This window comes from Cupressus sempervirens, chromosome 10 (assembly GCF_028749045.1).
Source record: "Cupressus sempervirens isolate cs-2001-9-10 chromosome 10, ASM2874904v1, whole genome shotgun sequence".
Classification (NCBI taxonomy): Eukaryota; Viridiplantae; Streptophyta; class Pinopsida; order Cupressales; family Cupressaceae; genus Cupressus; species Cupressus sempervirens.
In genome coordinates, this window is record NC_143127.1 from 148,488,891 (window position 1) to 148,560,979 (window position 72,089).

The 72,089-nt window shown below is 33.6% G+C and overlaps 1 protein-coding gene across 3 annotated transcripts; it reads left to right on the top strand.

The window, feature by feature from the left end:
* Positions 1-31,339: 31,339 nt before the first annotated feature.
* LOC149533010 (uncharacterized) lies at positions 31,340-50,909 on the top strand. 3 transcript variants are annotated; one of them, XM_089804373.1, is made up of 6 exons: positions 31,340-31,952; positions 32,507-32,666; positions 34,777-35,211; positions 40,786-40,866; positions 41,099-41,826; positions 50,328-50,909. In XM_089804373.1, exons 3-5 carry the CDS (start codon positions 34,917-34,919, stop codon positions 41,764-41,766), a joined length of 1,044 nt encoding a protein of 347 aa, XP_089660499.1. In that variant the 5' UTR covers positions 31,340-31,952; positions 32,507-32,666; positions 34,777-34,916; the 3' UTR covers positions 41,767-41,826; positions 50,328-50,909. The 3 variants fall into 3 exon arrangements, with proteins under 3 accessions (XP_089660499.1, XP_089660498.1, XP_089660497.1); XM_089804372.1 differs by lacking the exon at positions 32,507-32,666; XM_089804371.1 differs by lacking the exon at positions 32,507-32,666 and having other exon boundaries at positions 31,340-31,557.
* Positions 50,910-72,089: the final 21,180 nt, after the last annotated feature.

Consider the following 72,089-nt stretch of genomic DNA (forward strand, 5'->3'; position numbering starts at 1 on the left):
TAGGATCCTTTAAGAAGCTGCAAGAATGATAAGAGATGGCATAGAGGATGAAACTGTAAACATCTAAATCTGATTACACAATTAAGTAATCCTATTTAGTCATATTCTAAGGAATTGTTAATTAAGTATTTAATATTTAATTTATTTATGTCTTTGATAAGATAAACAAGTTTTATAGGGATCCTGAAACCCAAAAGTTAAAACAATTCAAAAGGTTGAAAATAAGCAATTAAAGCCTAGGCCAAAGTACAAAAGCCAACCAAAGGGCCAGTTCAATAGATAGACAAAAAGCCAACTAACCAAAAAAAAAAAAAAAACACTAGCAGACTAATATACCAAAAGACAGGAAAAGAAAAACCAAAGTTATTCCTCTATCTTTCTCTCGAGCTCCTACATCATTTTTGCCACTTCATAGGCTTTGTGAATCTCCTCAGCCATCTGCTCTTGCTTCTTCTGACTAGCCTGATCTAAGCTACTAAAATTAATGTCAATCATCACATCCTCTTCCATTTTGTCTCTATCTCTATACTTTTCTTCATTTTCATCTAGAAAACAATTGGCTTTTAGAATTCCAGTAAGGGATAGGATATTGTCATTAATAGAAGTCAAAATGGAAATCATTCAATTTGCTAGATTATGATTGTAATTTTCTAAATTATGGATTCTCTTCTCAACCAAACTGAGTCGATCCCCCTATTCATCAATTTATTAATGTTATCCCCTAGTTAATTAAATTAATTAATTAGTTGTAGTCCAATCAATAATCAAATGACAACCAATAGTCTAATTTATTAATTAAATCCCTATTCTTCTATTAAATTGAATAATTGCACAAACCTCTTAAATTTTATTCTCTTTTCTCCCTTTTGACTATAAGAACCAATTAATCAATCCTCAAACCTTATCAGAACCCTTCACCCAACCTTAACCCAATAGTTCAACTTAATCCAACACATTCACCCATACTAATCTATAATTAACTAATTAAACCTATTTACTTAATTCATCTACTTGCATTCTCCTAACAAGCCCACTTGCCATCCTAATCACTCCCTAATACTAATCTAACCTCCCCCTAATCATTTGTACAACTTTAAACATGGGGATTAAGAGCTCCTAACCCAAACCTAAGTCAACTCATGTCACATCTCTCACATCCCCACCTAAATGCATTAAAGTCCACCTTAAATACCTCTTACACATCTCTTACATGCTCATCCCCCTAGTTACTCTTGATTCCCCTCATATTCCCTAACCTAACACTAATCCTCTCACATCCATTCTCTTTGTGACACTTGTCACAAGGCTATAGATTTGAGAAAGCACAATCCATGTGCTTCCCTTTCCTTGAATCCTAGACACTCTTAACAATCCCTCCATCTTGCATCTTGTACATCGATTACCTCGCCCATTTTTCTATAAACTAAACCCTCTTCCCTCCACAAATCATTTAATTTTTATGCTATAGTTATCATGCCCATTTGAGAGCCAAATACTACTATCATACCCTTATTATGCTAAACTCCCTCCACAAATCCATCACTCATATCATTTGTTGAAATCATAATTTTCCATCTTTGAAGCTTGAAGCATATCATTTGAGCACACATCCATAATCTTGTACAAACCTAAAGAAAGGAAGGAGCTTCTTCATTTATCTTAGGGAGGTTTGCACTTCTTTTCCTTATTTTCTAATCATATATGTATCATTTTTTCTTGTGCTTTTGAGCTCTTTCATTGTTATTGTATTCCATTTAAAACACATTTTCATATCATACATGAACAAGATAGAGGGAATTACATTCTATAGAAGAGAATTATAAGGAACAACTCAACTAAATAGTGGAACCCCACATGGTAGAGCTCATTAGAGTGCTAGCTTTACAACTGACTAGGTCATCATCATGGGAGGAAGGATATTATGCTATGGATGGATAAATATTCATGACCCTATTGGTACACTCTAGCAATATAGCCACCGAATAGAGGAGATGGATTTCTTCATGGGATGAGTAGAGAAAGTCACTCAAGGTCTCAACATTGACAAAACCCTTTGGTGACACACACGACTAAGAGGCTTCTTACATTTATGTAGGTCGAGTCATGGGGAGCTTATCCAATGCTTCATAACAAAGGGGTGGCCACAAATAGAAACTAAGGAGATGAAGGCCACTTGGAAACCCCCATGACTATAGTCATTTTCTCCATACACTATATAGCATGGAGACATGCCTCAAATATTTTTTGATATGTCATAACCACTATACATCCATGCTAGAAGATTCAAGCATATTAAGAGACAATGTCACTCAATAGTTAGAGTAGGAATGGAAACCTGTTTTCAAGTTGGTTGAAAAATTTTGAACACAAGTGCCTTGGGAGCACTTTGAAGTCATGGATGTGGAGAGAAAAATGGGAGATATATACATGACTAGTTGGCCCAAAGGTACTTATATTTGAAAGAGAAGATTAATGAAATAGTGGTCATTTAAGAAGGGTTGAAAGCAAAAGGATGAAGAAATTTCAAAATCTAATAAAAAAGTGGAGGCAACATACATGGTGAAACTATCCAAACAACTAGAAATGAGTCTATTAAATGTCTCTAGTACTTAGAACAACAGTTAGTCACATCAACCTCTTCTTCTTCAAAGACATCCCATCAACCCTCTGCTTAGTTTTTCTTTTTTATATACTTCACCACCATTGTTTTTTATTGTAACCTAGAAGATGACACTATTTTAGGGCAAGAGCTAATGTAAATGGAAAATGTACTACTAATAAATATATAATACCTTATTAATTCTTGTTAGTAGTTTATAGTGTGATTAACTATTCTCAAAAGGTTATGTTGGTTACCAATGATTATCAATCTTACTCATTTTCCTAACATTACTTATGTTTAGTTCAAGAATTAATTATCATTCTTATTGTGCAAACATTACACTTAATGATAAAGCTCTATATTTCTACAATATTGGTGTGTTTATCTTTGAATTATTGCATTGAATATGTTCAATATCATATTCCATTTACTCTATAAATTAATGCAATCACTATAGGAAGTAAAAAAACCTTAAATATATTTATATAGGTATCATATGTGTGAAATAATTAGCAGATAGATGTCCTAACTTGAGCATGTTGTTGTTAGTAAATTTTATTTTATTTTTTATACACTTTATTTGATAACTTAGGAGTAGTGGGAAAGTTAGCAAAGATCTTAAGGAATTTGACTAAGTAGATGGATCTTTTTTCCTAGGGCCGATTTCTAATGAGTGTACCCAATGAAATATAATTCATGGTATTATTTACTATTTAGATCATAGGTTTATTTATTTTTAAAAGGAAAAATATATGGCATGGGGAAAATAATATTTGGAGGATTCAAGATGCAGAAGTAGAAAATATTTTATTATAACTTTCTTTGGAAATGAGTGTTTTAAACTAATTTGAAGTTAGGAACAATATGGCTTGGTTGTAACACAATATGGAGCCCTAGATTTTAATCAATTTAAAAATGAATTCCATTGTCTAATTTGGATCATGTTGTAAGAAGGATGATAATGTGGGATGGACATTTATGAAATAATTTTCTCAAACAAATATTGGATGAATCATTGTAGACTTCAATGCATGTCAAAATCACTCAAATATAGACATATTTACTTTAAGGAGTAATTTAGAAACATAATTTGTAACATTGTCTAACCCATTATAACATTGTAAAATTAAGTGGTGAATAAAATATGTGTACACCTTTAATAAAGCATTTATGTTAGAAAACATGTAGTATTTTAAAGAACGCATGCTTCACAAAGGTTGAAAAGAGTGATATGAACACAAGGAAAATCAAATTGTTATGGGGTATCTGTTAGAAATTTTTAGAATAACTTAGAGGGGGTAGTGGGGTGAATCAGTTACTTAAGGTCCATAGTACCATTTGAACAATTAAACATCAAAACATTCATTGTTCTACTTATCTTGATGTTGCTTGTTCTCTATTGTACCAATAAACAAAATTATTGTCCTAAACATAACATACTTTGTTGAATGTAAGCTTCATCAAATGTAAAACATATCAAACATTCAGCACAAGTTTGATACTGGGATTTTACGTGGAAACCCAATTTGGGAAAAACCAATAGCAACATGTCACCACTTTTTTACTCTTTCAAAGTGAGCTCTGTTAGGAGCCAACCCTATTAAAGGTTACAATACACACTGTTAAATGTGACCTGGTTAGAGGATTTAATCACCCTATTACGAGTAGCCTTGTAAGAGGAGTTTGATCATTTCATTTAGAATGTCACCTTGCTAAAGGATTTACATAGACTATTAAGTCCTTCAAATGACTATTAGGTAGACCTTTGATTTACATGGACTATTAAGGATTTACAATGATTAGAAAGAAAATAGTAGGGTTTTGATATGTATGATTACAACTCACTTTTGCAAGTTCAGATCACTATTCGGTTCATGTGTTCATTCACTGATAAGTTCCCTTGTCAAATCTATCTCTTAACTCACTCTGCAACTCTTCAAGCAATCATCTCTCTTCACATAAAAACTTAAGCCTTATGCTTAGATTCACTTATCAACATTAGTAGCATATGCGCAAGCAATTCATTTTGCTTCGTCCTCACACTCACACTTGTGTTCACCCTTGTGCGTCTCTGTTCCATATTTCTTTGTGCACATACTTACCTTAAAGTTCATCTTTATACCTCATTAAATAGGTAATTCTTTCTTTGTCATTTGTCATAATCACTATAGATCTTAGGGTTTATGATATGGTTTATCAGATTCATTATATCTATCCACCTTCTTGATTACCCTCTAGAAACTTCTCTAGAATCTATCTATTAGGTCTTTACCTAATCCTCTCCTTGAATATAATGATCTAACTCATCAATATTATCTTCAACATGGTTTACATATCTGAAGAAATCAACTAATTCAGATGGAAATCATGATTCCTCAAATATATTCAAAATACCGTCATACAGTAATCACTAAGTTCTAAAACTGAGTCATCACTAATCACTCGATCATCGTAGAACTTCTTGGCTTGACATCAACTGACTTTCTTAGTTGATATTGATGCTTGGTCAACTAGATTTTTGTGACACTTACTATGGCTTGGTTGGCACTAGTAGCACTTGACATTCCTTGATCTTTTACTCTATGGCTTGGCTTAGATTTACATTATTGATATAAACAATCATTTTGTCCTGTCAAAGTCTAACTAATCAAATGTCCATTGTAGCTTCCTTTTCGTAACTCAACCATTCCTCTAGCTGCTTTTTTTATGAGCAATCTCTCAAATCCTCTTCATCAATCAAATAGACAAAACAATTAAAAAATAACAATTGTTCCAATTATAAGTTTCCAATAGTATTAACATAGGAAGTATAATAAACATTATCGTAATAGGTAATACAAATGAAAAATATGATATATCGTTAAGAGTGGAAGATAAATTAGAATGAGAGACACCATATATACATGAATAAATTTCTACACTAATGTAAGTTATAAATTTAATTAGCAATAATTTAGCATAAAGGATTGGAAAAATGGAGGAACTAAAATGGACCAATGTGAAAGTAGTGGGTTCACCAAAATGTAATATGAAAATAGGACCATTCAATTCCAACTATATTATTTAATCTAGAACTTAAGAGCATAGTATAAATTTAAAGTAGTGTTCTATGAAAAAGGGGAAGAAGAGGTTATTCATATATATGTAAATGAGAAGATAGGATTTATAAATCTTATTCATTTGAGAAAGAATATACATGTCAAGTTGGTATAATTTATGCTTGATGTCAAACCATATATACTTTTTATTTTCTTTGACCGCTAAATGAAGTTAGATTTGATCACACATAGTTATGTCCTTTTAGAATGTTGGTGTCTATATGACCATGGCATTCTTTCACTATACTTTGTCTACTTTCTAGATCATTTTCTCAAACCTCTCTATGAAATTGGATGCAACCTCATGCTAAGTTCCTTGTCTTTGATAGAATTGTTAGAATATAAAGTCCACCAATATAATTGGGGGGCGAAGGGAGTGAATCAGTTATCCAACTATTTCACAATTATCAACATTATAAATCCTTAACCATATGACCAACATAATCAACAACCATAACAAGATACTCATGTACAATAACACTAGATATGTTAACTAGGGAAACCCTTGATTAGAGGGGAAACCCAGGTGGAGATGGTACCCCCAAAATGATGTACTAATATAAATATTCCTTGTTAGAGGATGGACCCTATCAGGAGTCAATAAAAATATTAAGTAAATATCAGTCCCTATTAAGAGACTTTGAATTCTTGTTAGGAGATTCCAACTCTATTAGGAGTTGTGCCAACCCTGTTAGGAGTTGTAGAAGGTAGATGGACCCACTGTCTGAATAGTTTTAGGGGTGAGACCAATGAACCTACTTTCCAAAAGATATCTTTATTATTCCTTGCAGAATAATAGAAATGAATTGTACTTTATTTCTCTTCGTACGTCCTGTCAACTAGACATCTGCTCCTTTTGATCTCAATACCAGATCACCAACTTCACATCCAATAATCCCTTATCGCTTACTCATATTTATCAAATACATTGCTCTTTTTCACACTTCTCCAATCACAATTCACACTTGCTACCTATATATCAAACAAGGAAAACATCTTTCCTTTATACCAGGTCCTCAAAACAATTCCTTGAGTCAATCGTGAGGCTTTCCCAATTAATTATAATAGGATTGTTGGTGTTTTAAAATGTTATAATTTTTAAATTACCACAATGAGAATATGGTACATCTAGGGGTAGCTAACTCCCATCTTCAACATACTATTTCAAACACCGGGCCAACTATAAGGCTAGACCCTTCTTCTACTTTAGGCTCTGCAAAACCTAGGTGGGTAGGCCTCAGATTCAATTCATACGGCACCAGTGCAAAACATATTCCTGAATCTCACAAAGTAGATAAAAACCCTGATATCTCCTAATGACCTATGTAGTAACAAAGAAGTGCAGTATAAAATTACAACTCTATGAAATGTACAAGTTGAGTGAGGGTTAGACTTTTCTAGCTCTTCAACATAAAATGTAAAGATGATTTAAATTTGATTTGATTTTATGTGAGTGGGGAAAATGGATAAAAACCAGGTATGAACAACAAAATTATGATCTTGTAACAGATCAGTGCCTCATCCATTGGTCAATTCACGAATCTCCCTCATGCATTTTGGATATTTAGAACACATATCTTATGCTAAGACTCCAGATCTATCCATTTACCTTATAAATTGGATATCAATGTTTGTTCTAAATCTCATTCTTACCTGATATCCTCCTCAATAAACGTGCAACCCTATTGATTTCCCTAAAGCATTTACATAATTCCTTGAATTACAAGCAACAATGAAGCAACATACAACCTTAAGCGACTACAATTATGATCTAGGCTCTTTGTTCAAAGATCATAAAACATCACAACCCACTGAGAAAGGATACAAGATTTAAACTGAAACTCAACATTTGGTGTTCCTTGTATTGATTTCCTTGAAATAATACATAAAAATGCATGAAATTAACTCATAAAGAACCTAATAAACTAGACTATACAATGAACAAATGCTGTCATACAAGAGAGAAAATGGCAGGAATGAGAAACTGATGGGATGGGAAGGGGGTGTTACAGCCAAAGAAAAAGTTTCATGGTCTAGAACCAACACATCCCAGATCTTCCATTTAGGCTTCATCAATTCTAGGGCCAATTCTACTAACTGTCTTCATTCTAGAGAAACTTTCCAATATTTTCCAACCCTTACAAAAGAGAAGAAGAAAGAATAAATAGAAAAAAGCAATCCTCGGATCGGTTATGCAACTGACATGTATCCCTTCAGAATTCTCCCTCAAGAAGTTGAAAAGAACCTCTCTACCTTCTCTCCTTGACTACTAATCATATTCCATTTTGTTTTACCTTTCTAGGAGAAAAAACCTCAGCAAAAGATAAAATTCTCATAACTGATTCTAGATATGTCAATTTTGATCAAAGTGAAGCCAAAACATCATAGAATCAAAACATACTACATATAAGACCCTCTAAACATTTTTAAAATGTTTCATCACTGAATTTTGCAACTGGATAATCAAAACACCCCTTAGAACACACAAATCACTCCTAAAGACAAAACCCCTTATAGCATGTACTAGAGAACACCTATACAAAAACTAACCACAAATTTGGAAAATTCAGATTGTTCCAGTTCCAATGGTATATTGGAGCACCTATTTTGGATAAAAATAGCTCCAGTTATGCCTCTTTGAAGTTCAAGCCTTTGTTCATGGATTTCAAAGCAATATTGCACAAATATTTGAATTCTTCAAAAGTTAAAACTATATAATAAATACACATTTGGATTTAAAACTTTTTGAGCTACACGTACTCTAGGAAATAAAAAATTAATTTTTTACTTTGCAAGTTCCTTCAATTTTCTATCTAGGTCAAAGCTAGTTTGACCATCCCTGTGACACGTGGCGAGATGCGATTGGCTCAGACCTACACAACTGGTGCCACATGGCATCACGTTATTCATCCTTGTCACTGCCACATCAACACACCACCTAGAGGCCACGTCATATTCGTTATGTCACTATGTTAACTAGTGTGCAACTTTGCCTTAGTGACATAGCGACATCCATTCGATCTGCCACGTGGCACAATCTAGTGCGTCTACTAGATCTGCTTGCCACGGTGCCACTTGTCCTTCTGTGATTCACCATCAAACTACCACATCACTATTGAGTCATCCTATACACACTACCAGCTACCACTTGTCAATTTTTGGTTCGTTGACTACATTGGAAGCGGGACCCACATCTTACTTCACCAAATTTTAAGGTTTTTCTGAAGGTCACTATGTAGCTACTAGAAAACCTTGGATTTTTTTGGCAAGAAACATGGCGACTTGCTAGATTTTGGACTTTTTTGGCGAGTTTGACTATGCTGACATCATCCCTTCATTCATGCATATTGGGCATTCAAAATTTATATAACTACTAGCGACTGGGTTGGGCCCCACAACCTGCAGCTTCTAAAAAGCCAATGTCTTTAAGACATCCTTCATATTGTGTGAGATGGCATTTAAAAGATAAAAAATATAAACACCCAGCAGATGTGGGATATCTCTTTTAAATTGTCTTCCATGCCGCAGCTTCCTCACTGCGGGTTCCTCTGTTTCTATCTTGCTAAATGTGGGGGCTTCTCCTTTGCTTTCAATGCATGAGTCTTACTGCTACTAACTGGGTTGCTCTTCATACTTTTACATTTTATCATAATATATGTGGCCCATTCTACTATTTATGCTGCCAACAATGTGTAGGCATGGTGCTTACCCTTAGGAATAGAATGATAACCACTCGATTTGCATTTATAGACGTCATTACTTTTCAATATTTATAGAACTGGCATGACTTTTAATGGAATAAAGTAATAAAAATAAAGCATTTTATCCATTGGAAGGTGTTTTAACTACTTTGTTGTTCCATGATTAACAGTCAACTAGGTATGTGATGATTCTTAATGGCATTTTCTCAAACTCTAATACATACCAATTAGCACTGATCTCTTCTTTTCATGCATGATCTCTATTTTTTCTTAGACTACGGTTTAACGGTGAAGCTCCTCCAAATTCTCCATGTTCTTGCTTTGTATATACTGCATACACCTTTGTTTATTAATGTTCCTACCTTGCCTGCACATGGTGTGAGCTTTTACCTACTTCCTATGCTTCAAATCCTCTCCTTTATATTACCTTCTTGGTCAACCAACATATGTAGTTTCCATGTCTTCATTTCCATTTGGCATGGATAGCAAATTCTCCCCCTATGGCTTCTTCAAAAACTCTACAATTTTTCTTTTTTTAAACTTGCATCACTACTACTTTCCCTTTTGAACTCCCCTGTTTTACATTTTTCGTATGCCATGTCCATCGTGGACTCCATTTCTTGGTATATGGCTTTTATATAACTGGTGCCATCTTCTCTCTATTGTGGATGCCTCTTATTGCCTAAGTTATGTGCCACCAAATCCTTGTCCCTAGCAAAACATATAAAGCCTTTATGTCTCTATGCATGATACGTCATTGGTAGCATTTGTGCAGATAATGCAACCTCCTTGCTATTCCAATTTGTTACCTCGAATGCTTCATGCAAGGCAAACCATGAATTTGAAAAATAACCAAGAAATCGATGTGCAATAAAGATGAGCCATGGTTTTTTTTGTTTATCTGCTGATGCTAAGCACTTCTCAATAAATTCATATTGGTTCCCTTCTGTCAGTCAAGCTCTGAATCCACAATGCAGAAATGAAACATGCCATAGTCTATGGAGTACCATATCTTAGCATCATTGTTTGTTGGCACATAAAATGTGGTTTTAGCCGACACCCCACACTTGCCTCCCTAGTCTATATTCTCATTAGAATGAACTTGAATTAGGCCAATCGTGTTCCTGATTCCCACTTGCAACCATGTATGGAACCAGTGAGGCAATGGGCTCCACTTGTGCTGTGAACTGATCCCATTGGGACAAGTAATCATTTGCATAAGATAGATCTCCAATGTGAAATACAATGTCAATATTCTCCAAGTCCTCAATGAGATGATTAGTAGTGTTCAGAGTACCTGGTTGGTAGTTGTTATATTCATTAGAACCATCATGCTCCATCTTTCCCAACTCTTGTGTCGATTGCATTGCACATGCACTTAATAAACTAGCAAAAGTAAATTGATTAGGCTTCATCCCTGCCATTTGCATTTGAGAAAAGAAATTCAAGGCCTTCTTGCCCCAACCACTCTAAACAAGCCTCCCAATCATAACAATCCATGAAACCACACCTCTGTCATGCATTTTCTCAAACACTTGGCATGATTTTTCCAATCTCCCACATTTGGATCTAATATTGGTTTACTATAGATAATAGTGGGCAGCTCTTTTACACACTTAATCTTTAGTCTTGTATTTTCCAATTTGGTGAAATTAGTCGGGCCCCAAAGTGGGTCGGGCTAAAAAAATTTCATTTCTAAACAACTAAACTACAGAACTAATCCATTAACCATCTCATACTGATTAGAAACAAGTTCAATCATCGAACCATCAATTAAAGATCATTTTCCATTAATCTACAACTTGTCAACTTTGTGTCAGGAGGTCCTTTGACTAGCCTTAAAAACTAACCCAAACACTTGACCGAGCTCTAAAAATTGGCACACTAATTCTTTGCTCCGCACTCTTGCACCTTGTCGAATCTTTTCTTATGACAAATTTGGGATCAAAAGATATTGACCATCAAAGTTGCCCTCTCAGAACTTCCTACAAGAAAACATGTCAAAAAACACTAAATTGTGTTTGGATTTGGCTTCAAAAATTGGGCAACCAAACACTTGGGGTACAAAAACTGGGACATTGGTTCACTGTCATGAGGAGAATATAAATTTGTGATTTGGGCTCATGACAAACAACAAGACGCAAATGGAAAGCAGTCAAAGTGAGCTACTCAAATTTGATGACTAGAAACAATGTCAAAAAGGTGATTTTTACAAATGGAATTGACTTGGAAAAGTGTGCAGATGGATACGTCATGATTTGAAAATTGGCACACTTCAAATATTTTTAGAGTAAAAGACAATGGTATAATCCATTCGATCTCATCTATCACAGATTTTGAGATATGACATCATGAACATGGTTTCCAACAAATTTGCATGTGCTGACACTAGTAAAAAGGTAGAAATTGCATTTGGAATCGCATTTGAAAACTGATCAAATGGATTCATCATAAGCTCAAACTTGAAACATAACAAGCCTCTGACCTCTAAAATATGATGCAAAAGGAATTTTAGCATTTCAGTCAATTGGATCAAAGTTATAACACATCAAACAGGGCTTCCCATAATTCAGAACAATTCATACCATCACGACATCAATAAATGACCAACTTTGAGGGATTTAAAACCTAGTCAAACATACTTGAAACAACTCAAAATTTGAAACATAGGCTCTTAGGTATTGACACTAGACACTCCCAAAGTAGTGAGTCGTGAAACAATACTAGGTACAAAATATTCAATGACAAACATAGCCTCCTATCGCTATTTGACACTTAAGCAAAAATGTAGATTTGACAAATGCTCAAAATGAGACTTCATAAAATAGCTCAGAATAGCAATTTATCTTCACGGGATGAGTGGAAATAATGAATGCACGGTGTTAGAAACATTAAACACTCTTAAGCTTCTAATGGATAGCCAAGTTCATATGCAATTAAAAGCATTTTAAAGGGCTTGATTTCTCAATGGTACTCAAAATCGGGGCTACAATTTTGAGCACCAACAAGGACCACATTAAGATAATTAATTATTTCACAATCACATAATATTGTTGGCTCACAGTCCTTACAACTTCTCACATGTGTGATTCTAGACCTTGTGTACTTGCTGACATCATCATCAGACTATCATATGTCACTGTATAAGATCACATATCCTAATTTTATCTCTGTTAGGAGATACAATCTAATCATCAAAAACTACTTATTAGGTACTCTGTCTCTATACTACTCTCTATAAATCAACCATATCTTCTGCATATCTTTGACTTATGTCACATGCACTTAACCTTGACATTAGGACATAGTGTAGAATATGTCCTTAACTGCACTTCACCTAAAAATCAAACCTAAGTCTATATGACCATGATCGCTATCTTCTAATCTACTAGTCTTTACAAAAACCATATTATGTTGTCATTTGTAATGCCCTGCTAGGTGACCCAAAAGAAATTAACCTAAAGTTTCACTAAATTTATCAAACATTTTTTTTAAAGATAATAACTAAATAATATATAATATAGTGGAAGCAATAACAACAAGAGATAAAATAGCAGAAGCAATAACTCACATACATACAACCATAAAAAAAAAATTACATCTCTTAAGGGTCCCATGACATTGAATCACATTTAAGTTTAATTAATACTAAATCCAAAACATAACAAATCCACATCAAAGAATTATAACAAGTACAATCTATTAGAAATAATAGTCCACCAAGATAACTAAGGGGGGTGGGGGTTGAATCAATTATCCAACTAAAACATTTATCAACCTTAATTAATCTTAACCATGTAACAAAAGTAAACAGCAACCATAACAAGATGCACATACAATTACACTAGATTTGTTAACTAGATAAACCTTTGATCGGAGGGAAAACCCCAGTGGGAATGATGCCCACAAAGATATACTGATGTATATATTCCTTGTTAGAGGATGGACCCTATTAGGAGTCTATAAACACATTCAGTACATAAGATTCCCTGTTAGGAGACTTTGAATCCTTGTTAAAAGATTCCAACCTTGTTAGGAGTTGTAGAAGGTAGAAGGACCCATTGTCCAAATAGTTTATGGAGCAAGACCACTGAACTTCACTGTTTAACTGATCTCTCAACTATTCCTTGTAGAATAATTTTTTATACTATGCTTTATCCTCTTTCCTCTATCTTGTCAACTAGACCAATCACTTTCAAACCTTGTAGACTAGGTCACAAACCTTGGATCCAAATATCAAACCTTAGATCTCAAAATAAAACATCAGCAATGAAGTTTCTTCCAACTTTGCTTTGCTCTACTTATCTTCACATATCAACTTGATTACTCAACATTCATATCTTTTCTCCTCTTTTTCTCTCTTCTTACTTACTTTCATATCAAAATAAAATGTCCTTCCTTTATACCAAGTTCATAAAACAATTCCCTTGAGTCATCTATTACACCTTCTCAAATAGTAATTATAGGACCTCATTAAGAACACATTTTACTTAGCAATAACATCAATCTATTACCTTGTCACTTGAATAACTTTCTATACATGTAATATTATGATGAATGAGCTTAGCCATGCCATCTCTAGGATGTCTTCTAGATGCTTTTAACCTTGCTTCTCGAAATAACAACTCTACTAAGAGATATAACAAGTTTACCAAAATAGGCTTCTATAAACTCTATCTTTGAACAATCTTCACCAAAACTTGCATAACTTATTCCAGACTTAATATTTTTGCACCTGAGGTTAGTTGCATATACTAGAAACTTAGAAGTATCTCCCATTAACCTTGCTAGTGAAAATACTCGATGATTTTTCCATACCAACTTAATCTTTACTATTGTTCTTCTATTAGATACTACAGAAAAATATTATGTTGACATCAATGAAAAATATGGTCATGAATGTAACATATCATCATGATAATGATCTAATCATGTTTCTACAATAATCCCCCATAGGACCACATAGGAATATCATTAAAATTCATGCTTCCAACACAATTCCAATTCAATAATATACAATTACAAGATGCCACTTGGAAATAATCAAAATGCAAAATCATCCATTATACAAGTCATAGGCTATGAAAGGTTAAAAGAATATACACCATAAATAAAATACATCATCTCCTATGATTTTTGATAATCAAATATATACAATAGAGAATAATCATCTAACATAAATACAAGGTCAAATAGAAAGGAACATATGCACAAACACATCTAGCAATAACATCTAATGGTTGTATCTCAATGGTATAAGAAAATTAATGCACTACCACCTAACCTCGTGGAACCTAAATGGTCCACTCCCACTACGCTGAGGAGATAAACTCAAGTCCCAAACAAGATAATAAACACAAGTCAAAACCAACATCTAGGTCAAAGAAACACCTGAAAGAAAACTATCTCAAAGGGTACCAAGACACAAGTATCAACAATCCCAAAGGCAACACAAACATGTAGGAAATCTACTATGCAAATGGGCAAGTGTCATTGCATGAAACAACTCTAACATTACCCTAGTAGCCTCATTGGAATCTGGCCCCCTAGTGTCTCTATGTGGCATCAGTATCCTTTCGTATAGACAAGGCACACTAACGAGTCAACTCTAAGGTTACCTTGGTAGCCTTTGAAGACTTCAGCCCCCTCGCGACTTTATGTGGTACCAATATATTATTAATTTATTTTAAACCCATTTAATGAAATGTTATCACTTATTAAAAAACCTACAATGGATTACTCAGGAAGCCACTTAGGGCTCCGTCCTTCATTTCAAGGCACTTCCCAACATGACATACATATAACCTACACTAAGCTCAGCAAAAGAAGAAGGTCTCATAAGACCATAAACCACACATCAGTTCTTAAACAAGCAACTAGAAAGCACTAAAATATCACTGATCAAAATCACATATTTCACCAATACAATCATCCTAACAAAATTGATCCAAAAATCAAGTACACATATACCAACCCATGACATCACGTGACATCACCAAAAAACAAAACACAATAATCACCTCAGTCTTATACAAGCAATTCAAAGATAATTGATCGAAGACTCAAAGGTTATACCAAAAAAGTCATATCATTCACCTTAGTTCCACGCAAGAAACTAGAAAGCACAACAAAACATCTAATCAAACTCATCATAGAACACACATGACACAACACCGAACGAGTATAAAAGATCATAATCATAACAACATCTCATAAAAAAACCCCCAAGCCTCTGGTAAACATCATGATTGGTCAAAGCACTAAGTCAAATATGAAACCCACAACAATAAACCACAAATCATAAAGAGTACATACAAAATTAATTTTCATAATTCATTAGGTTTTGAAAACACAAAAGTTCAATTCATTAAAGGTTTCCAAGTTTTTATTTTTTTTTCAAGTCACAGGTTTGCTAACATTCTCAAGTCCACATGAGTCTCAACTCTCAACAAACCATTAAAAAATCTTTTAAACATAAAACCCCAAATGTAAAACCATACACATCTCATCTGAGTCTTTAAAACATTTGTTTTCATAGTTGGTTATGTTTTCTTCAAACATAAGAGTTCAATATACAAACAGGGCTTCAGTTCTTGTTTCCAAGTATTATAGTTTATAGAGTTTTTTTACTACAATCAAGGTTCACATTTTTGTCTTCTCAAAGTACTATAATTACCAAGGTTTTTGAATAATAAAATTTCCCTAGTATTACAAATCATTTTCATATATTTGAATCATATAAACACATCTAAGCTTATAAAAGAAAACAATAATTCTCCTAATTAATTTCTTTGATTTTCAATTTACGTTAGAATTATATTTAAATAATAAAGTAATATATCAGATTTTCAAATAATTAAGTTTAAAATTTTAACAATAATTATTAAAATTATTAATAATAATAATTATCAATTATTACCAAAATAATTTGATATTTATTAAACTTTGGAAAAAAAATTCCCAAAATGGAAACTTTCTCAAAATAGAAACCTACTACAAATGGAAATTTTTCCAAAATGGAAACCTACTAAAAATGGGAACTTTTCAAAAATAGAAACCTACTAAAAATGGAAACTCTCCAAAAATGAAAACCTACTAAAAATGAAAGCATTCAAAAAATGGAAACTTGCTAAAAATGAAAACTTTCCAAAAAATAGAAACATGCTAAAAATAGAAACTTTCCAAAAATGGAAAGCTACTAAAAAAGAAACCTTCCAAAAATGAAAACCTACTAAACATAGAAAATTTCCAAAAATAGAAACCTGCTAAAATTAGAAACTTTCCAAAAATGGAAACTCACTAAAAATAGAAACTTGATAAAAATGGAAACTTTCCAAACCCTATCAAAAACATAATTTTCTAAATTGATTCAATCTATGAATTACCAAATTAATCAAACAAGGGTTTCAGATAATAAATTCGTTCACAAATGTTCAAGAGCAATACATTTCAACACAAGGGTTTCAAAAAGATGAAATTCATTCACAGCCATCATCGAAAGCAAAGAACAATAGGTTCACAAATAATGATTTCAACCCAAATTGAAATTATGAAAACAATTTCATTCAGACACGGAGAAGACATATATTTTCAAAGCAAGAACTATTGCACAAAACTCACGAGATCCTACCTGAATCTAATGCTAAACAACAAATACACAAAACACAAAAGAATTTTCCTTCTCTTTTGAAAACCCTCATCCTAGAAGTTGGCTCCTTCAAACCTATGTATGGAGAAATGAGCTCTGATTTCCTAATAAAGAGCTTTCCCCAATTTAGGGCTTTGATTGTGCAATCACACGAAACCCTTTTCCTTTATTATTTTAATTATTTTAATTTCATGCACAAGCTTTATATAATTTAATTAAAATAAACTTTATTAAATTTATGTTTTCTCTCTTATTAAATCATGAGACGCATTTAAATATAATATTTAATAATTTAACTAATAATATTATTTAGAGTTTATTAATTAAAATAAAACTCCTAAATAAATTATTATTAAATTAAATAAATATAAATATGCCAAAATTAGAACTTTAATTAAATATTTTAAATTTAATTCTTCTATTTAATTAATTTCTCAATTAATTAAATATTGAATTTTCTTTATAAAATTTTCATTAAATTAAATTATCTTTTAATTTGATTTAATTATAACGAAAATCACAACAAGCCCACAAGACTAAAAATGACAACTCAACTGAAGGCAAAGAACAAAATCAAACCTAGGGTCAAAATCGTGAATTCATGTCACTTGAATTCAGATGGGTAAACAACTCAGATACTTGTCCTACTTTCTAGGACAATTGGCTTAGGTTAGGATTTGAACTCAATAATTATCTCCCCAGTTATACCATTGAGATATTGTGATAGGGTACGCTCATCCTAGCAATTCAAGGAAGTCGATACACGGTACCTGCAATATACAAAAAATCCATGCATGTATTAAACTAAACTTGGGTTTGTTATAGGTATGACATATGGTAACTTATATTTGAAAGAAATTTAGAATGGTGTGTTAATCATTGTGATATTTGTTGATGACATAATCTTTGGAGGCAATGATGAAGCAAGTGATAAGTTATTCTTTAAACTATCAACACAGTAAACAACATTAGTGTTAGTATTTCCATTAAGAGTACTAGATCATATCCCTGTGATGTGACAGGCTGCATTGTTACCAACTCTAACAATACCTCCATCATGATTCCTTAATTTAACAAAAATGTTCATATCACCAATCATATGATGTGAACATTCACTATCTATAATCCAATCATATTTATTTTTGACTTGAGAAACTAGAGCATTTTCTTCTCTAATTTCTTTATCAAGATCATCTTCTTTAATGGCTACAAATCCTATTTCATCATCACTTTCACTCTAAACTCTTTCCTCATATTTCTCGTCTTCATTTTCATATAAACAATCTCTAGGTTTTCTAGACTTGAAATTTATCTTATACTTTTTCCCTCTTTTAGGACACTTAGATGCATAATGACCAAATTCATTACAAGTCCAACATTTAAAAATCTTCTTATCATCTGGTTCTCTTCTCACAAGCAAGGATATACCTTCTTTAATCTTGCTATCTTCTTCAAATCTGGTTCTACTACTACTAGCATAATCTCCATGGGTGCTTTCACTTCTAGATAGGCATGGACGAACAATTAAAGCACTAAAAGTTATCTCCACTCTTGTTAACTCTCCATAGTGTCTCAAACTTGCTTCTATTGCTTCCAATCTTCGAAGCAAAGTTTCCCTAGAAAACTTCTCAATGCAAGGTATTAATAGCTCCATCATTTGTGTTATTTCCATGAATGGTGGTGTCAAAGTTTTCAAAATCTTCCACACAATCTCATCTTCTTCCTTGGATCCACCATATGGTTTAATTCCTACAACAATAGCAAATATCCTACCAACATAACTTCTTATAGATTCATCCTCCATCATTTTAGCATCGTGAAATGAGCATATCCAATTATATAATCTTATCCAATTCTATAAAGTAGATTCTAAAGCTTTCCAATTATTACAAGATATTTCTAGTGACTTTAACTAATTGTACTCACTCTTAGGAAGGGATTTCGGTAAGGCTTCTTTGGCTCACATATTTCACATAAATAAATCTCTTTCCACTTTGTTGCATTCTTCAAGCTTTTCTTCTTTCACAATATCTTTATCACTCTTTGTCAAGAGCCAATATCCTAGACCCATACATATAAAATAAGTCTTCATCCTTTCTTTCCAACTGTCATAGTTAACCCCATCAAACTTAGGACTATCTTTTCTAAAGTGACTTGCCATTGATCTCCCAAAGATATTAAGCTTTCTCTTCAAGGACCTAAAGCTTTGATACCAATTTTTAGAATATAAAGTCCACCAATATAACTAAGAGGTAGGGGGTTGAATCAGTTATCCAACTATTATCACAATTATCAACCTTATATTAAAAACCCTTAACTATATGAGCAATATAATCAACAACCATAACAAGATACTCATGCACAATAACACCAAATATGTTAACTAGGGAAACCCTTGATCAGAGGGAAAACCTTGGTGGGGATGATACCCACAAAATGACATACTAATATAAACATTCCTTGTTAGAGGATGGACCCTCTTAGGAGTCCATAAAAACATTTATTACATATCAGTCCCTATGAGGAGACTTTGAATCCCTATTAGGAGATTCCAACTCTATTAGGAGTTGTGACAACCCTGTTAGGAGTTGTAGAAGGCAGATGGACCCATTGTTGAAATAGCTTCAGGGGCAAGACCAGTGAACCCATTGTCCAAATGAACTCGGTATTATTCCTTGCAGAATAATATAAATGAACTATACTTTATTTCATCTTCTTGTGTCCTATCAACTAGACTTCTACTCCTTTTGATGTTGATACTAGATCACAAACTTCACATCCAATAAGCTCTTGGATAGCTTACTTGCATTTACCAAATACTCTGCTCTTGTTCGTACTTGTCCAATCACAATTTACACTTCCTACCTATATATCAAACAAGGAAAACATATTTCCTTTATACCATGTCCTCAAAGCAATTACTTGAGTCAGCCTTGAGACTTTACCAATTAATTATAATAGGACCACATTAAGATAATTAATTATTTCATAACCACATAACACTATTGGCTCATAGTCTTTACAACTTCTCACACATGTGACTTCAGACCTTGTGCACTTGTTGATGCCATCATTAGACTGTCCTATGTCAAACCCTGGTGGGCATGATACCCACAAAATGACATACTAATATAAACATTCCTTGTTAGAGGATGGACCCTCTTAGGAGTTCATAAAAACATTTAGTACATATCAGTCCCTATCAGGAGACTTTGAATCCTTGTTAGGAGATTCCAACTCTATTAGGAGTTGCGCCAACCCTGTTAGGAGTTGTAGAAGACAGATGGACCCATTGTTGAAACAACTTTAGGGGCAAGACCAATGAACCCATTGTCCAAATGAACTCAGTATTATTCCTTGCAGAATAATATAAATGAACTATACTTTATTTCCTCTTCTTGTGTCCTATCAACCAAAATTTTGCTCCTTCTGATGTTGATACCAGATCACAAACTTCACATCCAATAAGCTCTTGGATAGCTTACTTGCATTTACCAAATACTCTGCTCTTGTTCGCACTTGTCCAATCACAATTTACACTTCCTACCTATATATCAAACAAGGAAAACATATTTCCTTTATACCATGTCCTCAAAATAATTACTTGAGTCAACCTTGAGACTTTCCCAATTAATTATAATAGGACCACATTAAGACAATTAATTATTTCACAATCACATAACACTATTGGCTCATAGTCTTTACAACTTCTCACACATGTGACTTCAGACCTTGTGCACTTGTTGATGTCATCATCGGACTGTCCTATGTCACTGTATAGCTTCACATATCTTGATTTTATCTCTATCAGGAGATGCAAACCAATCATTAGAAACTGCTTATTAGGTACTCTATCTTTGTACTGCTCTCTGTAAATCAACCATATCTTCTGTATATCTTTGACTTAAGTCACACACACCTAACCTTGACATCAGGACATAATGTAGAATATGTCCTTAACTGTGCTTCACTTGAACATCAAACCTCTATTTGTATGACTATGATCTATGTTTGCTACTTTGCCAGTCTTTACAAAAACTATACTATGTTGGCATCGATGATAAACATAGTCATGAATATAACATGTTAATCATGCTACATGCTTTCTAATTCTAAGGATACTCCCCCAAAGGAATACCATCACCATTCATGCTAAGAAGAATGTCATACAAAAAACTATGATATTGTTCTTCATCTATTGAAGTGCCTCATATGGTTATGATTTTGTTTTATGTAACTGTATAACTTTTGACACCTACAATATTTTTTTTCGTATTAGAGCTAGTTGGAGCTATATGCATTTTTTAGGGCTTACCTTGAGTAGGTTTAACATAAATAAAATCCCTCGATGATAATTAAGCACTCCAAAAAAAATTAAAAGTTTGGCTTTGAAAAATATGTAAATAATTTGACATGAGTGTGTAGACTTGTAAAAGTGCAATAATAGTAACTTGTGTTGTGTTATTTTTGTTACTACTATTGGAAACAATTGGTTAATTATGTATTGTATTTGATTTTACACAAAATGTCATATCATTATTAGTTAGTTTATGCAAAGCTCACTCGGGCATTGAAGATAGTTTCTTGTGTTTGTCAAGTGTTTCAGAGTTTTCCTAGTTTAGAAGACAGTGTCTACTGAGTTCACTCAGGTGACAAAGGAAAGTTTGCAGAAGTTGAGTGTTAAACGAGCTCACTTGGTTAATGAAGGAAATGATGGATGGAACCAGTATCAACCAAGCTCACTCGATTACTAGAGGAACTTTGTGAGCATGCAGTGTTAACCGAGTTCTCTTGGTTAACACAAGAAAATTGCTTTGAGTTAGTATCTACCGAGCAAAGTTAGCTAATGAAGGATTTTTTTGTTTTGGCATATTGAGTTCAATTGATTTGTTTGTTGGTTCTAGCCAACTGAGAAGATGAATATTAATTATTCGAAGTTATATTCAAGCCAACTTGACAATGTGTAAGATATAAATATAATGTCAAGTTGACGATTGAATGTATGGAACATAATTGAAGATTTAATGATGCTTAGAGGAAGCGAATTAGAAGGATAAGCAGAATATCCTTGTTGAGATGCAAAGATACATTTGATCAAGAAGGATCAAGTATACAAGCTAGAATTGAGATCAGTAATCACCAATTTAGTTGGATCAGAAATAAGTTCATCTCATTGTCACTCTCTAACCATTGTAGCAATTATCTAAATCTCTTAACAAAGTTGGCTTAATAGCTATTCGTAAATCCTCTAACAAGGTGGTGTTTCTATTGAATTGTCCAAAGACCTCTAACAAGGTCACTCCTAACAGGGTGATTAAATCCTCTAACAGGGTCACACCTAACAGTGTGTTTTGTAACCTTTAATAGGATTGGCTCCTAATAGGGCTCACTTAAAAAGAGTGAAGATTAATAACTATTTGCAATTGGTGGTTTTTCCCAAATTGGGTTTCCACGTTAAAATCTTGGTGTCAATTGTGTTAATGTTATTTCCTTTATGTGTTTGCAACTAAGTTAAAATAAGATCAATCATAGATAATATCTTAAGTTTTTCATGATAAGCATTTGCTAAGTTATTTCAGTGTCTATTGAGCTTTAGCATTTGTTAGTGTAAATAGAGTGCCTGCGTATCTGCTGAGTTACAACAAAGTTCTTTTTTCACTGAGTTTTGATTTGCATTGACATCTAAGGGATTTGGGATTTATTTTTGTGGTAATTGATTCACCCCTCCCCTCTTGGTTACTCTTATATTTCCAACAATTGATATCAAAGCTTTTGGTTCTTACAGAGAAGGTTTCAAGGACCAAAGCTAAAGATCAAGATGTCTTATAGAAGAGAAATTCCCAAGTTGAACCAAGACAACTTTGCAACATGACAAGGACTTATGAGGTTACATTTGGAAACTATCAATTTTTTAAGTTGTAAATATCTTGATAGTGAATACAAGACTCCTACTAGAACATTATCAATTGAACAAATTGCTAAAAAGAAAAATCAAAACATCATGGTGATTGACATTGCTTCTGCTCTTAATTATATTGAATTTGATGAAGTCAAAAGTTGCACTAGAACTTATGATATGTGGATCAAACTGAAAGCCATCTATGGAGGAGATGATAATGTAAGAAGGGCTAAAGCCGAAAGTCTCAAAGGTCAATTTGATTAGATGAAGATGAGAGAAGATGAAAACATTGCAAAATATATTTAGCGAATTAAAGCAAGTGTGAGCGCAATCAAAGAATCTAGAGGAGACATTAATGACAAAATAGTTGCAAACAAGGTACTTAGAACCCTTCTTCCTATCTATGCAATTAGAGTGTCTTATATTCAAGAAATGAGATGTGATCCAAATAGCAATATAACTTTGGATGCTCCAGTTGGAAGATTGACAACTTTTGAGTTAGATAACTATGATAACTATGTCCCTAGTTCTAAAGGTATTGATTTTGCATTTGAAGCCAAACTTTCACTCAAGAAAACAGGTAAGAAATCAAAAGCCAATCAATCAGAAAGTGAAGAAGAGGAAGAAAGTTCAAAACAATGATCTTGAAGCTGTTGAAGCCCTACTTGCTAAGAAATATTCCAAAGGCAAAGGAAAGTACAAAGGTAAGATTCCTCTAATACATTTTTCTTGTGAAGAAGTTGGTCACATCACTGCAAGGTGTCCAAACATAAAAGACAAAGATAAAAAGAAAAGCAATAAGTTCAAAGGCAAGAAGGAATTCAAAAACAATAAGGACTACAAGGACAAAGGTAAGAAATCTTGTTCTATGGCTAAAGATTCTGATAACAATGAAGATGAAATGGTATATATTGCTATAAAAGATGAATCTAATGAAGAAGGAGATAAAATGGCACTTATCTCTCATGTTAGCAAAAATGATACATGGATTATTGATATTGGCTGCTCACATCATATGACTTGTGATAAAATAAAATTTTAACACATAGAACATTATGATGGTGATAATATGAGATTTGGAAACAATGAACCTTGTTGCATAAAGGAAAAAGGGTGTATCTCATTAACCAATGAACTTAGATGTGACAATGATTATTGGGTTGAATGACTAAAGCATAATCTATTGAGTGTGGCACTATTGAATAACATTAGATTCAAGGTAGAATTCATGAATGGGAAGGCCAAACTACTAGATGGAAAAGGAAAATTGGCTAGATCTAGCAAACAAAAAAAAGGTAATCTATTCTATCTAGATCACAATGAAAGTTCATGTTTTATTGCTCAAGTAGAATAAATCTGGCTATGGTACAAAATATTGTGTCATGTAAACTTTGGCAATATGGTCAAGATAAGAAAAAACAAAAGAGCAAGAGGTGTTCCTAGCTTGAGGAAACCTAATATGAGTCTATGCAAAAATTGTCAAATTGGTAAGATGGGAAAAACTATTTTTAAAAGCAAGAACTATCATTCTGAAGAAATCTTAGAGCTTGTACATATAGACTTATGTGGACCTATTGGAATAGAGAGTTACAGTAGAGATAAGTTTTTCATTCTTTTGTTGATGATTAATCTAGAATGATGATTGTAATGTATCTAAAAGAAAAATCTAAAGCTTTTCAAAATTTAAGTGGTATCTAGAAAGAGTAGAGAAAGAAACTGGAAATAAGTTGAAATGTTATGTTTGAGATCAGACAAAGGTGGTGAATTCATTTCCAATGAATTCAATGAATTCTGCATTGAAAAAGGAATTAAGAGACAGGTATCAGCCCCTGGTACACCTCAACAGAATGGTATAGCTAAAAGAAGGAACAAATCCATCATGGATTATGCAAGAAAATTAATGATATAAAAGAATGTTGCAATCAAATACTGGAAGGAAGCAATCAGTACTGTAGTGCATACCTTGAATAGAGTACACCTGAAGAAAGACTCAAATCAAACTCCTTATGAACTATGGTATGACTAAGTTACTTGAAAGTATTTGGTAGCAAATGTTATATCTTGAAAGAATCTAGGAAAGGTGAATTTGATGTAAAAGGTGATGAAGGCATATTCCTAGGATACTCTTGTAGAAGTAAAGCATACAAATGTTTGAATTTTTCTACTCATAAAATCATAGAAAATGCACATGCAAGAATTGATTAGTTTGCAGAAAATAGTGAAGAAGAGAGCAACAAAGAACCTAAGGATTATAGAAGATTTGTTTACTTTGAACCTAATATAGTGCCAAATCTATTTGGAAGTCAGGAGTCCTCACAACCTGAGTCCCCAAACTCTCCAAAAGTTGCTGAGTTGCATCTAGTGCAACCCAAGTCACAGTCATAAGCTACTGAGCTGTTGCTAGAGAAAACTGAGTCTGATGGACTCGAGTCATAGATAATGGGACCTGAGCTTAATACAGAAGATCATGAAGAAGTTAGTGGAACAAACTCCAAATCCAAAGTACATGTGTTAGCAAGATATGTCAGAAGGCATCATGCACCTAATCAAATCATTAGACAAGTTAGATGGAATAATGACAAGAAACAAATTGAAAGGTACATGTTTTCTTGCTAAATTTGAATCTAGAAATGTTAAAGATGCTTTGGATAATGAAAGTTGGATTGAAGCAATGAGTGTTGAAATAGAATAGATAGAAAAGAATAGAACTTGGACTCTTGTTCTTAGACCTAAGAATAAAAAAGTAATTGGCACAAAGTGGGTATTCAGAAATAAGCTAAATGAAGATGGAGAAGTTTTCAAAAACAAAGCAAGGTTAGTATGTAAAAGTTATTCTCAAGAAGAAGGTATTGATTATGGTGAAAAATTTTCTCTTGCTGCAAGATTAGAAGATGTTATAACCTTACTAGCATATGTAGCTCACAAAGAATTTATAGTTTATCAAATGGATGTAAAATTTGCATTCTTGATGATGAAGTCTACATAGAACAACTTGAAGGTTTTGTAGATCCTAGCAAAAGAGATACTATCTGAAAATTACACAAAGCATTTTATGGTCTCAAGAAAGCTCCTAGAGCTTGGTATGAAAGACTTCATAACCACTTGATAAAGATTGGTTTTCAAAGAAAAAATGATAACAACAGTCTATATATCAAAGACGGACCAGACAAGAAGATTGTGTTGGCAAAAATATTTGTGGATGACACTTTATTCATAAGATATGATGACTTGTGCAAAGCATTTTTAGAAAAAATGAGTAAAGAATTTGAGATGTCTATATTTGTAGAGATAAAATTCTTTGCTGGATTATAGATCCAATAGAATAAATATGGTATCTACTTTACTCAATCTAAATATATCAAGGAGATACTAAAGAAGTTTGGAATGGAAGATTCAAGACTAGTTGGAACTCCTATGTCTATTGGACATAAGCTTTCCAAAAATGATGATTCCAAGGAGGTAGATCAGACCACATACATATTAATGATTGAAAAATTGTAGTATGTAATGCATATAAGGCCTGATATTGCATTAGTAGTTGGTATGGTGGTAAGATTCTCAACAATTCCCAAAGAAAATCACATGATGGCAATCAAAAGAATCATGATATTTCTGAAAGGTACTGAAGACCATGGAGGTAATTTGAATTTGAAAGCATTCATAGATGTTGATTGGGTAAGAAGTGTTGATGACAGAAAGAGCACCAATGGTGGAGCATTCCTTCTTGGTAAAATACTAGTGTTTTGGACAAGAAAGAAATAAAATTGTATTTCTCAATCCACAACAAAGGCAGAATATGTGGTAGCAATAGTTAATTGTTCCAATATTGCTTGGTTCAAGTAACTATTGGCAAGTATGAAGATAGAGATCAAGGATCCAGTGGTTATATACTATGATAACACTAGTGCAATTAATATATCAAAGAATCCAATAATGCATACCAAAAAAAAATTCATTGCTATAAAATATCATTTTCTAAGAGAATTGGTACAAGATAAAGAGTTAAGATTGAAATATGTGAATACTAAAGAACAAATTGCAGGTATATTCACTAAGCCATTACCTAAGGATGCATTTCTATATCTAAGAGGTAATTTAGGGGTCATTCCCTTATTTGAAACTCACTGAATAAAGTTCAGTGATGCATCAACCAGAGCATGTTGAAGATCATTCACTTGATGCAGTATTGACAAGGGCACATTGTAAATGAATCAGTACATAAGTTACATTGAAATTCACTGAATATTGTCTTTGGAATGAGATGTCAAAGAGGGAGAGTTTGGTTGTTATATTAAAATAAATTTTGTTTGATGTTAATGAGGAAGAACTTGGTCTGATACTAAAGAGGGAGAATTTGCTATCAAAAGAAGATGTGGAAGGTATATTTTTGCTAACAGAGAAAGGAATTGAAGGCAGAGGGAGTTCACACTAATAGAGGGATTAATGAGAATCAAAATGAAACTAAGGATATGTTCCTTACTTTATTCTTGCTCTAAAAATTTCATTGTATTATGACATGTTGTGTTGCCATCAATGCCAAAGAGGGAGATTGTTGGAAACAATTGGTTAATTGTGTATTGCCCTTGATGTTACACGAAATATCATATCATTACCAGTCAGTGTATGCCAAGCTCACTTGGGCATTGAAGACAATTTCCTATGTCTGCCAAGAATTCTAGAGTTTACCTAGTTCAGAAGACAGTGCCTACTGAGTTCACTCAGGTGACAAAGGAAAGTTTGTAAAAATTGAGTGTTAACCGAGCTCACTCGGTTAATGAAGAAAATATTGGATGGAACTAGTGTTAACTGAGCTCACTTAGTTACCAGAGGAACTTTGTGAATATGTAGTATTAACCAAGTTCCCTTGGTTAACATAGGAAAATTGCTTTGAGTTAGTATCTACCAAGCAGGGTCAGCTAACAAAGGATTTTCTTGTTTTGGCATATTGAGTTCAATTGATTTGTTTGTTGGTTCTAGCCGACTAAGAAGATGAATACTAATTATTCTAAGTTATATTCAAGCTGACTTGACAATGTGTAAGATATAAATATAAGGTCAAGTTGAGGATTGAATGTGTGAAACATAATTGAAGATTTAATAATGCTTAGAGGAAGCGAATTAGAAGGATAAGCAAAATATCCTTGTTGAGGATCAAGTATACAAGCCAAAATTGAGATTTGTAATCAACAATTCAGTTGCATTAGAAATTAGGTCATCTCATTTTTACTCCCTAACCATTGTAGCAGTGATTTAAATCTCTTAACAGAGTTGGCTTAACAACTATTTGTAAATCCTCTAACAAGGTGGCATTCTATTTAATTTTCTAAAGACCTCTAACAAGGCCACTCCTAATAGGGTGATTAAATACTCTAACAAGGTCACTCCTAACAGTGTGTTTTGTAACCTTTAACAAGGTTGGCTCCTAACAAGGCTCACTTCAGAAGAGTGAAAATTAGTAACTAGTTGCAATTGGTAGTTTTTCCCAAATTTGGTTTCCAAGTTAAAATCTTGGTGTCAATTGTGTTCATGCTATTTCTTTTATGTGTTTGCAACTAAGTTAAAATAAGATCAATCATAGATAATATCTTAAGTTTTTCATGATAAGCATTTGCTAAGTTATTTTATTATTTACTGAGTTTCAACATTTGTTAGTGTAAACCGAGTGCATGTGTATTTGTTGAGTTACAACAAAGTTCTGTTTTCACTAAGTTTTGATTTGTATTGACATCTAAGGGATCTAGGATTTATTTTTGTGGTAATTGAATCACCCCTCATTTCTCAATTACTCCTCTTATATTTCCAACAACTACTTGTACTAAACCATTCTTTATTTTATTTATTCCCTCCTTCCTTTATGTATTTTACCATATATTTTATAAACATCTTAATGACCATTTATGACTACTTGGACACATGAGATTGGAGTGAAAAGGTAGACATTATAATTCGAAAATTAACTTTTGAATATTATGGACATAATATTGTTGGTTAGGTATATCCCTATATGGGCTATTCAAAAGACCAAGTATAGTTATGGTAGCTTAGATGGTTGTATTTATAAGACTAATAATAGCTTTGGTAGCCTTGTTACTTTTCATTTCACTTTTTTGATTAGATATGAGTTTCAATGTTAATCTATTATTAATGTGTTCTTGGTTGCTTTGACTTTTAGCTTTGTGGGCTTGTTTTAATCGAACAATACCCTAATTTTCGTTGCTTCTAATATCAAATACATTCTTATAAATCTTATTAAAAAATGAAAAAGATATAAATATTAAGAAATCAATGGATATAAATATTTTAATCTAGATTTTGTTATTTTAATGTTGAGGCTATATATTTGATTTTGATATATTGTCTTCCCATTTAAAAAAAATAAAAACCTCGCATTTCCTATTAAAGAAATTATATATACAAATAATTTTATCAAATCGATTTTTTTCATTAAGATTTTAAGTACACTTGAATTTTCTTTTTTCCTTTTAAAAATCTAAACATGTGACACAAAATTAGACAAAGAGCATGTCCTCACATTTACTATGACAAATTAAGATGAATTTTAAACATTTTTATTTGAAGAGATTAAAAATAGTCACAAGGATCTAGTAGTGGAACACCCTAACTTGGCAATAACTTGACAATAGGAGTTGATAGTGAGCTCCCTAACAAAAGTATCCCTTGATAAGAGAAAATGATAAAAATAACTTATTTAATTATGGATGTAAGATGAAATCGGACAAAAAAATACATACATATTATGCCTTGGTTTTATAGATGATGAAAACAACTAGACTAGACAAGATTGTGACATGCCTTTTTTTTTTAAAAGAGAGAAGGGTAAATGCTTTGACTTGAAGCTATGAACCAGTGAGGCCATTATTGGGGGGACCTCATCCCCAGTGGATTTGAGCCTTGATGGAAAGAACAACAAAACAATAGCTTAACCATCATAATATGCCACTATTGGCAAGATTGTATATGTCTTAATCACATGTAATGAAACAATTAAAGATAAGAAGTGATTGTGTGGCAGTTAGAATCTTCTAGAAAGATTACTACGCTCGTAAGTAAACATGTTCACACCAACAAGAAAATCCTTATAACTAAGGTAAAAGGTCTACATCATAAAATTTGATACTACATCAGAACATCTTTTTTTTAAGTGTCCATAAAGGCCCCTAAAATAGTTGACCAATAGTTGGTGCACCATTGTGACCCTACATGATTTTTTCTTTTTTAGATATGATGAATACATTTCATTCATTTATGAGTACTCATGTCAATATTAATATCATTGAAGTACCAAACACTAGTACTATATTATATGAGATTATTAGATGTTGAATCAACAAACACTGGCACAACTATTGGTACACACTCAACCACTAGAATCTCTTCCCTACTCATCCTAATTAGTTTTCTTTATTCCTAAATCTTTATAAATAAACATTCATGTAAACATTCCTTTAAAATTTCATCAATGGAGAAATATTAATATATATTAATTCACAACAAATTTGAAATATTAAAAAATATAGTACTAATCATCAATATTATATACCTCAATTTGATTGTATTTGAAACTTTTTGAGTATCAACGTTTGCGATCACATTTTTGACATATTTAAAAAATTATAGTACTAATCATCAATATTATATTCATCAATTTGATTGTATTTGGAACTTTTTGAGCATTAATGTTTCTTATCACACTATGTGTTCTATCATCAAAATAAGAGATTTCAAGAAATTGTAAATAACATTGATATTTACATGACTACTATGTGTGTAAAGAAAGTTCAAAATTTTGTAATATTAATAAGATATATTAATTCAGGTCAAAATTGACATACGGAAAATCTAATAATAATCATCAATATTATGTTTCTCAATTCGATTGTATTTAAAAAAATTGAACACCGATATTCATCACACTTTATGATCTACCATGAAAATGAAAGAGAATTCATGAAATTACAAATAGCATTCACATTTGCATGAATCCTATTTGAATCTAATTGTTGTATAGAGACATAACTTAAATTGTAAAATATTGACTTTTACATTTGAACAATTGAATCATACAATCAAAACTAAAACATTTCTAGAGATTATGTTGACATTAATATACAAATATTAATAACCCATAGAAGAAATGGAAACCAAACATTAATCCTCAAATATCTACCGAGTTACTTTTGAAACTACCATGTCTATTATATTGCATTTAGAATTATCTTCAGTTTTAACGGACTTTGGACTTTCTAACTGATGAACTTGTTTTAACTAAATCTCTATACAATTATCAAAAACAAGTCAAACCGGTTAAAGACCGCCACGTGTACAGCGGGGGGAGCTGATTATTCACATCCATAGAATGTTGCAGACAATGTGGTCGGCACATGAGAGCCGGTGAAAGCAAGTCACCAGAAAAGAGCAAAACTGCATAATCAGCAAAATAAGCATAGAATAAAGCGGTTCGCAAGAATTTTTTAAACGAATCCGCCTGAATTGCTTTGCTTTCAGTTCAAATAAGCCTCGATTCCTTGCGAATCTGGACAATATGATCCCAGCGGTGGTGTCCTCGCAAAATTTGGCGTCGGATGACGGTATTTCCACCTTTTTTCCGCTTCCCTGTCGTTTTTGGAGTGTAGTTGAATTTTTCTGTCTGCCATAGCGTTCATTGCAGGCTGTCAGTGCTATCGTCAGGCGTGTTCTGAAGAAACTAACTGAATTTGTACGAAATCATAAGATTTTCGAGCGGAGAGTCCTCCAAAAGCACTAAAAATCTCGTTTTTTAGTTGTAATTATGAGCTGCTGTGATTTGGAACAGCCTTTAATTGTACGGTTTGGTCAGACTACTGTTTTAACTAATTGCGGTATGTAGCCGGGCCTTTGCGAGTCAGTCTGTGGTGGCCGGATATGTAAGGATGAAATATTTGCAGATAGTTATCATAAACTTGATTGCTTGGAGATTTTGTTTGCCTCAGAGGTTGTGAAAAGAGTAAGAATCATTTACTGCTGTTCTTCCTGATTGTGTGCTGTAAATGTATTTTTATTTCAATTCTTTGGTTGTGGACGGAGGGAATAATAGGGATTGTTAAGAGTGCAGGGCGATATCGTTACAGAGCTGCGTTTTTCTTTCCTTTTTACCTTTCAAAGTTTTGTCCGTTTCGTTTTTTTCTTTTGTAAATTTTCCAGGGAACAGTTGCCTATTTACTGATTACAGCGAAAAACGATTCGGCAATTGTCTCTGTAGGCCTTTCCTATTAAAAGATTGTTGTTATTAAATTCTCTTTTGAAATGATCGCCTCTATCTCGATTGCGGTCTAGTCGGAGTAAATGAATGCAATCTGATTGTTATTCTATTTTAGTTCTAAAGTGGAGTCGCTGCCTATTTGAGGATGCTTGCTTGTAAAAATAAAAGAACTCTACTTCTCTTAATTTTCCTCGCGAAAGCATGTTATTCTCTAGAATTCTCTTTTGAAATTGTCGCCTATTTTAAAAAACGGGTTACTAGATTAAAGAAATTTGACCTTGTTTTGTTTTGCTTTACAGGGGGGTTGTTCTTTCGAATTTTTTTGACAGAATCTTTCGAGTGGCAGTGCAGACTTCCACGAATAAAGAGCTCTACTTTTCTTTGTTTTTCATTTTAGAGGATTTTTATTCTAAAACCTCTGCTACGAAATGACCTTAATGTTTTCCTTTCTGTTTCAAGGTAATTGACTCTAAATATTTTGAACATATTTAGTGGCGACTTGCCCTACGTGTGCCAAATCTTTCTTCTTACGATCATGTAAATTTCATTGATTTTTATGGACTTTTATTGAGATATATTTTTGCCAGCTGAACGATTCTGGAACGATTATACCATTTAGCTTTCTTCATACGATCATGTAAAGTTTATTGTTATTTTATAGGTTTTTATTGCAAAGATTTTGCCAGCTGAACGGTTCTGGATCGATTTCATTATTTCCGTTCCTCATAATGCAAATGAAAAGCTTGAACGGTTTCAGGGTTATTGTGACGATGCTGCTGCAGCAGATCAATGTGTATGTTCTTCCGGTCAGTCAGCCATCCAATTAGTGTCTAGGCCATACTGCAACGATTCTGGTACGGAAAAGCTTAAGCGATTCTAAATTTCCTCTGAGTGTGAAAGTGTACCTATACCGTGGTGAAATTTTTGATCTTCATCGATCAGAAATATTTTGTAATCTTTGAGACATATTAACCATAACGGAAAGCTTTTGATACAATTGTAGTTTCTTACAGTTCCCTACAGATATTCCTTAACGCCCCGCAGAAACTTTCTGCTCGACAACTCATCTACGATCGAGGTCGAAACGTACTCATGAGCCCTTTGCTGGACTGTCTCGACACTATTTCTTCTGGAAAGACAAGGCTTTTAGGTTTTCGTAAGCTTTAGGACAGCTCTTTGATACTGGAGTGTTGTGCTACTATGAGTATGCGCCTCTAACGTACTTGTTATTGGATATTAATGAAGCATATTAATACTAATTAATCTATCATCTGTTCTGGAAAGAATGTTAATGACTTCTGAGGGTTTCTGCTACTTTTCGTGACGCATACGTTCCAGAGCATGCTACCTCAGTTTTAACTTCTTAGCTTTTTCTTAAAATTATCCGACTTTTATTTTAAAATTTTTTTTTTCTTGATTTAAATTTGCATTGGGTTTTTTAACTTATTAGCTTTTTTTCTGAAATTATCCGACTTTTAAATTTTTTAAATATTTCTTAATTTAAATTTGCATTCTGTTCGAATCTTGAACCCTGTAATGTTTCCATGTCGATAATTTTCCAATATTTTTGGACTTTTGAAAAACACTCAGTTAAGTAACGAAAACTCATAGTTGTCCGAATTTTCACATGTATACAATTAAGAGCCCAAATATGACCCCCGCATGTCACTAGCGATCAAAATATTATGGTCTTCTTTGCGTTTCCTGAGAATTTTTAGCGCTAAACTCTCTATGCGCATTGCAAATAGCCTTTGTGGGAAAGCATGAAAGACTTCAAGATTCCAGTGAAATATTATTGGCCCTTTCTGAAAGCTGCCGCTGGGGTACTGTATACAAGTGGTACACAAAATATAAGAATACCCATTATTCGGTTATAGGTTACAGATCTTCATTGTGGATAGTTATATGCTAATGCAGTGTTATTTTTCTAAAACTTGGCTGAAAAATGTTATGCTGCACAAGTTCTAAAACACAACAGCAGTAAAAGAGGCACCTGCGTTTTTCTCCTATACAGGATTTTATTTTTCCTTATACTTTATGATTGGAGGTTTCTAACATTCCGTAATGCATTATTTTTTGTTCACGAGATTATGTAAAGCAAATTATACTTCACTGCCATTGCTAGTTAGCCAACTCCAGTATTCCTCTGTATTTTAGGCTTTTTATTACATATCAATTATTATGCTTGATTCAATAATTATTCTCATTGACAAATTTACTCTTGAGCTAAAATATATGCATTTTACAGCTTGGTTATGAAATGTTCCCATCATATAGGATATATAACTATTATCTAAAAATCAATGGTGGTACTTAATTCGCTTTCTTAGTATGTTATGCTTCACTTGGTTGTTGAATTTTTATTTTACACATGTTTTGCTGTTATTATTGGCAAGAAAAGGTAGAATGCTGAGGCTCTAAATAGCAGAGTTCTTGTGCCTCCGATTTTTTGGTGTCTTTACAATTAAGGATTTGATTTTATAGAATCAACGAACTAGGTTTTATTTAGCTGCAAGTAAAGGCATTGTTAAATTGCAGTATCTGAACATATGTATCTCATGAAATGCAGGTATCGGGCAAAGCATGGTTTTGATTGAAAAAGATGCTTCAGTCAGTGACCTTGGCAAGTTTATTGGAGAAAATTAGTTGTTTTGGTATTTGAATTAGCTTTATTTTTTGTACTATAGAAACAATATAAGTTTACACGGGATGGGAAACTGTATTTCACCTCACAAAAGGAAACAAAAAATAAAGGATAAAAATCAGTCTTCCAAATCAAGAAAAGGGTGGGGGAAAACAGTTTCTCCTGTTCCAGGTGCTCCTCATAGCAACATAAACAAAGAACAAATCAATGGATTCAGGTATTCTTCAGCAGAGACCACCATAAATAATCTTGTGCACATGGGTTCAGATATGTCTACTACAAATGGCAAAGCTGAATTTGCAAGTGTCAATTTCAATGTCACTGAGATTCAAAGGGCTCGTACAAAATCAGAATCCTATGGTACTGCACATGTTTCCTTCATTGTCTTTGTGGAATTTGTAAATTGTGCAATTATTGAAATATCCTATATTATTGCATTTGTATCTTCAGACTGACATGCATAATTGTTTATGAGATGAAGATATTTTTTTGCATTTCACTTCTAATTTATTAAATAATTGGAAAGTGTATTTTTATCTTAATTTTATGTCTGCCTGAACTAGGATATAGTGTTGATTGCCAATAGATGAGCCATGCTAGAGTTTAATCCCTATTCATTTAATATTTTAGATGTCGCAATTTCAACAAGTCTGACATGAGCTCCCCATTATGACTATTCAACCATTAAGAAGCACATGTTAAACAGAAGATCAATTTATCAATCATTAGTATTTCTACTGGCTTTTTCCTCCCTCACAGAAAAAAACCAATTTCTAAGATTCTGATTTTCCATATTCAATATTAAAATTAGTTTCAAGTTCAAGAATTATGTAATACAGTATACAAGCAATAGTAGCTCAAGCTACCATCAAAGAATTTTGATATGGCATTACATTATGATTTGGGAACGAGATTTTCACTAGTAAACTATACAAAACTCAACTGTCTATATCTTGTTATACCTTGGACATTCTGCACTTTCTACAATACAGATTTCAACAGTATTTCTGCTTAAAGGTAGTTTGTTCCTAACAGAGAAACAAATCATTTGTCTTTCTCGAAGGTCAAAGCAGAGAACAAGCTGAAATTCAATCTATACTATTAATAACTTCAGTAGATGCCAAAGAAAACCCAATAATATGTAATGTAAGTGGAACATTAGTCTCACCATTCAGCTACTTTCTAGATCTTATTGGGTTTCCTGTGTCACTGATTATGAATTAGTGCATTTAGTTAGGGCAAACTTTCCAAGTGCTACATTTTGTCCTGCCCTTATGTACAGAATCTACAATCTAAGATAGGTAGTAAATCAATCTTGATACCGGTCAGCTTCACCGTAGCTTTGCATTTTCATATGCTTGAAATGTGTGTGTAAAGAACACTAACCTCAGCCTGTATGTAGTTGTTTGCTTTAATGTATCCCATTATTAAATGTCAACAGCTTCAAAAGTAGTCCTTATCCTCACTATTGAAGTTCTTATAACCTGTTTATCCATGATCCCAGCATCTTGGAGTGCAAGAAAGCCATCTCCATCCAGGAATTTCTCATGTTATCTACTGAGTTTCAAGATCTTGCAGTTTCTGTATATCTTCCTATCCAGTAATTTTTCAATCATGTCCTCTTTTCTTAACATGGCCGCTAACTCTTCCTCAAGGCTTGAATATTTACTATGTCCACTTCTATGATGTTATTATCTTACAGGCTTCACTGTGGCTTTCTCTGCACTTCTATAAATGCTCTATAAAAGCTAGAAATTGTCAAACTTAAATCCAGATTCATATCCTACTAGCCATTATCTGCATATGTGAAAATTTTATCTTGGCATCATTTAATTTTGGTGGTGCATGTCATGTGCCCATTTACAATTAGGGTTTTAAAGTTCAAACCTATCCTTAGAAGCAAATCATGGCACTAATTGGATTGCATTATTCGCTGCCATAGTTGCACAGGTACTTGTACCATATTCCTGGCACACGTACCAAGGACTCGGTACACATACACAATTACCGATACTCAGTGAGAACTCAATGAAGAGCATCATAGCTAATGACCTTGATTAAGATTTCTGATTTTCGTTTGCATATCAGCTTGCTGTTTGTCAAGCTTAGTTCAATAGCTAATCATTTTGAAACTTTGATACAATATTGATTACCAGTAAACTTGATCACTTTGTGAGTTGGAAGTTTATCATTTGCAATATGCCATTGTTATATGATTACCCAAGTACCTGAAGTACCCCCATCCCCGTTTTGCTGCATATTTCATCCTTTTTGATATTTGAAGTGCTTTAAATCCTCCTATCTTAACAAAAAGACATACAAATGCAAATAGAAAATAAAAAAGTAAGAAATAAATAAAATAATTAGTGAACATGAGGGTTTTATAGTCTATTAGAAAGTAAGAGCTTCTGGAATAAATTGTGTATGGTTCCTTTACATCAATATTTCAGATCACACTTCGTAATCCATCATCAAGATGAAAGTACATGATAATAGGATGCTCGACCTCATCTTTCACCCTTAGTTTCCATGGCATATCTTGCCTCTTCCCGCCCCCATCATTCTTCACTGATTTTGTCATTGTCTTTAGTATATCTTGGCTCTCTGTTTGTGATATTTTGGTAATACTATTATCATTTTCTTTTGTCCTAATGATGGAGCATGCATATGATCCAAAATGTTGATGTAAAGAAACATAAACAGTTTTTCCTAAAAGCTCTTACTATCAACAAAATAATTGCAAGATTATTTGTCCTTCTAGATAGGATATGCCATATGACTGAAAATTGTATGATATTAGGATACAAAATCAGAGTTTATTATAGATTAGTCTTAGGGAACTTGCACTTTCTTTATCTTCTCTTTGCTCCTATATAAGGCACATGAACCTTTCAAAATCACGGTTTGACTAATATTACATCTGGTGGATATAGAGGAAAATGGAAAGGGGTGACATGGAAATTCTCCCTAGGCTAATAAATAAAACATTAACTTGTTGACTTGATCATCAAGAGGGATTTGCCTTCTATTTATAATTTATAAATGGACATAACAAACTGATTTTTAGAGCTTTCTGAGTATTAGCTGGATACTTCTTGTTCCATGGCAAAAAAATGTTATGGTACTTTGTAATATTAACGGCTTCTGGTAATACAGTCAAGTATACTCTTACAGGCTTTCCATGCATCAATATGAACTTACGTTTGGACTTAGATTGACTAGAAACAGCTAGTTTGACTTCTGTGTTCGAGTATACCACCCAAATGCAATGAAAATTTCTTATCATAAAAGGCTGTATTTCTCACTATAAAGTATCTCTAGCCAAGATAAACTAAATCTGAACCTTGAAAATTATAGCATGATAACAGAAATGTAATATATCCACAACATCCATAAAAAGTTCTCACAATATTTGTTTTCCTCCATTTTGAGTTTTGTGATCAGTAGTTTTAGTATTCATTTCCATACAAAACTTCACAACTTCGGTTTTTTTCCTACTTTTCACAATTGTTCAGTTTGTCATATTCAATCTTGTTCACCCCCAAAAAAGAAAAACAAACGAGCTAATTACCTTCCCATAAATGTCATGGAATTTTTAATTCCAAGCTTAAGAAATTGTGGTCAATTGCATTTGCAGTTGCACACATATGTCTGTGTTTAAGTGAATTTTTCTCTATATGTGCTTCTTGTACATTACAAATTTTTCTTTCACTACTTTTGTATCATCTGATTCCTTCCTTGACTCTGGCTGCAACCAGAGAGGATTAAAATTTATGAATGTAGCTGGAAACACATAATCTAGCGAGTGCAAGACTCTACTGTCTATCACTGTTCTTACCTGTTCAATTAAGGTCATAATTGTATCCAATCTGCAAATGATTTTCTTATTACTTTTTGTAGGTTACTCCTATGTCCATTTTGGCAGCTTTAATCATCTTTTTTCAAACAAAAGGCATGGCCCAGTCTCTTGCCTTAGCATTTGCCCATCAAAATCCATGCTATTTAACCAGGGCGGAATTTCAAGAAAAAAAGCATTCAATTTGGAAGATTTGTTTCCTCGAGAAACCACTCATGCCATGATCTTAGGAAATTGATAAATTGCCTTATTTTCCAATTTAGGTCATACCCTGATCCATGCAAATGCTCCTTTCAAGATTTTCTTGTTTGTTCTCACTTGCATATGCACAATAGTAACAATTTAGTTAAGGGTCTCATTAGGCTTACTAGATGTGGGTAAGAGGGTTCTTAGCTTGTTACACAGATGTTACAATCATATATGTGCTGCATAACCAGATGGTGGTGTGCAATATTTCTCTAAGACAAAGGATAATTCCTTCTCAGATGCTTATCATAGCTTTCCAAAGGTAAAAAGACAATCTCTTATCTCTCCAAACTAATTATGATTGATGACTAAGATTTAAAGCCCATTTCTCGCTTGTAACAAACAGCTGATTTACTAGTTCTAGCTTCTTTCTGGTTGAGTGTTTTTTGTATCTGCAGGGAGGAGCCTGTGACCTCCCAGAATGATTATAATATAATACTGCCTGCCAAACTACTCAATTTCCAGCAGCAAGGATTGAGAAAACTTAGAAGTCCTCTTAACAAGCAGCATGGCCAAACTGCATGAACACATTTGAAAATACTTTCATATGTTGATAGTTTGTTATTACGACTCCAACGCTGCTCATCTATATAATTATGAGTTGAGTTAACAATTTACAATATGCGATTATAGTAGAATTGCATTGGAAGATAGCCTAAGCAGATAGGTCACTGTAATAGGAAAACATTTCATTTGTCTTCCTCATTTGGTGTCAGTTTTAACTTTTGTTTATACCAAAAGCAATATTAAAAAGAATTGCATGATTGAAGTTTTTTAAAATTAAGTTCAAAAGGTTAACTTCAAATTTTAGAAAAAATCAAATCACATTGTATCCAACAATGTCAAAGTTTATTGGGAAGGTGTGGGTACAGTATCCGACGTGTATCCATGCCGTATCATACTGGTATCTGATATGGATACAGGGATATGTGTGCCTATGGAGGGGTAGAAGTGCATCTGGCTACTTTGCCATCTGTAGATTGTTCATGTAAAGCCGTGGGATCTCAATCTTAGTGCAATCCATCCTGGCACTGTTGTTCATGTAAAGCCGTGGGATCTCAATCTTAGTGCAATCCATCCTGGCACTGTTTTTGTTGTTTTCTAAGTCTTAGCTTGTGTCCAGTGGTAGCATGAGAGAATTCAATGGCCAGCCTCTAGTGCTTTACACCCAAATGGTTGACCCTGAAAATTTGGAAACAAATAGCTAGGAACCCTCAGATTTTAGCTTCTTTGATGAATATAATTTACAATTCATAATTACCATTAGTAACAATGACCTTTGTCCCATTCCATCAGTATATCGTACATCTAATAAGAATTTTTGTCTTTTATCGGTACAGATTGGAAAAAAACAGAAAAAATTCCCACAGTCTGCTAGAGGATTGAGGTTCCATAAAATCGTAGTTGAGGTACAAAGAAGACTCCTAAGATCCAGAAGTGGAAATTCTAATAGTTTTGAAAACATCGTGAATGGTTAATGGACACATTCCTATAGCTTGATGCTTGGGATCAGCGCTTATAGTTAACAGGCTACAATTTTTCACTTTTTAAGTGTTTAGTGAACATTTGTAGTCATTGTTTTCTTTTGAATTTAATTGCTTTCATATTTATATATCATGGAGTATACATTTTATCTTCATTATTTAGGGATTGAATTCATATGATCAACAAAAAGTAGGTTGATATGTACTTGCAAAGCTAGTTCAAATCATTCTATAGCATTCTCTCTCTACTTCCTTCATTTCTCGTGTGGGTAATCTACAGACAGGAAAGTTCGTTGACATGTTTAAATGATACAACTGATTCTGCAATATTGATTTTTATGACAATAGGAAGCAAGGATGAGGCATATTTTGATTCTGTAGCAGTCTGGGAATCTGACTGCGATGAAGACTTTTTTAGCATCAATGGTGGTAAGATGGGTTTTATTGCCATGTTACTTGTTTGATGTGGAAGATCTATTCACTTGAATATTTTATGAGTGTGGTCCTCATTAATATTGAGTAATATTTAAATTTCATTTAGACATTTTGCAAAAATAGTTTTGTGACATTTATGTCGTTATTTTCTGTCTCTTGAATCTATCAGGTGAAAATGATGACATTGACTCAGTGTTTATTTGCTTATTTATTTTGTCATATGCAGACTTTTTGCCTTCAGCAGGTAACACCATGAGCCTTCCAAATAGTGTCCAAGGGACACCTCGTCCCAGTATTGCATCTCTCAAGGATAGAATGATAACAGTTGAAAACAAAGAAAGGATAGTGCCTGTTGATAATGACAATGAAATGGTTTCTCTTGAGAACAAAGATAAAATGATCCCTGTTGAGAATGAGAATAGAATGATTTCTCTTGAAAATAAAGATAGAATGGTCCCTGTTGAGAATGACTATAGAATGGTCTCTTCTGAGAAAGAAGATAGAATTGTCCCTGCTGAAAATGAAGATGGAATCATCCCTGATGACAACAAAGATAGAAAGATGCCTGTGGAGAAGAAAAAGAAATTGAAAGAGTTATTTATGGAAACACTATTGAGTGAAGATAATATCGATCTTGTTAGATCTAAAGAGCCACAACTGAATCATGGATCTAAGGACGATGGCATTGGAGCAACTTTTGTAAAATATGAAGGTTCAAAGGGTCCAGGACAGTACCAGGACACTGTAAAAGATGTAAATATTGAGGGAGCTAATGAACATGATCTGGGTGAGAAGCAGATGATGAAGTGCTGTCTACCACTTATCACACCAAACAGTACTGTTAATGGGAAAAGATCCCCAAGCCCAAACCAAATCTCCAAAGAAAATAAATAGCAATTTTCTACCTTGCTTCCAAGCAGTGAACCACAGCTAGAAGCTACGTACTGATTACCTGTGAGTATTCAATTTTTGTTGATTTCCATACAAATCCAAGCTTTGGGGAGTGGTGCACTTATATAAATGATCATGACTGGATTTTAGATTTAAAAAAATTGCATCTGATGTGATTTCATGATCAGTGTTGAAGTCTAGGAAATATGATACCTACTTTTGAAAGTAGCTCAATGTTTTGTTGAGTTCTGCTGGATTTTATTTTTACCAAATCAGAAGAGATAATTTTCCTTAACAGAGACCAACACATTATCATTTATAGTTTCTAGAATATCTAGAGATCAGAACTATTTTCTTTTATGTACTACATAAGTTGGACAGGTAAGTGAATATTCAGTGTTTTTCAATTTTTGTTTGGCCATATCCAAGTAAGTTAGATGTCTTCTATACACATTCATCCTTAAATTAAGATATTCATTTGTATCCTCTGTCTGGGTAATGTGTCCCAAATCAAAATATGGCCATCCCTGTCCCCGAAACATCCTGAGGACGCAGGGATGGGACAGGACAGGGATTTTACATTTTGACTTCTGGGGACTGCTGCAAATGTAATAGTACTGCCATTTATTATTGTTATTTTTTTCCAAATGGCAGCGACCTCTTATTTAAATTGAGAAGACATGTCTATTGGTTAATTTAATAATTAATATAATAAAAATTTAATCATATATATATATATATATATATATATTTCTCTCATCTAACAATAAACTTATATCTCGTGTGTGATGAGCACATATATAATTATATATAGGTTTATCTGACAAAAGCTACCAAACATCAACACTCCCTCTTAGCTAGGGAAGATAAACACAAGATGTATGTTACATCATTGGTAATATTGGGAATGACAAATTTTAAGGATATCTTTGATCAGAAGATATCCACCATTTTAATATCACAAGTATTGGTCTTCTAGAATATGGACACATGATATTAACCAAATACTCAAAATGTTTTGACATCACATCTGATATTTTAAGTATTGGTCTCCTAGAATATCAATATTTGATATTCACCAAATACTCAAATAAGGTCTGATATCGCGGGTATTGGTCTCCTAGAATATCGACATTTGATATTCACCAAGTATTCAAATAAGGTTTTGATATCACATCTAGTATCATGAGTATTGGTCTCCTAGAATATTGACATTTGATGTTCACCAAGTACTCAAATAACATTTTGATATCTCATATGATATCATGAGTATTTGATGCAAAGGTAAAACACAACGAAAGCAAACACGATAGCAATAGGAACCAGCACTAGCAAGAGATAGATTATAAAATTCTTCTTTTTAATTTATCAAATGAACAGTACATACATTAGCTCTTCTTGTAGTTTTCTTCTCTTCGTAACTTTGTATCCAGAAACTTTGCTCTCCAACTTGACCTAAACCTAAACCTAAAACTCTATTTATACTTGCTAAGACGGTCTACGAAAATTCTAGATTATTACAAAATAGAAAATTCTAGATCAGTATAGAATGGGGAAGAATGACCCCACAATGATCTGTACAAACCCCAAGAAAATTATTTTATCCTAATGACGAAATCAAGATAAATTTCTCAAGTCAGCTCGTGCATAAATTTTGACTTAAATACATAAAACTTGACCTACTTGACCTAAATACATAAAACTTGACCTAAATACTTTATATAAAACTTTGACCTAAATACTTTATGTGGGTGCTCCTGCACCATACTCCCGGGGACAACAGAATCCAAGTCCCTTGGATTTTCTTTCCTCTTTCTTTTCTTCCAATTCCGTGGTATTTGTTGTTTGTACTTTTGCGAAGTACCCAAGTCAACTTTAATCTTTTCATAAATCTCTTCCACATAAGAACTTAGATAGAACTCCTGCAAACCTGCAATAAATGGATTAGAAAAAGCAAATGGGACCTCATCATATATGAATTCATCAATTTGGTTCACTTTAGGAACCTTTACATCCTTTTTATCAATGTCCTTATGCTGCAATATCTCCATGCTTGGAGACAAATTCATCACTATTTGATCCTTATCTATCCTCGTAGCTTCATCACAAGTCTTCTTCCTTGTTGCAACTATTATCCTTTTGATAGGCCATACCACTTTCTTTCTTAACCTCAAATGCCATCTCTTGGTTCCATCAAGAACCAACACATCCACCTCTTTTTCATCTTTATGAACCTGTTCATCACAAGGCTCATCAACAATTACCACTTCAACCTCTTTCCTATCTTTAAGAACCTTTTTATCATCAGGTTCAGCAACAACTATTTGTTGCAAACTTTTCATATCAGCATCTATTTGTTCATTTTTTCCTTTCAATGGACAAATCTTCTCTTCAATGGCAATTGAGTTCTCTATTCCATCTTCACAAGCTTTTGTAAACTCAAAGGATTGTTTCTTCATATCACTATTTTCTTTTTCCATATTTTTCTTCAACTCCTCTTTTAGTCTCGCTAAATTTTCTTCCCCTTTTTTAAGTTCCCTCATTAGAAATCTCATTTTCTCTTCTATCTCTTGATTCATTCTAGCTTTCTCTTCTCTTTTCTTTTTTTTCTCTTCCTCTCTTTTCTTTTTCTGAAAATTACAATATGAAACCCATACATCTAAAAGTATCTTCTGATCATGAGATAAATCTCCTCTTGTGACCATTGTCTCCTATCTAGGTCTTATAGGTTCTTTCCTCAACTTGTCACAAAATCCAAAAGCTTTCCCCAAGCTTTTCCCAAGCGCCTTAGGAGCTTTCCCCAAGCTTTGATACCAAAAATGATGCAAAGGTAAAACACAACGGAAGCAAACACAATAGCAATAGGAACCAGCACCAGCAAGAGATAGATTATAAAATTCTTCTTTTTAATTTATCAAATGAACAGTACATACATTAGCTCTTCTTGTAGTTTTCTTCTCTTCGTAACTTTGTATCCAGAAACTTTGCTCTCCAACTTGACCTAAACCTAAACTTAAAACTCTATTTATACTTGCTAAGACGGTCTACGGAAAATTCTAGATTATTACAAAATAGAAAATTCTAGATCAGTATAGAATGGGGAAGAATGACCCCACAATGATCTGTACAAATCCCAAGAAAATTATCTTATCCTAATGACGAAATCAAGATAAATTTCTCAAGTCGGCTCGTGCATAAAACTTGACCTACTTGACCTAAATACATAAAACTTGACCTAAATACTTTATATAAAACTTTGACCTAAATACTTTATGTGGGTGCTCCTACACCAGTATTGGTCTCCCAAAATACATAAAATTCACCAATTACTCAATAATTTTTTATATCACGTCTGATATCATGAGTATTGGTCTCCCAGAATATCAATGATATTCACCAAATGCTTTTTGAGTAATGGCCCTTAAGAATGTTGAGATGCAAGATTTTCACCAAGTACTATGAGTAATGACCTCTAAAACATCAGTTTGCATAACATTCACCACGTACTCAAAAAAATGTTTGTAAGGTATGTGCACACACATTCTCATAATGCTTACCATATAAACATACACCATGCAAACTAAATTCTATCATGATCTGCATAGACATTGTAAGATATCCATCATAATAGAAAATTAAGTTATTTTAAGATTGTCTTCTTTTAATAACTTCTGCAAATACAAGTGACATCATTTGGAAGTTGTCACTTCCTCATGATGTACACAGGGGGTAGTCCCCATTGAAATCGCATAGTCACAAGGTATATTCACGAATAACAGTCTTCTTGACTATTACAGTTTATTGATCACTAGAAAATCTATCTCAACATCGTTTACTCCCTTTGAATCAATATGACCAAGATCATCGAAGGTTGACTGAATCATATCCTCTATCTGCTCCCTCTCTTTCAAGGTTGCTTCTAATAGGATGTTAGTCTCCCTCTAAATTTCAATCTCCCGCTTTTTTTGCAAGAACATTCTTGGAGAAGATCAAGGCAAATTATTTCTTATAGTAATAAGAATTACCTTTAATCACATATATGGAGATTACCCATTAATCCAGTCATGATGGTCAGATGGAGATCTTAACATCTCACATACCTTGTGATAAAGACTTCTTAAATCTCTATGGTGTTGGTCTCATATACCAACATGATAGGATCAATCTTTCATCATATAAAGCTATATATGATTATATCACATAAATAATCAATAGTTTCTCATAAAAGGTTATATTTACTATCACATACATAAAATGAATAATAATCAATTGTTCCTTAATTTATTGAAAATCACATTAAATTATGGAACCTTATATTTAAATTCATTGTCACATTAAAATAAGGAAACTTAAACGTATGAATTATATTGGAGTTAGATGCACTTCACCTACGATGATTAATCTTGTTTCTTTGGTTATATCTCTCTCAACAGTCCTTTACATGGACTTGTCAGCTGATACGGATGGTTTGGCAATGTTGGGTATCTATACAACTTTAATAGGGGTGGGACCTTATGCTTCTCTGGTGAATAGCCCCATCCAATCACAACATAGTAAGCAGTTAAGTGTTGGAAAGCAGCTAACCTTTGATTGTCATGAACTCTTTGTGCGTGTACAGCTAACATTCACATAGACCCATGATATGCCTCTTTATTTGACTTTTCCTTGATAACCATGTGCACCCATCAATGGATTTATAATAGCTTCGACCTCTTATGTGTGGTGGCATCGGTTTGAGGCCTTGCCACATAATTTGGGTTGGTCATTTCACTACGACATCCTTTCTTGGTTATGTGGGACCCAACGTTTCGTCGTATTGTTTGCAGGTGATTGAATCTCTATTGTGAACAAGTTATCTTATATGCATGCTGTGTCAGACATACCACATGTTGTGTTCTACGCTAATTGTGTCATTTGCATAGGTCCCAATTCAATTCAAAGGGTTCTTATATTGGCATGGCTTTGAGGGATGAATCCAATACTTTGTCTACTTCAATAGCCCCCGCGCTTGGATTTCTCTTCTGCGGCTTTTCCATAAAACAAGAAGCGTGTTTCGCTTCTCTTCTTACCAAATCAACTGGGATAATAGAAAGCTCAGGCAAATCTGCGTGTAAAGCCCATGGAGCATTAGAAATTGATGAGATGTAGGAGAGTGGATTTAAGGCATTACTGCAAGGGTTGATGATTAGATGTGAACTTGAAGGCTCTGCACAACCTCCATAATATATCTTGAAGAACAATGTCATTGCCCAGAAGAGGACACTTTTGTAGATCACTGCAACATAGCCTGCAGCTGGAATCGAGATTTTCATTCTTGACACTTCAATTTAATTATCCACCAGTAGTTGCAGTAGCCTTATATAAGCTACTAAATTGCTTTACTTTTTAATCTTCTGATCTTCTCTCAGGGATTTCATTTCTTTGTGACACTCTGTCATATACGTTGATGAGCTGATGATTCCGCATTTTGCAGGGATATCTCAACTGATCATGGTATTTCATGATAGCGCATTTCTTTGAGACTAAGGCACTGTCAAACATTTCAATGTTATTCTTTCTTTCATTTGCAATCTAGCTTTGATACCATGTTTTTTTGAGGATCGCTGCAAATGTAATAGCACTGCTATTTATTTTTGGTATATGTTTTCCAAATGGCAGCGACCTCTTATTTAAATTGAGAATAAGCCATGAAGAGACATGTCCCATGAATGGGACATTTCTATTCGTTAATTTGATAATTAATATAATAAAAATTTAATCATAGTGTTATATATATATATATATAAATTTTATTATATTAATTTATCTCATATAACAATTAACTTGTATCTCATGTACGATGAACACATATATATAAATTATATCTCATATATAATAATATATAGGTTTATCAGACAAAAGCTACCAAACATCAACATTGATTATTCGATTTCTATATTTTAAATATAGAAAATACATCGCCCCTTTTGTGTTTGTCTTCTTTGAATATTTAAAATTTTATATATTTTAATAGCCATCTTGTGCTGTCCACTGAAAAATGAATCTATCCCATCTCCAGCCCTGAAATGCATGCCCATGGCCTTGCTCTACCTGCTTCCAACTTTGTTTTCTTCTTTTTAACTCCTTTGGGAAACAAGCAATTTAGTTCAAGTTAGGTCAAGCACTGATTACTAACTCGTAAAAAATCATAGTGGAAATGATTAGGATAAGCAGTGCAGGAAATGTGCTGCAGTGCATGTAAATAGGGTTTATATATATATATAAACCCTTTGAATATTACTCTAAAACATTGATATTACAAAATAGTCTAACAAGGTTAACACAGATTCTTAAAAACATTAAGGCTGTAACCAAAAATAAGCCAAGCTCTTCAGGCAGAAAATTAAACGTGTCCCATTTTAATGAACTTGTGTGATCTTTATTTACTTCAATTCATTTCTTCCTCCGTAATGCACTAACGTCCAGCAAGTACTTTATTTCTGTAAGAAACACAAATGAAAGACTGGTTGTCATAAAGGACAGACCCAGCTGTAGGGTAGCAATGCTACTAGAGTCCACCAGTCTCTCAGCACTCAATTTTGACATGTTCATTCTCATTCATTGATATTCACACTTTAGTATGGCCAGACTTAAATGTATTTTTTTTGTGGCAACAGACAAGGAAAGGAAATCTTCCTCTCTCATCTCAAAAACTGGCACAGAGACATGCTTCCTCTTCTCCCAAGCACTTAGACATGTTCCTTTCCCCTTTTCTTCTCCTGATTACCATCCTTACGTGTCCTTTCTTTAACTATATGCTATTAATCTGCCTCATGCATTTAGACTGGATCTGACACTACTTCCGTCTCTTCCCAAGTTTGAAAATCTCTTCATTTTAATATTTAATTATTTATATAAGGTTTTCCTTTGCTCAATTCAAGTTGGCATCCTATATCATAGTTGCACTAATCTTCTTGTAATATGACTAACAGCTTGCCCATGATCTGTTTCTCAGTTCAATCCAGATATGAAAAATGCATCCTTAGACGAGCCTAAACATTTGGTTTTGGTATATAGCTTGTACAAATAGATATAGAACAGTTGTAGATCAGACATGGACAAGAAGAATTTAAAATACAGAGGCCAGTTTGTTAAAGTGATAAAAAATGTAAATTTTCTGATTTTTGTCTCTTATTTTTGTTCCATGTATAATTTAGACATTTTTAGCCTCTGACTTTTCAGTGGGTATAAATAGTTTTTGGAAACTCTTTCCAGTCTTTTGTTTTATAAACTTGTAGGTGGAGTTTTGGGAAAGACAATTAATTCCTAAAAAATAATTACGAAAATGAATCTTGACTTGGATCCTTAATTGTAGGCATCTATATTCAGGTCCTTCCATATGAGTTACAGGTTCAGCTTCATTGTTGGCAATATCCCCTGGTTCCAGCTTGAAATATTGATCTATTTTTCAATATATAACCCCTTGAACTTGTCTTGCCCAATTAGAGTTTGAGTGATCAGAATTTGTAATAACTAGAAGCTAAGTCTGAATTATCTGGGTTAGAGCCTTTGAGAGAGGCTTTGGTTGTCTTCCCTTTGCTAGAACATTATCACATTATTGAAGTTAGGTGGTTTTATCTATTCTTTCTCCTGCTCATTTCAAGTCTAGATTTTTCAGACCATGTATATAGTGCCTCAGGTTCCAAAGAGAAAAGACCCTGGATGGAAGAGCATGTTATATCTCTCTCAGTGTATGAACAAATCTTTGTGTGCATTGGTAAAATGAATGAGGACTTGTTCAGCACCATATTACATCATTAGACTTGACATATTTCTAGTTTGTGATAAACAAGGCCCCCGAGTGTTGGCATTACATGCCAGTGTTTTAATAAGTGGTAATTCACTGCTCATAATTACATCACTCGGTAGAGATTTTTTCCTTTGGCAGTTGCAAGTATCTGTCCTATTTAAGGTTATGTCTTCCAAAAAAGTGTTATTTTCAACACATACTTATTAATAATTCTCAATGATTACCACAATGTTTCTGATCTGTACTATAATTATTAATGCATCAACTTTTTTCTGGGTTACATTTTGAAGATGCTGATTTAATTTTCAATCTGATACCATCTGCAATATTTTTCTGGTATCTATGCTTGAAAGACAATAGCAGTAGTACAATAATCTGTTTTAACATTAAACTTCATGAAATCACCCGTCTTTGGCAATATGTATGCTGTTTCAAATGTTAAAGTTTCAACATCATTATTTTATTGCTCTTATAGAAAGTATGTTTAGTATATTCCATTTCTTCTTTGCTCGAGATTTATACGAAGGCAATTGGTATCATGACATTTGCTATTATTGGCATGGGTAGTATTTTCTCCAATGATTAGTTTTGCACACAACATATTTGTTTACATATTTCCAAGTCTTGAATGCATTTTATTTTCATGCCAGTCATATGATATGAACTGGAATTGCAACTTAGGTTTTGTTACTAACACATCCATATTGGCACAGCTCTATTCATTCATTATCATCATGTATCATTTTATATCTACTTACAGTCTTTTTTCTTGCAGTGCTTTCTGCATGTTATATGGAGTGGATGGAAAATACAAAACCAGATGGAGAAGCAGTGCTTCCTTAAGAAGGAATTAGATTGTTGATAATTCTGTATTGTACACCATTAGAGCATTTACCAAAGGGCTTCTTTCAGATGGAAACGTTTAGGTGTAGATGTATATGGAAGACAGTTATTGTAGAGTTGCTTGTTACTTTTAGGGAATAAAAAATGCAGAGTACAAACAATGCATACAATATGAGATAGGGAAATGAGTGCACTTTTGTTCGGAAATTAGTATTTGTTGTCTGTAGGTGGTCCATTCTAAACAACCTAGGAGATGCATGAAAGAAATAAGCTAATGGAAGCATTTAAGATGATGATGTTATTTGGCGCAACCACGTTGCAAGCTGCAAAATCCACTGCAATTGCCAAATGTGAACAAGAGCTCTGCTTCTCAAAGTGCAGGATATCTGCAATCGTTATGTTTAGACTGCATCTGAATGGCTTGTATAATTAAAATGTAAACTATATGGAATTACTTGTAGATTTAACGGTTTGTAAAGTGTTTTGTGAATAATAGTAAGGTAATTACTAATAACTATGTTTCTCAGAAAGATGGTATCTAGTTGATCCTCCCAATAGCTGAGTTGTATTATATTTTGGCCTTGCAAATCATTATAGGCACACAGGTAGTTATACACAATGTATAATTTATTAATGCATCATAAAACATTAGCTCCTTGTTTTCTTTTGGTTCAGAAGTCTAATCCATGAAATTGTAAGATTTTCCATGTTTCTGTTGTGCTTTGTTAAGTTGAGTTGGCTTTACTTAAATGGCTTATAAATTGTCATGATTTGTTTTATAAAGATGCAATTGTCGCACACCATTGCCAGAAATCCCGCTGCATTAAAATGCAATGGCCACTTTCCAAACGGAACCATTTATTTAGATGAGAATTAATAGAAAAACACAACACACACACATGTATTTTTCCCAACTGAAACAAAGTATTGCAGAGAACCAATGTGCCTTTAACATAATGAGGTGTACACTTGGGCCATCTTAAAATTTATAAATATTGTCTATAGATGAATGCAAATATGGATGTGATATTAGAGAAATGTATATACCTTTTCCTTTATTTTTGTAAAAAATGAGTCTCTGGAACATAATAGCTAACCTAGTTGTATCGCTGCTATAATTACTTTGGAGGTATTCTAACCTGGTTCACTGTGGAATGAATATGACATTTCACATTATACACAACCCTTTGGATTAGTCTGCATTCTCTCTTAAAAATATTTTGTAAGTGACTTCAATGGTAGAATTGAAGAAATGGATTGGAAAACCCTTAAATCAAATTATGATCTGATAATATCCCCTTACATACAAAACAAAATTTCATGGAGGCAACGATTTTCACATGTTTTCTATGTGACGTCAACATGCTTGTAGAGACAAAAGGTACATACTCATTTATTCTGGCCCTTGTTTTGGGGAAGCCCTTTTGTTTGACTGATTATAAACTTCTATGTACATCTTCACAATTTTACAATCTACTCTTAACATTAGAAACTTAGAATCCATTTTTATCAAAAGCACTTAGTTGAATGAATGTTTCAATTTTGTCCACAATAGTTGAATTGTGGTATTTTTATTGAACTAATCCAAATGAATTTCAAGGAAAATAAACAGCGATCTAAAGAGAGGACTGCAATGGAAAACAGATGAAAAAGAGTACGGACAGCATGATAATGACATATCATAACCAGCTTATACATCCCAACATTGTGCACAAATAGCAAGGAATGACTAAAATGACCAGATAAACCATAACAACTTGTGAGAGGTGATAGCAAAACACATATCACGTGAGTTGAATGGACGCTACAATTTTGTCTCTAACAGTTGAACTACGATTTTTCTGTTTCAAAATTCATGTTTATCTTTGTTCCTCCCTTTTACACATCTAAATACATGAGTTGAATGGATGCTACAGTTTCGTCCATAATGGTTGACTTTAATTTTTTAAATTTCTAATTTCATGTTTATCTTGTTTATCTTTGTCCTTCCCCTCTCCACATCTAGATGGTCTTAAATGATTAAAAAAGTACTTTATAAAAATATAAGTGTAATGAATTATTCAAAGGTAGCGAAAGAATGAAGGAACAACTTCACACACGGCCACTATAGAAGTCACATAAAGCAAAATAGTAGCCACATTCCTTAGACTAATGTGTCCAGTCAAGTTGGTTCATTGTCCATTTGGATATTTGGTGTTGTCTCATATTAATTGCTTCTTTGAAACGATCATTGGAAGGTTGTTGAATTTTGTTGAATAGGATTTTTTCCCATGGTTAAGAAATTCCTTCATTGTTGATTTCATCTGAATCTGTGACATGGATATAAAGGTTGTTGAATTTTGTTCAATAGAATTTTTTCCCATGGCTAAGAAATTCCTTCATTGTTGATTTCATCTGAATCTCTGACATGGATATAATTTGAATTTCATTAAAATGACATTTTAAAACTTGAATATTATCATTTTTCTGACTTATGAATATGATGTATGAATTATTTAAATTTCTTTAATTGACAATTATGGATTTATAAATATAACTCTTCTTGTATACAATTATAGTTATATTTTATATTTATAATCTTATGTTTAAACATGCATAGATGTGTATATATGTATGTATTTATGGATGTACTGATATCCATACCCAAATAAAAAACCTATCTTTCTAGTTGTGTCATGGAGATTCTAACAAATACTAGTTTAGACATCGAATTACTTTCACTTTTTAAGGCTAATCTAATCTTGTTCAAAATCTAATTGTTCCAAAGTATGACCTCCAACATTTAAGATATATTTATGGGGCTTGCCCAAGACACGAAGCATAAGTTACACTTCAATGTCCTAGAACATCAAGTTCGTGATGGTCTCCATGTCATGACTCAATTCCAAATAGAACATTTTATTATGGATATTGGTTACAAATTTATATCAAGCATGACTGCAACCAAACAATGACACTCAAATTGAAACTAAATTTGAGGATGAGAGTCAAATAAAAAATGAAAAGCTCGTTTGAATACAACAAACTTCAATATATTTATTCAATGCCAAATAAAATATACTTCTTTACACTCTTCCCTCCCACATTTAGTTTCCACTGTTCAACTTCATCCTTCCTCTCACATTCCAATGATTTAGAATCAAAAGATGTAGTTTATGGTTGTAACGAAAAATAAAACACCACTTTCATAAATATCCAAGTTAATTAAACTTATCTAGATAAGTGAGTTGGAATTGATATCATATAATTAAAATAATGATGTGATTAACAAAACAAAGCATGTGAGGTATTTAGCTCTAGGTTTGATAAAGATTAAACATCTACAAATATTAAAAATTCACCCATCAAGACATTTAAACATCTACAAAATTGAACTTGTGACTTGTTGATCAAATGTTGTTAATTCTAATACTTAAAAAAATTTCATCTCTAGCTATGTGTTTTGAATCTAATAAGGAATAAACAATGTTTAGAAACATGTTCAAGGAGTCTTTTAAATCTCGAGTTATATTCTCATTCATCAAACACTTGAATGGATCAATTCGACAATGAGGAACAATGCCAAGGATGCCAAGAAAATTCACAGTATGCTCCCAAGGTGATGTCTTATGCAAATAATGAAAAGTAATTATTATTTAAGCTTATTAATAGAGTTTTCTTCTTCATATGCAAGATTTTAGATGATTTTTAAAAAAAGTAAGGCTAGTTCTAAAATACACCACCTAAGTGTGCAATTTGAAACACCTCATAATAACTTTGTAAAAATGGAGGGAATGCAAATACAATTTAAAATTTTGAATTCAAGCACTTAGGGTTAAGATTCATATGCATGAAAATGATTTGGATCAATTTTATACTTCTAAAATTCAACCAAGGTAACAAATAATAAAATATGGGGATCAATTAATTAAACCTTGGGGATGGGTGATGATGGCATTAAAAACCAAAAAATATTTTTTTGCCAACTTCCATGTGAAACACTTCATCTTACACATTAGTTGGTGCATATCAAACAACCTAGTTGTTGAAATCCTAAAACATGGATATGGGTGTTTCCACTATATTTTGCTTCTAATTTGACTTGCATGTGAGTTGCAATGAGTATGCATTTAAACTAAAAGCATAAAGCTTACATAGAAATATAAATATGAATTTTATGTAAAACATGGATGCCATTCATGTATATCTTCTCACCATGACTGTTTCACTTTGAGAATCTTTATATAAATAGGATACAACTTAAAAGTGAAATTATGGTGTAATGTCAAAGCATATAGTTATAGATCATTAAAATAATAAATATCAAAGAGATGCAAACCATAACACATAATATATGTGAATAAACCATTAAAAGAAAAAAAAATCCTCACCCAAAGATAAAATTATTATATTGATCCTCAAAAAAGTTACAATAATACAACTTATCTCTCCCTTTGAATTCTTGAAAAATGTTATTATTGCTACAATATACAAAACAAATTGTCTAGTCCCTTGGACTAAGCTCCAATCTATAAAGCCAACAGAGGTATGGTGCCCAAACTGGATGGACTTAAATCTCAACAACTCCTTTGATCTAAGACACCCCAAATTATTAATAACATGTTTCCTACCAAACTTGAGAATATAATTTGTCTTTAATCTTTCATACATTAGATGCTCCATGACAATAATCTGACATTGGCATAAGATTGTAAAAGATCCCAACATAACCTTTATCTTATATAATTTGGCATGTCATAAGAATATATCATATATATCATCTATGAAGACTAGTGAAGATTATCATATACACATTTCAAAATGTCAGCAAATACCTAAATAAATTAAAAAGTGGGATGTCTACATCCTCGTCTGAGGATAAAATCTACTAAACTCTAAATTTATGCCTCTCTAAGATGGGATGCCAATTTTCTCTAGGGAGGGAGAAGGCAGTGAAGATGAAATAACATGAAACATAAAATATCAATTACATGAACACTAGGATTGCAAGTTTGAGACATCTTATCCAAACATATTCCCATTTTTCAAATGTCTTACAAGGGTATAAATGAGTACACTAAAACCTCACAAAGTTAAATCAATTTGAAGAAATATACAATGTTTATGGCCTCCATGAATCAACTAAGATTCTTTGTGCTCACTAGCTTAATAGGAGAATCTATAATATTCTCTATGTGCAAGGTTTACTTTAGTGGAGAATATTTTCCAATTGGAAAATTTTGCACGTCAACCTATCACAATTTTATAATTTTTTAAGGCGTGTTGCCCCAACTTTACCAAAAATGGGTGGCACCCTCGAGCCAAATGGTGCAAGATTAATGTCATTGGCTCTCCTTTTCATGCAATATAGCCAATCAAAATTATTTTTTGCACACGACAAATTAAACACATTCACCTATGAAATCTAAAGGGAACTTTTGGACGACCTAAATTCACACATGGTTTTAAAAGTTTATTTGGGAGAGAGACAACATTCTCTGAACAAATATGTAGATGTGTGTCCCACACTGATTCAATTTTTCTAACTATATTATACATGGCTATATATTGGATGGACCATATCCACCATGGAAATTGCATAAGACATGTTTTCATTATAAGGAATTCACCAAAAAGGATTGGTATATATAGATTCATAGATCAATGGGTTCTTTCAATTTCAATCAATATAAAGTCTCAATTTCTCGAACTATCGAGAGCATTAGAAAGGTACGACTACAATTGAGGCAAAGGTGAGTAACTCAAACCCCTATTTGTCTGGACTATACAATTTTAGTTCATTCTAATTTAGTAAGTACACATTAGATTGTTAGTGGTCAGTTATCACTTAGGATCATTAACCGCTGAGTCATCAAGTAACTAGGGAGACCTAGGACATCTATATTTTATAGTGTAGGTCATTCAGACAATGAATCCTATTTAGATAAATATATGCAAAAGTCAACTGTCACTTTTTCAACAAGTTGATTTTTTTGAATACCTATATTTCTTTGTAGATGTTGAACATGAACAAGGGTAAGAATCCTGCATGTGGTGGAAGCCAAGAAAGTCTAGCCAAACATACTTGCAGAACTTTATCATCATATTTAAGTGGTCAAAATTAGGAAGCTACAACATCACAAGTACTTTTACAAGATTCCCAACCACTTCTAGTGTTGCTGCCACATATTGAAGAAATTGGTGAAACTAATATCTTTGATCATGATGAAATTGAAGAAGATGTCCAGGTAAATACCTAAAATAGCCAAGATCTTCAAGTCAACACCTAGAGTAGCTAGAACAATATAATTGACTTGGATGAGAATTTTAAAGTTAGTGATGATGCACGACCACAAAATGGGAAAAGGAAATATAAAGCAAAAAATATGCAAAATTCAAAAAAGAATAAAATTGGAATGTATCAATCAAGAATTTTCAAATAGAATGGGCCTCAAAGAATCCACTCATTGAACCTGTGTGCAATCCAAATGAAGGTGAGCCTCTAGTAGAATGCAGATGTATGATATACTCAAGGATAAATAAAAAGGAAAAGTTGACATAGTAGAAAAGCATATTGGTAAAGTTTATGAGAAGAGAATCATAGATAGAGTGGAAAAATTAGTGACAAGATGGAAAATCAAGGAGGAATCTCAACATGTTAAGAATGTAGAAATCTTTGAATTTAGGAGAAAACAAAGACGAAGCCTACTAAAGTAAAAGACTCAATTGAATCTCTTCTTGGAAAAGCAATGAAAGTAGAAGAAATGGGTAAAGATTTTCAATTAAGTGTTGTCTTTTATATTTTGAGAAAAGGTTGTGTCATGGTATACTGCTCATCATTGAGTGCTTTATGACACTTTCTGAAAAAAATAATTATCCTAGGACTCATTGGTGATGAATAAACATCATATGGGAATGGGCAAGTTGTCTTGTTAAGGTTGACATTGAAAATATCAAGGCAAAAATTAAAGAGTCAAATTTTATTGCATTATCTTTAGATGAGGTAACAAAAATAGACAATACTTCCTCAGTATCACCCATGTAGTCTATACTATACACAATTTTGTTCACCAACCCAAACTAATAATTGTTGTTAAAATGAAGGATAATTCAAAAATGAAAAATATATTTGAACTAGTAAAGAGCTCTCTAATTGAACATGGAGGTATAGATGACATGATGATTATCCAAAAGTTAGTGTGTGTTGGAGAAGACGGAGTTTCAATAATGCAAGGCCACAAGAATGGTCCTGTCACAAAGTTAAAACATTTTCTTGCACCTTATGTTGTTGGAATTCACTGCTTGGCCCATAAAATAAATCTAACTTTTGAAATTTTTAGCAAATATTTGCAAATATACAAAGTTGAAGTTTTAATCAAAGAGATCTAGAGACACTTTTGTCAAAGTCTTAAATGATTCAAGGAATTTCAATAGTTTGTCAAGGGATTACAAGATGAAGCTTCTTAAGGACAATGATACTAGATGGATCTCTTAGGATGGACCAAAGCATCAATTTTTTTCAAAATATCTATCTTTTCTTGGTACGATGGAGTCAACTCACGATGAGGGTAGCCAATGGAAATATGGTGAGCTATTTGAAAGGTTAGGTAATCTAGGGATACTCATAATGTTAGCAAACATTCTCTCCACACTAGAGGAAATGAGGAATATAATGAGAAAGATCCAACAAAGATTTATGTGCATCAGAGAATATAATACACTACATAAAATGACATGAGTGACCCTCGATAATCTCTATAGAAATTGAGATTCATTTTTTGTGAAGGAGGGTGTTGAGATACCAATGCACTACTATGGAAGCATCGTGTCCACAAGAAAAGAAAAAAAACCCATGCATCCAAAATGAAGTGTTACAAAGGAAGTGTTTGACAAGATTGTTGAGTTTGTAATTGATTCTGTGAAGGAACTTGCTTATAAGATTTCCTCGAAAATTAGAGAAAGATTGCCTCAACATGAATTACTTGAAGCAATGTTTATTGTGTTCCCTAGTTATTGGAGTCTTAGAGGTCTATAATATTTTAGAGATTGTTGGAATTATGATATATTTGTCATTAGTTACAACACTTATTAGATTCTGAATGCTTACCGAGCTCATCACTCAGTCTACAGATCATATCGAGTGTTCAGTAGTGGTTACCGAGCAGAACAGTTCATACCATGCTAAACAGTGGTCACCGAGTCGAGTATCAGAAGGTCACCGAGTCAGTTTGAGGAACCCGAGTTTTCTACTATCTGGTTGACTCAGTAATATTTTGTTCACTTGTGTTTGGCCGAACTTGCCAGTGTAAATATTGGAATGGTATATATGTAATGTATTATATCATTTGTAAAATATGAAAAAATGTTGTATATCGTTGTATGGTGTTGTATTGCAATATTTTGAGAAGAGTGAAAGCGAATCAGTAGCAGAACAGAGGAATACAACAAGGTCAACATAGATGCAGAAAAGTTATATCTATCACATCAGGTGATCAATGCATAAAGGATCTTATCAGCAATCATTTGTAACTAGATCCACTGCTTCATCCTAACAGGTGAATCAGTTTGTAAATCCTCTAACAAGGTAGACTTAACAGTCTTTTGTAAATCTCCTAATAGAGTGCATACTTCATTGTATGTTTGTAAATCCTCTAACAAGGTGGATCTAGCAATCCTACTTGCTCCTAATAGGGCAGATCACCATAAGTGATCATTGTAAGCCTTAATAGGCCAACTTTATACTGCAGTATTGAAGTTTTGTGGGCATCATCCCCACCCTAGTTTTACTTTCTAATTGGAAGGTTTCTGGGTCACCAAATCAATGTGCTCATGTGTTATGAATGTTTATCTTTTCATGCATACAATAGATTAGATGAATGAATGGTGAATATGTTATTATTCTGTATTGATTTAAAGTTTTAGAGTTACCGATTCACCCCTCCCCTCTCAGTAACCTTGTTAGTCCTGATTATTTCCAACAATTGGTATCAGAGCATTGTGGTTCTCAGGATAAAGTTTGACAGCTTAAGCAAAAATCAAGGACAATGGAGATATTCAGACTTGACAAATCTATTGAGAATGAAAAGCTAGATCTGGAAATGGCCATGGCTCAACTCAAAGAAGCAAAGGAGCATCTTTCTCAATCTCTAAAAAGAAGAAACGAACTTGCAAGACAAATGAATGATCATCAGTATGTTGAAGAAAAGATTGAAGACATTTTACCATCAAGCAGTTCAAATGAAGCTAATGAGGCAAACAATGCAATCAAAGAACTCTTAGAGAAGAATGGATCTCTGCAAGAAGAAGTAAGAATGCTAAGAAGAGAACAAGAGATTCAGTCAACAAGGTTATGTGAAATTTTGAACAAAGGAACATGATGCAAGATGAGATAGAAAGAAGGAACAATGAAATTCAAAATCAATCCCTTCAGTATGAGGATCTTACAGATCAACTTTCCAATGCAAATGAAGAAATCAGAATTCTCAAAGCACAAAATGAAAGAATAAGGAATGATCTGAATGTTGAAAGACAAATCACTGAAAGCTTACAAAGTGACCTAAGATCTGAAAGACAAATCAATGAAAGTTTGGAAAATGACTTAAATGTTGAAAAGCAAGTCAATGAAAGGATGATAAAATCTCAAACAGATGTGGATCAATTGAATTAGCAAAATGAGCAGAATCTTCATAGACAAAAAGGTAAAGTAGGCCTTGGATACAATGAAGAAGGCGAATCTTCCAAACAAGGTGCCCAAAAGAATCAAAGACCTACTTGCAATCACTGTGGAAAGATAGGTCATACATCTAACAGATGTTGGAGCAATGGTAAAGGAAAATTCAATGGTAAATGCTACAATTGCAATCAACATGGTCACAAAGCCAATGAATGCAAAGAGAAACCAAAATTTGAAGGCAAATGTCACAAATGCAAGAAACAAGGTCATAAGGCATCTGAGTGCAGATCTAAATCATTCAATCCAACAGAACAAATTATCAAAGCATTATTTGGTTGGGACTACAATACTTGGTGCAGATGTCACTATTGTGGAGAATATGGACACATTGGAGTAAACTGTACAAGGCATCACCTAAGGAAGAAAGATACTACCATAAGATGTTATAGATGTAACGAACTTGGTCATATATCCAAGAATTGCATGAAAATAGGAAGAGTTGAAGATGAAAAGAAAGCCAGAGATGACAACATTTGAAAACAAATGAGACAACAGTGGATTCCTAAATCTACTAAACTAGAAAGTTCAAATGATGGCAATGTCACTCAAGAAGTGGGTGACTCCACCATTTCTAATTAGACTCATCAAGGAGGATTAGGGACTGCATCTTCAAGCCATATCCTAAGCATTTCCAGAATGAAGGAGTGCAAATGACTAATCAGTATTTTAGATACAAGACATAGTTCACTGTGATGCATCTACCGAGCAAGGTTGGTCTCATACTTAACCGAGCTAGGTCAGGAATATAAAAGGTTTTGTTTGTTCACCGAGTTTCAAGGTTTACCAAGTAAGTCAGTGACTATCTGACAAACCCTAGGTCATCTCAGCTACCTTCGTACTCGAGCATTAATGGAAAATTTTTCATCAAAAAGGCAGAATTTGATCTCATTTTTCATCGCAAATTTAGAATATACAGAGCGAAGAGATTTCCAAGAGCACACAAGTGAGTTCAAGCAATTTGAAGTGATCTTCTAGGGAAGAATTTGTTTTACGAAATTGTTCACTCACTGAGCAGCAATGGCATCCGTGAACACCAGTAGCAGCAAGGCGAAGAGGGGCTCTAAAATGCTTGTGAAGGGAGTTGAATGGAAAGCACCTAGCTTCAAGCTCGTTCCTGCCATAGCTAAATCGATCGACCTGCATGGAGCTCAATCGCAGATTCCACCCAAGGTACTACTTATAAATGACATTCGTACTCATTTCAAATGCACTGTTCAAGAGATAGGGACACTAGATATGGATAATGCCCTAGCTGGGTTATGCGTGGATGGAACCCTTAAACCCGAGTTCAAACATCTGGAAACCAAAGGTTTAACCCATATCCCGCATTTGCCAAGAAATTTCCAAGTGAAATGGATAAGATACATTTTGAGCCGTGTTCATAATGGTCAGTTGTGGTTAGAGCAACCCGCTCTGATTACAAAGAAGATGATTCACAGAATCACGGGTTTACCTATGTTGAGAAAATCCAAAACCACTAAAACCCTAAGTTGGGATGAACTTTAGAAGTTAACCCTAGCTGAATGGGATGGCAGAGGACTAAAACTTAACAATGTGTCAGATATAGAGCTAATATTTGGAATTAGTGTAATTGCATACAAGCTGTATAGTTCCAACAGATTGAATAGTGTGCCCTGTGAGGCTGTGGACTTAGCCTATAAGGTTGTGAAGAAGAACATGGAGTTTGACCTAGTAGATGTGTTGTTGAAACAACTAAATAAGAACATGGACAGTATAAGGACCTCAAAGACCAACCCCTGTAAATTTGGTTCTTTGTTAGTTTGTTTATTTTTCTATGTACAAAAGTTTTTCCCTTCTAAAGGTACAATTGTATGGAGAAAAGATGTTCCAGTTTTGTATCAGATAAATGAGTTTATTGCAGAAATGGGTGTAAATTTTGATAAGGTTATGGATAACTACTTTGAAGATTTCAAGGAGAGAATGAACAACAGGTTCAGGATTCCTCCTAAACTTGTTGAAGACTATAAGGAAGATGTATGTTTCATGGTTGACTGTGACAAAGTATATATACAGGCAATCAAACCCCACGTTGCATGGGTAAAATCACTTCCCTATGAAGTGAACATTGATGAAACTAGAGACATCATTGAGGCACTGGTAAATGAACCAGTGGATCCCAAATTGCCTGCATTCAGAACATTTGATGAGGCAAAGGTAAGAATAGAACTTGAGATCAAGCTTCCCCAGGCAATCTCCAAGGGAAAGAGGAAGATAGAAAAATTGAAAACTGATACTGGACCTCTAATGCTTACCAAAGGAAAAGGTGAGGATGAAGAAGAAGAAGAATCTAAAGAAGAGGAGCCAGAAAAGGAGGCAAAGCCTGTGAAGAAGAAAGGTAGGGTAATCATTACCAAACCTCAAGCAGTATTCACAAGGAGAACAAGGAAAGGCAAAAAGGAAAGTGAAGTTGTGTTTAGCAAGCCTCCTCTCACATTTGTAGATAGGCTAAAACAACTCAGGATTGGTGCAGGAATCAACAACTTTAAAGCCTTAAAGTATGAATCCAGTACTCCTGCTGAGCAAAAGGAAATTGAAGATCTGGTAATGGAGAAGTTGGGAACTTGGAAATTCTCCCCAGACCAATTTTTCTCCCAAATTCTTGCAATATTGTTTGATAAAATAAAGGTAAGATGGGAGAACACCGAGCAAACTATTAGAGACATTTTTGAACAAAAATTGAGAGAACTGGTACCTAGCCTGACAGATGCAGAAATCAAAAAGGCAATTAAGGATCAGGAAGGAAGAATGAATATGAGATTCAATACATGTCTCATATTGTTAAAAAATATTGAACCAATTTTTAAGAATGCAACTGATGTTTGGAATGATACTTATAAACTGCATAAGCCAAGTGATGAACCTATGGAAATCAAGGATGATGACAACAATGATGAAGAGGATATGGATGGTGATAACTCTATCACCATGGATGTAACTGATGAAGATCTCCAACAATTAATGAAGGAGAAGTACGAAGAAGAAAAGGAGGAAGAAGTAGTTGAGGAGGAGGATGATCCAATTAAAATTGCAGAAGTTGTCATTGCCTCCCTTCCTCACTCTCCACCTAAAATTGTTAAATCTATGGAGGTAGGTTCTTCGAGCAAGATTGTGAGAACCATAGAGACATCAATAGCTCAAACTCCTCCAGTCACCTCTCAGCTCTAGGTATCTACAATGGAAGTATCAAGTACTTCATCTACTAAGCTAAAGATCACTTTTTCATCTATCAAGCATCAGGAAATATCTTCAGTCACCGAGTCATCCACTGCAGTAGTCACTACATCAGGTTTATCAATTCCTCTTGTAGTATGTATAGTAAGTTTTCCAATTTTCACTTCAATTTTGTCATCCCCAGCCACATTGGGTCCAATTTTTGCTCCAGTCAGCTCTTCTACTACAAATATTCCAATTTGTACTTCAATTTTGGATATGGGAACATCAATTTTTCCCACAGTTAGCACTTCTCTCTGTCTTCCTTTAGTTGGTCCTATTCCAGTTTTGATAGCCAGTCTAGCCTCATCAACCATTGTCTCTGTTTTCAAAGGCAAAGATGTTAGTACAACAAAAAAAAAGAAGATTCCATTAAAATTTTTGCTTACAGGCAAGACAGTGGATGAGGATGTAGACTTGGATAATGAAATTGTCATTCCCAAGATAGATCTGGATACTGCTTTAGTTAATGAACTAAGACTGCTCAATCAGCGTATAGATCTAAAGGCAAAGCAGAAATAACTAAGGAATGAGAGAGATAGAGAGTTTAATATTATTGAAGGAGCGAAGAATATTATTACTGAGGCTATAGGTGTTGATGTTGATACTTCTCAACACATTTTGTTACAATTAAAAGAGGCAGTTAATAAATTCAATAAGGATATCTCTGGTCAAGAAAAGTTGATGGAGAAGGCAGAAAAGAAGTTTGATAATAAGGTGCTTGAGCACATTGCTCAGCATATAGCAATAAAACAGGTTGAATTAACCACAGTTTTGGCCAACATTGAAAATTCTTTTAATAATGTAACATCTCTTTTTGCTAAGCTTTGTGATGTTATCGAGTATACTAAGGAGATAAGAGAGAAATTGAATAAGATAGATGAGGATCTAAAGGCAAGTGCACAAAAACTGAAGCTTGACCCCAGTTCAAGCTCATCTCATCACTTCAGGATCAAATTTTTGTTAGAGAACTAGGCAGAGTTGCTTAGAGAAGAAGGATTTGGTCTACACTGCTAGATATCCAGAACATGATTCTTCCTATCATGGACACAATGCAGAAACATATTGCATACTCCAAAACATTGATCTATGACAATAATTTCTCTGTTGCAAACCATGTGATTGGACTTTCTACAGAAGTTCAAGTAGCTCTATCCACATACAAAATCTTGCAAGAGAATTGGGATAAGACTCTGCAACTCATTCTCAAGGTACATTCTGAGTTTATCTCACATTTTGGTGTCTCCATGTAAATACATTATTTTATTCTTTGGCATTATTGTCAAAAAAGGGGAGAAAGAGATACTCAGAAAGAGATATTGGTGAGATAAATGTACAAAAGGGACAAAGAGATACTGTGAATAAAATTCATATAACTCATGTAAATACCTTGTGTATATTGTATGGGGGAGTTATATGTAAGGAAGCCATGTATATTCAGCATAATCAGACGTCAGTATGTTAGATGTTATATATAAGTTTTGGCTCATAAGTGTTTTTGTCACTAATGCCAAAGGGGGAGATTGTTGGAATTATGATATATTTGTCATTATTTACAACACTTATTCAATTTTGAATGATTACCGAGCTCATCACTTAGTCCACAGTTCATACTGAGCATTTAGTAGTGGTTACCGAGTAGAACAGTTCATACCATGCTGAACAGTGGTCACCGAGCAAATGGGAAGTTCAACAGTGTTTACCAAGTTCTCAGTGTTCACTAAGTCAATATTTGAAATCAGTGTTTACCGAGTGATCAAGGTAAATGAAGGACTTAGTGTTTACCGAGTGAACAAGGTAAATGAAGGAATCAATGTTTACCAAGTGAAGAAGGTTATCAATGGATTCAATTTTTACCGAGTGACACAATATTCACCAAGTCACCAATGGTTACCGAGTTCCAAGCTACTTAGAGTGATTAGTATGGATCGTGCCTCTACTCTTACTGAGTGCATGATGATGCAGTGTATTGTAGTGGCTACCGAGTATCAGAAGGTCACCGAGTCAGTTTGAAGAACTCAAGTTTTCTACTATCTGGTCAACTCAGTAATGTTTTGTTCACTTGTGTTTGGCCGACCTTGCTAGTGTAAATATTGGAATGGTATATATGTAATGTATTATATCATTTGTAAAATATGAAAAAATGTTGTATATCGTTGTATGGTGTTGTATTGAAATATTTTGAGAAGAGTAAAAGCGAATCAGTAGCAGAACAGAGGAATACAACAAGGTCAACATAGATGCAGAAAAGTTATATCTATCACATTAGGTGATTAGTGCATAAAGGATCTTATCAGCAATCAGTTGTAACTAGATCCACTGCTTCATCCTAACAGGTGAATCAGTTTGTAAATCCTTTAACAAGGTAGACTTAACAGTCTTTTGTAAATCTCCTAACAGAGTGCATACTTCATTGTATGTTTGTAAATCCTCTAACAAGGTGGATCTAGCAATCCTACTTGCTCCTAACAGGGTAGATCACCAGAAGTGATCATTGTAAGCCTTAACAGGCCAACTTTATACTGCAGTATTGAAGTTTTGTGGGCATCATCCCCACCCCAGTTTTACTTTCTAATTGGAAAGTTTCTGGGTCACCAAATCAGTGTGTTCATGTGTTATGAATGTTTATCTTTTCATGCATACAGTAGATTAGATGAATGAATGGTGAATATGTTATTATGCTGAATCGATTTAAAGTTTTAGACTTATTGATTCACCCCTCCCCTCTCAGTAACCTTGTTAGTCCTGATTATTTCCAACAAGAGATAAGTTATTGGTTTTGATAGATAATTTTTGCAAAACCAAAGAAATCAATATGGTAATTGTAAATGGAATTTTAGATTAGTCTCATTTGAGAGAGAAATTATGTCATTTTGCAGAGACAATGTAGGAAAATATGGTCTTATGCGGAACCCTAGAGAAGAGAGTTTCGTAACCAAACTTTGGAGTAATCTAGTTCAGAGTGAAGTGTTGAGAGATTTAATATCAAAATATTTCAAGCTTGTTGATTTATGTTTGACCATGATATTGGGGTATGTTGAGGATTAGAGAGTTTTTAGTGCTTTGGGGTTCCTAAAGTCAAAGTTAAGAAATAAACTAGACAATAATTTGGAAAATTGCCTAATGTTGTATACATCTAGATATGAAGTCAATAATTTTCCTTATGAAAGGGAATTGAAATTGTGGAGGAAGAAATGTCAATGAAGAGAGTTAGGAAACATTTCAAACAATGAAATCAAAAACTCAAGTAATGGTATTTCTAGCATTGCTTTTGAAGTTGGGGATTAGGTAAGAGGAGGTATGCATATTGGAGAAAAGATGGAGGATAATGAATGAGTCTTTGAACTTAATGACAAGGAATCTAAAGATTCAGATGAAAAGATTTAGTATCAACTCTAACTACTATGGTAAGATGTGGAAAATTTGAATTTATTACTTATTAGTAATTACTACAGTCCACTTTCTAGATTCTGGACAATATTCTCTATATTTCATCATTTATCATGCATAATTAGTTATATCATTCTCTAAATGTCTAATGTCAAAAAAATATAGATGATACCATCAATAATTCAACTTTTACCATTACTATTGGTTTTTATTTGAGTTATTGTGCGCATATGATAATTTGTTATGGTACAATCCTTGATGATTTTCATTAATTTTTTGAAAATATAGAAATTCATATGATAAAATTCATATTGACTATCATTATGTTATTTACACATGATAATTGATACAATTCAATGAGTTCATTTTGCGATAGTTAAATTTCAATATTCAATTTCATAATCTTGAGTAAGTATTGAGTTTACAACTGTTAGATTTAGCAAATGACCTTGAATTCCCTTCTATAGAAATAAGGGAGAAATAATAAGTTTAGGTCAATTTGCCTCATGGGAAGAGTAACGTCAAATTCAATATCAAAAATATTTTTTGCATTTGCATTTGACAAGCATGTTCAAGAAAACAACATCTAGATTTGCCACATTTATCCTATTTAAGAAACAAAATTCAAACTTTAAACTCATATCAAACTATTAGAAATAGAAATAAAATATACACTATAAAGATGATTAAAAGTACTTTCTAAGTTTCCCATACTCTGATTGATGTCTTATGAGATGATTAAATATTTGGTCAACTTTTTTAGGATGTTCAATTCTACTTTATTCGAATTTGATTTTTTTTTAATGTTATAGTGGATGACCTGCAACTTTGTCAGACATCCATATTTGGAAGATTTAATTGAAATAAATGCTACATCCAATAGTGCATTTAGATTTGTCAATGGTTTTATCTAATTCAACCAAAGGATTTACTCTAAACATCGCAAGTGTTGACTCGATCAAACAAAGGATCATTGAAATGATCAAATAGACTGGAAAAGTGACGAGACATTAAAAATTGAACACAAAATATTTTGGTTGACTCAAGATTACTCCAAACCCAAGATGATCCTACATTAGAAACTTGGGGTTGATAAGAGAGTGAGTTTCTTACTTTTATGCCTATTAAGAATCCATAATATCCAACTCATCCTAAGAAATCCATGAGGAGTCATATACTGGTCTATATTTCCACTTGATTAGATAATCAATCTATTCATTTTCTCTTGCACTCCTTCCAATTATGCTCTTGAATACCTTCTCAATATTGTTTGATTGTTTCTTGGGACATTTCTACTTCACATATGAATATTCATTTGAACCACCTTTAGCCTCATGAACTCATACAAATATGCAATGTTGAATGTAGTTGAAATATTCATATAGTCTAGTAACTCAACTTCATGAGCATTCCCAAAATTAAATATCTTCAAAACCTTACAAGGTCCAAATGTCCTCATCTTCAACTTTTCATGAGTTCCCACTGGAACTATCATTTTCTTCAAGTGAATCATAACTTCATCTCCTATTGTGAAATACTTATGTCTCCTAGTTCTATCATCATTATCCTTATACTTCTAATTCATGACACCCAAATGATGTTTAACTTCCTCATGTAAATCCTTGATGTAATTTACAAATTCCTCTTCTTCAACACTCATTTTATATTCTAATTTTAGACCTCTCAACTCTATAATCCTCTTAGGACTCACACTAGTAACTATCTCAAAAAGTGTCTTCTATCTACTCCTACTAATCAAACTATTTGATGAAAACTCTGCCAGTGACAAAACTAAATCCTAATTACTAGGTTTATCTCCAATTAGGATCCTCAAAAAATTAACAAAAATTCTAGTTACTACCTGTATGCACCCTAAAATGCATGCCTAGACTATGGGCCCCCATTCTTTAATTTATCAAATGATGGAATCAATTTATCAATTTCATGAATCAATGCTTTACAATATTTTTAATTCAAATCAATTTTTTTGATTAAATTGTAATTAATTCAATTGTTTCAATATTTCCTAAAGTTTGATAATTTCATCAATAATATTATTTAATTAAAAGAAAACACTCCTTTTCAATAAATAAAATAATATTATTTAATTAAAATAAAATTTCTCTTTTAATTAAATAATTTTATCTTATTTAATTAAAATCTCTTTTTTAAATGAATAATTTTATCTTATTTAATTAAAAGAAAATCTCTTTTAATTAAATAAATAAATCCCCGCTTAAAGCTCTCTTTTTGATGAAAAAAGGAAATAAATTAAATAAATCAAATAAAAAAAAATAAAGATTCTTTTTTTGCACATATTTCTAAACGGTGGGCTTTTTCCTCTCACTTGCCATTTTAGGGATTTATCCCACATTTCTCTTGAGGATTCATTCCTCTCCACACTTTCCTTTATAAGGAGCCCTCTCCTTCTCATTTTCATAGATCAAGATTTTATTGTTATGTTGCAGGTTTGGAGAGTGATTTTGGAGGAGAGCTTGAGCACTTGAGCTTGAACATTGCAACTTCTCTTTTCTTTTCTTCTTCTCTCATGCATCTATGAAAATCCATTTAGATTACTCTTGCACTTGCATGTTAGATTAGATTTATATTTCCTTTCATAGAATAATCTTGCATTTGCATTTTCTTTCATAGATTAGTTTTCTTTCATGCATTGTTATCATATAGAATAGCTTCTATTTTCATTTGCTTCCATTTTTTATAATCATGAAGAATAACACTCTTGTTTTTCCTCTTTGAATCTCTGTGTACTTGCATGGGAACAAATAAGGTATAAACTGAGGGCCTCCATTGTAAACCCTTGCATTCGATGAATAGAGAGCTATGAGTTGCCATTTGAGACCTCATTCTTGAAAAATATTGGATATAACGATCCATAGAAGTATGTCAACATTTTAGCACACGGAAGGATTGTCGAGCGTTGGCTGGAGGATGTGGAGAAGCGTTGGCTGCCGGCTGGGCTAGGGTTTTTTCCCTAGCCTATTCTTGGTGTTTGATCTTTACTATTTTTCTGTTCTGTTTGGATTGCTAGCTACTGGACATAATTTGCGTTAGTGTTTTTGGAGATCTTCTACAGTCAATTTTGGATTGGGGTTTTATTGTTTGCATGGCAGGGCCTGGAATTTCTTCTCCGTTGGTGAGAACAGATGGTTCTTCTCCAACTATGCATGCAATGCGATCTAAATCATTTTATTCAGGGGAGAGCTCCAAGCTGAAAAAGTTAATGGTTGTTTTTCGCGTAGCCATGATCGCCTTGTTCTGGTTATTCCTCCAACGACTGTAATGGAGGACATTGATTATTGGACCAAGCATGCTTTGATATGCAAATTTCTTGGAATTCGGATTTCCCTATCCGCTCTTGAGACATGGATCCGTCGCTCTTGGCAGGTGGAAGGCGATATGGAGATTATGTTGGTAGGGAATAGTTATTTTTTTGTTGTATTCTCTTGCATGTCTGATCGTGATCGTGTTTTTGAAGGAGGCCCTTATTTCTACAACCATGTGGGGTTATTTTTCAAACCTTGGCATTCAGGTTTTAATTCTGTTGAGGATCTCCCTTCAATAGTGCCAGTTTGGGTTTGCTTGCCTCGTCTTCCCTTGGAATTTTGGTGTTAAGACATCCTTCAACAAATTACTGCTTTGTTGGGGAAGCCAGCTGTGATCGCACATCAATCCCTTGATAAAAAGGTTATTTCTTATGCTAGAATTTGTGTTGAAATTAATTTGAATAACCCATTACCAGATTCTTTGGAAATTTGTCTAGGGGATTCTTCTTGGGTGCAACAGTTAGATTATGAATCCCTCCCTTTCCGTTGCCGGATTTGTCATGAGTATGGTCATTTAGTGTGGCAATGCCCCCGTAACTCGAGTTTCAAAGGAGTGGATTGTTCTACAGCTGGCAATGCTGGTGGTTTGGCAGATACTACAGGGAAAGGACAATCTCAAATGGTTAATACTACCAAGGGGATGAATCCACAAGATGCTACAGGTAAGGGTAAGGCTCAAATGCAGGATAAGGATGGATTTACCCCTGTTCACCCTCGAGCTAAGGGACGTGGTCAAAAGAGGCCTTTGAAAGAAAGATTATCTGATTCAAGTTTTAACTGCTTTGAGGTGTTGGATAGTATGGTTCTAGAGGAGGGTATTCCTCCTCCTATCTCTTCTGATCTAGTTTGCCCAGATGAGAGATCTGTTCCTAATGATGCTTGTGGGGCATCTCAAGTTGTAGTATATCAGAACTGTGAGGTTCCTGTAGCTCCTGTGACAGCGGCTCTAGTGACTCCTGCAGTGTTGGAAGATGATGATGTTGTTTTGGCTGACTTGGTTAAGGATGTGCTACCATTAGGTAAGGGCAAGGGATCTCCTCTCCCCTTGGGGTTGCTGCCTCAACCCTTTAAGCGGGCTTCTTCTACTCGCCCTATAAGGAGTGGGCGCAAAATAGACCGAGAGAAGATTAAACTCACAGGAGATATATTGATTGAGTCTGGTTCAGTGAAACCTTTGGATTCTCATTTTCCCAATTCTACCCAATGATGATTATTCTCTCATGGAATGTAAGGGGGTTGAATAGCATCCCTAGATAAAAGGCTATTCATAACTTGGTGGTTGATCATAGTCCTGATGTTTTTTGTATCCAAGAGACTAAGCTCTCTATGGAGTCTATGGTCCAACATGCCTCTACTATTTGGTCTCATGGCTAATGCTAGTGTGTTGGGGCAACAGGCAGTGCTGGTGGTTTAGCTATATTTTGGGATCCTCAAAAAATTTCTCCTCTTGGCTGGATGTCTTCTCGCTCAGCTCTCTCTATGGTAGCTTCTGCTCTAGACTCAGGCGAGGTAATCATGGTTACTAATGTGTATGCACCTGTTGATCTTGTGGGAAAGGAGGAACTTTGGGAACATATTCAATATGTTAGAAATTGTCATCCTTATCATCCTTGGGTGTTAGCAGGGGACTTCAATTCAGTTTTAAGTCTGGAAGAGAATCATGGTGGTTTGGCTAGATTGGGGCCTTCTTCTTCTCTTCTTCGGCAACACATATCTCTTTTGCGTCTCTCTGATGTTAAGCCTTCTAATGGCCTCTATACCTAGAATAATCGCAGGACTAGTGTTGCTGCTATCTCAGAATGCCTGGATAGATTTCTTGTTTCTTGCTTCTGGCTTAGTGGTACCCTTACTATCTCTTTAGAAATCCTTGATTGGAGGGGTTCAAATCATTGGCCAATCAAATTTTCTGCTATAGGGGCTTATGTTACGAAGCATCCTCCTTTTAAGTTCTAGTTGATGTGGCTTCGTGACTCCTCTCTTCATGATTTTGTTTTTTGTTAGTGGAAAGATGGTGCTC

Bases quoted from the DNA above. Each gene is read 5' to 3' on its own strand.
- LOC149533010 (XM_089804373.1), top strand. From the start codon at position 34,917: ATGGGAAACTGTATTTCACCTCACAAAAGGAAACAAAAAATAAAGGAT. The intron at 35,212-40,785 runs GTACTGCACATG...TTATGACAATAG, and splicing joins TACAAAATCAGAATCCTATG to GAAGCAAGGATGAGGCATAT. The intron at 40,867-41,098 runs GTAAGATGGGTT...TGTCATATGCAG, and splicing joins CTTTTTTAGCATCAATGGTG to ACTTTTTGCCTTCAGCAGGT.